This window comes from Tachypleus tridentatus, chromosome 2, assembly GCF_004210375.1.
Source record: "Tachypleus tridentatus isolate NWPU-2018 chromosome 2, ASM421037v1, whole genome shotgun sequence".
Classification (NCBI taxonomy): Eukaryota; Metazoa; Arthropoda; class Merostomata; order Xiphosura; family Limulidae; genus Tachypleus; species Tachypleus tridentatus.
The window spans coordinates 4,439,246-4,508,793 of record NC_134826.1 but is presented as its reverse complement, the minus strand read 5'-3'; the positions used below and the strand labels follow the sequence as shown (position 1 = coordinate 4,508,793).

The window sequence follows — 69,548 nt, the reverse complement described above, 5'->3', positions numbered from 1 at the left end:
TCCATAAGATACGCACCCGTCAAGTTACAAACTTTCTCTTAACCTGGAATTATAACATTGCTTCGACATCACTTTAGATCTCTTAAAAAGAACAGTTTCTAATCATGGTTTAAAGTAGAAATGATAGCTTTAACAAATGTCGCGAGGGTCCTGCCTTATAGTGACAAATTTGTTAGCTCCCGCTTGTACAGCGGTATGTCTACGGATTTACAACGCTACAATCAGGGGTTCGATTCCCCTCGGTGGGCTCAGCAGATAGCCCGAGGTGGCTTTGCTGTAAGAAAACACAACACAATTTTGTCCCCCGCTAGTACAGCGGTGAGTCCACGGATTTACAACGCTAAAATCAGGGGTTCGATTCCCCTCGGTGGGTTCAGCAGATAGCCCGATGCTCTAAGAAAACAAGACAAATTTTGTCAAATTGAATATCTCCGGTTACCACTATTTCATTGCCGTGTAGTTTATTTCGTACACGTCCAGTTGTCAAAACAAGAATAGTACTAACCGTTTGGGTTGATTAATATTTTTCAATTCCCACACAAACAGTCATACTGTTCTTCTATTTTAAAACGAAAAATGTATTGTTTGACTGAACCTATTTCCTTTCATAATCACCGATAATGTGTGGTTCCAATTTAGAGTTATGCAATTTATTCTAGATCAAATAATTCATTTTTTTATTACCCCAGTAAATCTCATGAAATACAATATTAAACCAATGTTTGTTAATGAAGCACGCACAACTTAACTCTTGTAGAATTATTTTTGCTTTGTTTTGTATTTCGCGCAAAGCTACTCGAGGGCTATCTGTGTTAGCCGTCCCTAATTTAGCAGTTTAAGACTAGAGGGAAGGCAGCTAGTCATCACCACCCACCGCCAACTCTTGGGCTACTCTTTTACCAACGAATAGTGGGATTGTCCGTCACATTATAACGCCCCCACGGCTTAAAAAGGCGAGCATGTTTGGTGCAACAGGGATTCGAACTAGCAACCCTCAAATTACGAGTCGAACGCCTTAACACACTTGGCCATGCAACTGTGTAGCTTTGTTCTCAACCTAAAAACAAACAAACAAAGGAAAAAAATGTTTCACAAACCTTTGAGTATATTTCCTTAATTATGACTGCAAAATACCAAATAAAGCTAGTACAAAATATGGAAACGGCTTAAATAGATAATGCGAAAAAACTTTCTTTTAAATGTGCCACGTTTCTTTGTTCTATAACGTATATATGTTTCCGTGTCTCTGAAAACGAACTGTATCTGACGGTGCGCATAATTGTCAAAACTTTGTATATTTTGTCATAATGAGGTTCTCCATTGTCCCCATTCGAACCGTCTATAAACTTTGATTTTCTAAAAATGGGTTCCTACCAACTGATTTAAATTAGTCACGTATAATAATAGGTGAGTAGATCACTTGGTAACAAAACTACATAAAAAGCAAAATATTCCTACTAAATGTACGTATTATTCATACCCAACAAAAAGGAACCGTGAATCTAAATATTTACTAGTAATTTATTTTTAGTACCTTTTAAATTTTGTTTGAAAAACAGCAACATAACCAGTAACTTGCTAGTTTTACAGCGTTTATTTCCATCCCTGTTTTAATCACTTGTACCATTATACAGTAATGTGTTGTCTGTCAGTCGGTCAGTAGTCACTAAAATAATATTGCATAATGGATGCTTAACATTACAACTTGTAGTCATGAAGTCAGCAAAACGTGTGCTTACCATGAATCACGAGAATAATTGTGCTCTCTGTATGCTACAGCATGACATATGAACTTCGAAAGCAAGATATGTTGAGGTACATCTTGTAAAGACCAGTGATTGGAGCTGTAAGTGCATCAATGCTATTTAGATGCAATGAAGGACACGGGTGATGGTTTAAACAGCAATGATTCTAAACTTTCATAATATTAATTTGTTCAATTTTAAGAATGCAGACAAATGAAAATAGGACGTCATTTGAACTTCAAAGGTATAAAAAACATTTTTAGTTTTAAAACTACACAATGGGTTATATGTTTCCTGTCCTCCACTGGGAATCAAACCCTGAATTTTATTATGCAAGACCTGCATTTTACTGCTGACTTGCCAGGGGACTTAAAACCCTTTACCAGTGAAGGCTCAGAAAATTATTTAATAAAACAAGCGCCCTGACAAACACTTTGATGCTTGCCACCAAGGGCGTAGATCCAGGGGAGATGGAAGGTATACATCCTCCCCTTCATTTTAGGTGGGGGTATGATGCATACAATCACCCCTCCTACAGTTTGGTCTGTTGAATTGTTTTATTGCATCACAGGCCTACAAATTGTGTTTATTCTTGTGATTGTCGTCTTCTTACCAATCGAATTACATAATTAGGCCTAGATGTAGGCATTTTAGCTTGTACATCTTTAATATAAGCGTGCTTCTAAGCTTTTCGATCTAAGCGAAAGTTCGTAAGTATCAGTCAGTAGGCCTAAGTTTACGTGCAAGTATCGTGGCAACAAGATTACTGTGACTGCATGTTTACAGCTTTCAGATTCACGTAATCAGAGATTACCAACTTGCAAAATGAACAGTCCAAATGAGTGGTTGCAAAAATCATTCCCCCATCGGGTATAAAAAATCTACGGCTCTGCTTGCCACACAGCCGATGTTACTTTTGTTCTCTCTCTCTCGGTGTTTGGGTATGATATGTTCGAACCCGTACTTATGTGGTCTTGCAGTATTTGATAGTGATAGTTACTTCATTTTTGGGTCAGAGTGAACTGAATATTACTCTAACCCTTTTCATGTATTGTGATACATATATTGGTATTGTATCAGCAAGATGTCAAGTTTGTTGGCGGCACGTTTTAAATTTTTTTTCCCATTATATGTATATATATATATATATATATATATATATATTGTTTGTTGTTTCTTTCTTTGTTTTTTGAATTTCGCACAAAGCTACTCGAGGGCTATCTGCGCTAGCCGTCCCTAATTTAGCAGTGTAAGATTAGAGGGAAGGCAGTTAGTCATCACCACCCACCGCCAACTCTTGGGCTACTCTTTTACCAACGAATAGTGGGATTGACCGTAACTTATAACACCCCACGGCTGAAAGGGCGAGCATGTTTGGCGAGACGGGGATGCGTTCCAGCGACCCTCAGATTACGAGTAGCATGCCTTAATGCGCTTGGCCATGCTGGGCCGCATACATACACACACACACACATACATACATTTTTTATTATATATATATTTGTGTTTAAAATATATATTGACTGGGGAGAGATGTTTAGGACCAACTTCATCATGTATAAGGTATCAATCTAGTTCGCATAGTAATTGGTTTTTCATCCAATTTTTATCGAAGTACGATATTGTACTATATAGGAGTCTATCTGGTGTCGTTGGTATGTTCGAATATTTGTGAATGAACTGAGATGATATAGTTCTTGGAAGTCTGTATGCAGTTGTGAGGAGTTTGTTTTGGATTGTTTGTAGTTTGGTTTTAATTATTTTATTGCTTACAGTTATCCATGCTGGAGCTACGTAGTCTATTACTGGTCTAATGTATGTTTTGTAAATTTTTAGTATGTTATCTGTAGATGCTCTACTGTCCTTGTCAGTTAGACTCCTAGCATAGTTGGTTCTTCGCCAGACTTTACTTTTAATTTCGTTTATATGGTTAATCCATGTTTATTTTGAGTCATAGGTTAGACCTAAAAGTTTTACCGATGTTGCAATGTACCATTCATATATAATTCTGGCTGTTGTTTTTTGTGTTTTGTCAACTTCGTAAAGACTACAAGTTGTGTTTTTGCTGTGTATATTTTTATTCTATATTTTTGACAGTATTCGCTTATTCTATTTAATTAAGGTTGTATGTTTGTGGCTGCTATAGTTGGTGTTGTGGTACTTTTCCAGACTGACACATCATCTGCGAATTGTGAAGAGAATCCATGTTTAGGATCCTTCAATGGCAAATTGTTTACATACATGATGAACAGTATAGGACTAACCACCCCTTCCTGAGGGACACCAGCTTCAGGAGTAAAGTATTCAGAAAATGTTCCTTCAACATTTACTCTACATTTTCTATTTTCGAAAAGTTAGATAACCAGCGAATAATTCCACGCGATAGTTCCATTTCATTCATATGGAACCATAGACCATTGTACCACACAGTGTGAAATACTTTCTCAATGTCAAGAAAGCAGGCGACAGTACATAGTTTTTTATTGAAGATATTTATTGTAGTTTCGGTTAATCTGATTAAGTGATCTCTTGTTTGTCTGAATTTCCTGAATCCATTTTCTTCTTTTGGTAATTTTATCTCCAAGAATGTGGAGAGTCTATTACTGATTATTCTTTCGAGAATTTTGCTTATACAGCTGGTCAAGCTGATTGGTCGGTAGCTATTAGGTTTGTTTGCTGGCTTTCCTTCCTTATGGAACATTAACATATTATTGAGCTTCCAAGAAACTGGGATGTATCCTTAGGATAGAGATAGATTGAAAAGTGTTTTTAGGTGGTCAAACAATTTCGGAGTGCCCTTTTTTAGAAGGATGGCTTGTATTTCATCTTCACCTGGAGATTTGTTTTGTTTTTTATTGATTCAAGAATAGGGATATTTCTTTCGTTGGTATCGTGTCTTCATAGTTTGTGATGTGTTTTGTATTTGTCTCAGACAGGGGCGTAGCCAGAAATGGCCATTGGGGGAGGGTTAGTTTGAGTGCTTGATACAAGCGCCGCAGGCGCGAAGTCATGCTAGGGGGTCCGGGGGCATGCCCCTCCGGGAATTTTTTAAAATAAAAACATAAAAGAAAAGCCTGAATTATGCATTCTAAGACCATCTTTTTAGCAGAATTAGGTGTTTGTCTTATTTTTTTAATCATAAATAAATATATAGGCCTATATATAACTTAAAGTTATCAGGCCCAACAAAGTAGGCCTACAGTTCTGTCATCAACATATAAAACATAGAGTCACACAGGAGAGTGCAAAATATATGTATAGTGTTTATAATCTGTATTCAAATATCATGGACAGTGTATGTTCAGATTCCATGGATTTCAAAAATTACCTTCACAAATAAACAGTGGGTGTCACTGACAGGCTGGCAGCACCATTGCGCTAAACTAGTACTATTGGCGCCATCTATAGTGAGTAATTCACTATAGATGGCGCTAATGGTACTGTGAATGTGACGTTGACAAACAGAAGTTGCGATAAACAATCATTCACTATGTCAAGCCTGAAAAAGCAAAAGACACTGCATGGGTTTTTAAACCCATTCATGAGGCTGAACCTGATCAATCTGCTGCAGTCAATCAGGTTGAATCAGAATTGTCAACTGAATTGTCAGAATCATCACCGTGGCTTTCTACCAGTGCTGCCACTATCATCTTAGGTCCACTCTGGGACATTGGAAATTACATTTCTGATGATGTCAGCATTGGTAGACAGGTAAGTCGACTCCTCATTATATTAATTTTGTATTAAAAATCATGCAAACACTCTGCATCGTTGGCTTTCACAGTGGAGATGGCTACTCTACAGTCAACATGCAAAGGGTGCTTTCTGCAAGTACTGCTGTCTTTTTGCTCCTGATGGTGCTGGTGTTGAAAGCCAGAAATTGGGACAACTAGTGAAATTTCCATACACAAAATGGAAGAAGGCTGTTGAAGACTTCAAAGCACATGAATTGACATAGTACCACAAGACAGCAAAGATAAAGCTAACAATTTTCTACAGGTCATAAACACAAGTTCATCTGTGCACTTGCAGCTTGATGCAACTTACAAGCAAGAAATTGAACAGAACCGGCAATATTGATGTTTATTATTGATACTGTAGGGGAAACATGGTTTAGCTTTGAGGGTAAATATGATTCTGGTTTGTTGGTAAAACTGATGAGAAGCCCATCAATAATGATAGGAATTTTGGGGCAATTTTGAGCTACAGGGCAAAGGGTGATGTCAGGCTTTCAGCAAGCCTCAAGAGTACAAAGAGGAATGCTACATATCTGAGTCTTCAAGTTCAAAATGAAATCATCAATGCCTATAATACTCATGTTCTTCATGCTTAGGTCAACAGGGTTAATGCTGCAAAGTGTTTCTCAATATTAGCTGATGAAACAACAGATATTTCAGGCATTGAACAGTTTTCACTGTGTGTTAGATAGTTGTATGCCAACGACAACTCTGTTGCAATGAGAGAAGATTTTTTGCAATTTATACCTGTTTATGATGTGACAAGTAGAAACTTGGCCGATGTTATCATAACCAATCTGACAAAATATGGTATTGACGCGAGGACAAGGGTACGAGGGTGTTGCCTCTAAGAGTGGAAAATTCAGTGGTGTCCAGAGACATATAACTGATAAATTCCCACTTGCACCCTATGTACACTGCAGTGCCTATTCCCTAAACTTGGCAATTTCTGATGCTTGTAAAGTAGTTCCTGTGCGAAATTGCATGGGAGTAATTTCTAGCATTGAAAACTTTCTCAATACACCCAAATGAAAGCACGTTTTGGCTCTTTCGATGGAAAATAAAGCACCTGAATCGAAAAAAAAGTATGAAATGTCTCTGCCCCACCCGGTGGGTTGAGAGGCATGACTCAGTCATTGTCTTTCTAGAATTAATCCGTGCAGTTGCAGATGCCCTTGAGACCTTGTCAGGTTGGCAAGACAGAGATTCTGCCACACAAGCTAATCAATTGTTGTGTTCTATAACACAGCCAGAATTCATCATCACTCTACTTACCATTGCTAAATTGTTTTCCTTTAGTTTACCTCTGTGTAGCTTACTGCAGCAACAGAACATTGATTTAGGTGCTGCGATGCATCATGCAGAAATAGTGGAAGATTTAATCCGTTCACCCAGAAATAATACTGTGAATGAATTTAACAACATTTTCTGTGAGGCTCAAACTCTGTGTAGTGAGCTTCAAATTGACATCATAATGCCAAGGCAGGCTAAAAGACAGATGTACCATGCTAACCCACAAACCACTAGCCCTGAGGAGTACTTTCGTATTGTTGTATTTGTACCATTTGTTGATCACTTTCTTTCACAAATATGTGACTGTCTGTCCAGTCACAAAACTCTCCTTACAAACTTCATGTGTCTACTACCATCAAGATCTACCACAGAACGGTCAGAACCTACAGCACAACAATGTGACCAAATTAAAGAGTTGGTCAATATATACAAAGGCTGTCATTGACAGCACTTCACTAGATGCAGTAGGTGAACTTAAGGTTTGGTTCAAATCACTTGCGAACAGACAAAAAATGTCATAGATGCATAAGCAATGCAGAAATGTTCCCAGTCATTTCTAGACTGTTGAAAGTATTTGCCACGCTGCCTGTGTCAACAGGCTCAGTGGAGCGTTCGTTTTCAACTCTCAGAAGACTCAAAACGTATTTGAGAATTATCACCACTGAAGATCGATTGAATGGCCTGGCCTCATTATACATTCACCGTGATATTAAAGTTGAACCAAACTGTGTTGTAGAAATATGTATTTATATCTGGATCAGAATGAGTTTTAAATGTATTTTGAAGTTGAGCTTTATGTTTGATGTCCTTTATATAATTTTAAATTTGACAAATATTTCATGTGATAAATAATTCAATTAAAGATTAAATAGTTTGAAATTGTTTTCTATGCAGAGTAACTCATTTCCTTTTTTGTACCTTAGGCCTGATGAAGTTTAAGGATGTAGTGAAACATTACTCTTTTGGGTGTTTTAAAGTTACTGTTACCTAATTACACTCAAATCACCTTATTATACTGAATTCAGAGCTTTCATTTTCCTCTGTAATAAAAAACTTAATATAAACTATACAATAAATAGTACTAGAGTAAGTATCGTAAAGATTTGTTTTACACAATATTTATTCATATTTTTTTAAACCTGTGTAACTGTCATACTTTATAGACTTGTTATAATATTTCATTCTGGCATAAAAGGTTTAAGAATTGTATTTAACGTTAAGCCTTAATTTTTCTCCCGTGAAAGTCCGAGCTCAAATGTTACAGTTTTCTATCGTCGAGACATGCAGGTACACCATTGTGCAAATTAATTGAAACAAATAGTCATTTTACAATATTTTCAGCATGGCGGCCGGTGTAGCCTCGCTGGACCCGCTGATTTTCTTTAAGTCATTTTTTTTTCACACAGACGGCGTCATTAGCTGTGTTTTGCAGTACGGTCGATCTATTTTTGGGATATATAACGAAATTTTGAGGAATATTACGTCATTCGAAATTGCGTTAGAAAGGCAAGGAGACCAGTCAAAAAACAACTTCTTACCAATTCAAAGAAGAAAAAACGGTATCAATGGGGTCTGAAATACAAGAACTGGATGCAAGAACAATGGAGGAAGGTGTTATTCAGTCACGAAACTCATTTCTTCGTAAAGGGTCAAAGAAGTCTGCATGTTCGCAGATCTCCAGGTGAGAAACTTCGAGAATCTCACATCAATCAGTTCGTAAAACATCCCTTGAAGAAGATGTTATGGGGGTTTTTCAGTTACTATGGCGTCGAAGGCTTACATATCGAAGAAGGTATGACGTGAGGACCACAGTACATCGAAGTTTTGCAGAGAAGAGTCGTTCCAGAATCGAAAAAGAGATTTCCAGATGGATCTGGCATTTTTCAGGAAGATCTGGCTCCGTGCCACACATCGAAACTTGTGGAAATTTTTATGAGCACAATGCGAATAAAGGTGCTGGACTGCCCTGGAAACTCTCTGGATTTAAATCCTGTTGAAAATCTTTGGGCGAATTGTAAAGAAAGACATCGGGGAAAAGACTGTACTACGAAAGACAAGCTAATTGAGGTCATAAATGAGGTGTGGCACCGCGATCCAAAAATTAGTAAAGATTACAGTCAACTCATGGACTCGATGCCAAAGCAGATTAATGATTTTCTGAAAAATAAAGGCAGTCATGTCATGTATTAATTTGTGAGTAATTTTTGGATTCTCAAAAATAAAATAAAAAAAAATGAAAAAAATGTAATTTTCCGTCTTGTTTCAATTAATTTGCACAAGAGTGTAGATGTTTTGTAATCTTTGTTTGAATAGTTTTTACATTACCAAGGGTGTAGATGTTTTGTAATCTTTGTGCGAATAGTTTTTACATTACCATGTCTTTGTAACATTCACCATAAGTTGTATAATATTTTTCTATGGCTCACCATACTTTTAATTAAATACAATCAAACGAAACCATTGCTATTGAAAGACTTTAAAGTATTATAATTTTAAAACATATGTTAGATCATAGAACTTATATTGGACTTGAATGTCTCTTCATATATTTTCATGTTAGAGTATAGAACTTATACTGGACTTGAATGTCTCTTCATATATTTTCATGTTAGAGTATAGAACTTATACTGGACTTGAAAGTCTCTTCATATATTTTCATGTTAGAGTATAGAACTTATACTGGACTTGAATGTCTCTTCATATATTTTCATGTTAGAGTATAGAACTTATACTGAACTTGAAAGTCTCTTCATATATTTTCATGTTAGAGTATAGAACTTATACTGGACTTGAAAGTCTCTTCATATATTTTCATGTTAGAGTATAGAACTTATACTGAACTTGAAAGTCTCTTCATATATTTTCATGTTAGAGTATAGAACTTATACTGGACTTGAAAGTCTCTTCATATATTTTCATGTTAGAGTATAGAACTTATACTGGACTTGAAAGTCTCTTCATATATTTTCAGAAATGTTGCATTACTTTAGCTGCCAAAACACTTGGAGATCATAGAGTTTTATTATGAGGACTGTTTTCAATCAGTGAATCTTAATAACTGTTGATGAAGAAAATAAACAGGTTTTGATAATCAAGTCTAGCTTTATTTTATGATTGGTACAGTTATGAATGGTTTGAAATCACTCCAAATTTAGCTAACGTTCCAGCAGTTTCAACTACAGAAATTAACTGTGAAGTTTAATAAAACTTAATGCGTTATGGAATATCACATATAGCTAAATATAGAAATGTTAAAAGCATTCTAATGGACTAGGTAATATAATACACATATACTTTATTTGTAAGAATAGAATGCAGGAAAAAGACATACTTTTATCATTTTATACAGTTTCACATAAGAATATTTGTTATTTTAAATCAATTAGTATTGGAAACAGAAAACCTGTTAAGTATTATATCCAAGATTAGATGTCTTTTCACACCTTTTATAAGAATATGAAACAAGTATACATACATAAGAGTAATATAATGTTATGTTTTTCTTACAGATCGATACAATAGTGTTAATAAAGTTTCAACTGCATACATTGAATGTGTTCAAAATGTTTTCTGTCTTGAAGTTTGTAATGAAAATTTAATTTTGGAGTACTGAATGGTAACAATTTATGTAGGTTTTTATCAGGTGCTCTGTGGTTAACCTTTACCTTCATTATTTCACAAAATATACAAAGAAACGTGTTTTATTCCAATAGCTCAATAAATTTGGAAGGTGGTTCTTTTCTTGATAGCTATTTATAAATAAGATTTTATATACAGGTATACTGCTAGTCAGGGCTTAAAATTTTGTTCTCCTAATAACTGCAATTCTAAAACTCTAGGAATAAATATACAGTATTTGTAGCAACTAGCTTCATGTTGAACTCACTTGCAGAATATATCAGATCACCCATACATTACACTTTAAATTAATATTGTTTTCGTTAATGTATCGTAGATTCCAAATTAAAGATATTCTGTTAAAAATAGACTAATTAACAGAAAGTGGTATTTAATATTTAAAAAAACAATTTGAAAAGTTCGTGGAGTCCAAGCAACAAGTATAATAATAATGTTTTAAAACTAGCACAGAAACGAGTGTAAGCAAGTCCTACTTGTAGCTTTCAACATGACAAAACATTCAGAATTCATGGTTATCTGTATATATACACAACATAAAATAAAACATTATTAACCTTATTCAGAAGTGTACAAAATATGAATCTCTTGAAAGTTAGGTGTTATGTTAAAGGTAACTATGTATAATATTGATAACTGTTTGTCTGTGAGGACCAAAACAAAGAAAGCTACATTTACCTTGATACTGTTTAAAGTATGGCAATACATACATTACCTAGATATTAAACTAACAGCTACATCTGTCAGATAAAGCAGTTTCTTCACCCAACAATTTTTCTTCTGCCTTTTCCAGTTTCAAGTTCTCCATTTCTTCAAATCTGTTAGCCTGTGTAAAAAAAAATTCATTTTGTGCATCCACAACTCACACGTTGATTAGATATTGAAATTAATAGCACAATGAAACCCCACAACAGTATGAAAACAGAGTGCTAACATATCATAGGTTTAAGGGTGAATTTTTTTGAAATTGTTGTTTATAATATTTCATAGAAAACAAGCTTCTAGGAAGATTTGATCTACTATTCACTCATTATGTTTATTGTTAAAAACATTTCTAAATACATCTGTCCAGAATTGTTGTGAAAAACTGTAGGATAGGCTATCTCCAATTTTGAAATAATAGACAAGAGGGTGGGGACCTAGTCAACAACACTTACTGCCAATTCTTAGGCTATGCTTGTCAGACTGAATAGTGGGATTTGATTGTTACTCTTATAACACACCCACAGCCTTGAGTATTTCTGTTCTGTTTATTTGTGTCTTATACAGCAATGCCAGAATAGGCTACCTGTTGCAGAGAATAAAACCCCAGATTCTAATACTGAAAGTCTGTAAACTTATCACTGAGGGTGGAGTTTTTTTGTAACGTGAACCCTTTGATTTGCAGTTTGAGCAGGTAAATCATGAGGCAACATGTCCTTGACTAATATATACATATATTTATATAAATGGACTTTTTAAATACTATAATACTACAGTGATAAACATCACATTCTTAACTTCTTACTCAAGTGAATTTTCTTGTTAGTTTATAATTGCCTTCAATGTGTTTTTAATTGATTTCAGTGGTGGAGTGGATTAGTAAGTTTTATACTAAAAAAAACAAGTTTCATTTAAATAGTGTAAGTTACTTTAAACTTGAGCTGAATAAACTGTATAAATAAACAAATAGAGCAGTTCTGTGAAAACTTAATACCTGTAGAGCAAGTAAATATTTCCAGTGTGTGATTTCAGATGAATGTACGAGTATCTCGAAAGGTCTGGTCGTACAAGTGAAGTTTAATTCACACAGAAGAGACTTAGGTGTGGGGACTTCTTGGTCACTTTGTATACTTGTGTTGTATAGCATGCAATTTTCAACATAGATTTTTTTTTTTTGCATATTTCAGTGAAGCTGCAAAACTGTGTGTGTGACACCAGACCTATTTATTTACTTATGATAACAAGAAACTCACTTCAAGTAAAAATGTATCTCAGGACAACTGTTATGGTTATTAAAACTTTTACTAATAAGGTTGAAATACTGTTATCTGCTTTATCAATGACAGTGTTAATACCCATACCAGCCGTTCCGAAATATGTCGTTATTTACTTTTTATGTCAACAAACTTGTACATACATAGTCCCTCTATTGTCATTGGACCATCATTATTAATTCCCCTTACAATCTTAAACACTTCAATCAGATTTCCCCTAACCCCTCTTCAACCTCTCCATCCAAGGCACCATTCTAGTAACCCTTCTCTGGATCCTTTCCAACAATTTAATATCTTTCCTAAGGTGAGAAGCCCAGTCACCTTTACAATGAAGTTATAATCTCTTCAGACTTGTACTCAATGTTTCTGTAGATACAACATGAAATCCTTATGCCCAACCACTATCAACAGCACACTGTGCAGATGGCTTAAGTGACTGATCAACCATAACATCACAGTTCATTTTTTGATAACACTATTAAGTTTTATTCCCATCCAAAATATACTTGTAATCCAAGTTATGATAACCCACAAGCATTATCTTACATTTATTATAATTAAAGCCATCTGCTATTTATTTTCCTAACTCAATAAATAGTCTAATTCCTTCTGTGAGTCAACAGCACCCTCTTCACCGCTAGCAACACCCAAGATGTTCCCCCTCTGGTACGTATTTCAAAATTATAGACAGCTTTGGAAATAAATACTATATACAAATATATACTGACTTTTCACATAGTTATATAGCTACTAGCCTTTCTCTCTACTCGAAGTGACTCGGCACATGTATGAAGTTTATGATATTAAAAAAAAAAACCAACTCAAGGTGGACACAGCATGGACAGCCTGTTGTGCAGCTTTGTGCTTAATAATAAACAAACATTACTAACAGAAATACCACAAGCAATACAAAGGCCAGGTAGAAACTGGAACAGTTGTATCTACACAGCTTATTTCTATATCAAATAAATTTCTGGATACACTTTAGCTGCCCTCCCCTTATTTTTATTTTTAAACAAGGAAAAACTCACTTTATTTTCTCTTTGCTCTCTAATGACTCTGGCTATTGTTAAAAAGGCACCATCAATATTGATGTTCTGTTTACAACTGCATTCAAAGAATGGAATGTCAAAACTATCTGCCATCTGAAAGACATTGATATGAATCATTAACACGTGAGAACAACGTCCAACATCAGGATCATCTGGCAAGAATTTTTTTTAAAATCATTTAAGTATTTCTTAAAGACGTAAGTAGTTTAATAAAATAAACACAAGTAAGAAGGTGATTATAATAATACAGAGTAATGAATATGTTTACCTTTATCCCTCTTTCTTTGTCTACCTGTCGTAGATGGGATGCGTCACATTTATTTCCAACTAGAATTTTCACAACATCTGGTGCAGCATTCTACATGTGGATGAACAAAAACATAAATACAAATACAATGCAATCTAATTAATTAAGATTTTTAACAAAATAAAAATATTTATATTTCAATATTTCAGTTTTACAGATTTCTAGGAGCGTGAAAGTGTTTTTACTTAATGATTTAACAGTACTTAATCAAACATTTATGTGTGTAATATATATTTACAATAACAAAAATCAAGTTAGTAAAACGATATATTTTAATAAAATGCAATTTTTAAGCGAAATGTAAATATGTATATGCTGAATTATGTTATTACTTGATATTCTAAATTTTAAATGTTTATGTCCTTAGAATACACAAAATCTATTCTAGATGGTGAAATTATATCGAGGAACACGGTGGGACAGCACAAAGTGTGAATTTTCAATGCTAAACACATGAATTCGATTTCTCACGGTGGACACAGCTTTGTGGATTTTCTATCAGAAAAACACAGACTACGAGCAAACCCACTTTCTTAGGTTTCTGTGTTGTAATATTAAGCCTAAATAAATTGAAATTCACGCATTGTTATTGTAAATAAGCTGACAATCAACCAGTTATTAATGAAGAATATTATTTTTCTGTAACATTACAAGGATAATACATTAATTTATCTTACCTCCTCTATATTTCGGAACCAATAAGAAAGATGATTGAAGGAGTCCATATTTGTTACGTCATACATAATCAAAATTCCCTGCGAATAAGTAAGATAAATAAACTGGAATTAATGTTGACGTTAACTACCGAGTTATATCTATTTATTTTCAGTGTAGAGATTATTTACCACGTTATAGGCCTCAAACAGAGCCATATAAAAATAGAATAAAATAAAGGTTTATAAAGCTCCATTTTACTAATAATGCAGAGTAATATGTGATTTCACAAAACGTAATAAGTTAATTAATAATACGTGTAAGTTCCCATACCCGCTTGTAAAATTTTCATGAGGAAATCCATTACTTTATTTGTGATGACAGGAGTTTTACAACTTAAGTTCTGTTAATGTTAAATGTAAAGGCTTGAATTATATCAAATGTTGCAAAATCGTTTTATTTCCACAGTTGTGAATTGCACAAGTATGGTAATATCGTGGCTATAATATTTAAAATTTTGGGAAGATATATTTGGTTAAAAATATGACTTGACCTGAAACTTTTTAGTTTTTTTTATAAGGTTTTATAACCAGGTTTGAATTTTAAAAAATCATAATGGAAATAAATCTTTTTATAAATTGTAAAGCTTTAATTGGGAGACATGGTTAAATTATTACAAGCATATGGATAAGGAAAGAATTATCACTAAATAAAAATGGGACTGAATGTGGACATATCATTTAATCGATTTTCCATTTTGTCCATTGAAAGTTTGGTGTTTGAACAGAATCTCAGCTTTCATCAGGATACCTTTCCTTTAAGTGAAGAAGTCAGTAATGTTATGTGACCGTTAGCCGATCAAGTTATATGTCCTCTTACATCCCTGTCTTGTTTGGTTTATTTTCTCAAATTCAGTAGCCAACCCTATACGGCTTTTTTATTTAGCATTAAATATTTCTTTGTTTACTTTTTATAAGATAGCAACCCCCGCTAGTACAGCGGTGTGTCTCCGGATTTACAACGCTAAAATCAGGGGTTTGATTCCCCTTGGTGGGCTGAGCAGATAGCCCTTTGGGGCTTTGCTATAAGAAAAACACGAAAACACATTATAAGATAGCGCATTGAGCTACTAATTTATGATATGTATTCTAAAGCTTTATCAATTTTATATATAATAATAATAAAATATATGGACAAAGATCGTGAAGACTGGTTTGCTTTACTAAATAATTATTAATTACAATTACTGTTAGAACAAATTAGACATTATGCTTGCTGAAGAAAGATGATCATGAAGGAAAGTAAGAAATCTCGTTTTTTTTTTTAGTTATTCTTCTGTTTTCGAAGTTGAAACGCTCCAGATAGCTGAAAAGCGTCATATACATTGGAGATAGAGAGAAAATACTAGGTAATTCTTTTAACACGGCCGTCCGTGCTATCCTTATGTAGAGAGCGTTAGCGTACTTTTCGATTATGAAAGGTAAATTTTAAAACATAATCTAGAAATTTCTTCAGTGACGTCAAACATTAACAAAATAGATATGAACTGATTAAATATCACAAGCTATATATATATATATATGGCTATATATATATATATTTAGACAAAATCATCAATACCTTAAAACTATATATGTTCCTAATATATTTTTCTCTAATGTAACAAACAAAATACATTATATTTGTCTACGACTGATGAAATTTAGCGGTTTGGGGCGAACGCTGTCAGGCTTAGCCGTTAGACGTATGTAAGTATTTACTGGAAATTTGTTCTTTCTCTTATATACTCAACGCTGAAACTGCAGTGACGGCTTATGGTTAATATATAAGAAATTCCCATTAAAAATAACAAGTCTATTCTACTTCAATTGTCGCATAACCAATGCACCTTCTATACACATAGTCGAGATGAAAACGCCACATAGCGGCTTGAATGAACAACAACATATGTACTGGATACAGCTTAAATTCAGTTATTTCTCTGGTCGGTTTCTTGTTAAACACATGTAGTTGTTGAAAGAAAAAAAAACACATAAACAAGTAGGAAATGTGTACTGCACTTTTCAAAATACCTTGCACGTAAATTTCACACCCATTTTAAAATATGGCTTGCACTAAAACGCATCTCATGTGCTCTTATTTTAAAGAAAGGTTTACGTAACGCTCTCTAAGCCTACCTAAGCCTGTAATTGCCGGTAATAACCCAGTCAACTTCCTCAAACGTTAACAGTTCGTGACGGAAACTTGGCCTTTTTAATTATGGGATTAGACAGAGATTCTAAAGACACGTTGAGTCTACTGTTTGCACGACTTCAAATTAATTAAAAAACTATAATCCAACGTCTGAATTATTACATTTTAAATACGTTTCCTGCAACCTTTCGCCAGGCTTCGTTTCAGAGAAAGTTACAGAAGCTTCGAAAGACTAAAACGGAAAATAAAGTATTTAAAAAAGTACATGTACATTACAGAAGTACAAAATAAACAGTATCATAAAAAATAAAATAATAAATGACTAAATAAAATAAACAAGATTTATATAAAACGTTTATTATGAATTTATAAAATTATTTTAATACTAAGTAATGGCCACAGTTGATGAAAGAACTAGATATTAAACAATGTAAATACTATAAAACTATTGATAAAAAAGTATGAAAAAATTGTGCTGAATTGTAAGTACCAAAAGGTAAAATAAATATTTTTATACAAACATAGAGAACAGATCGAACAACATATTTCAAATTTGAATATATACTTCAAGCTTATACTTTCAAAGTCAAAATATATTTTTACGTGTTTTTTTTTTTTTAGCCGGGGTCCGGCATGGCTAGGTGGGTAGGAGGTTCGACTCGTAATCTGATTCGAATTCCCCATCACACCAAACACGCTCGCTCTTTCAGCCGTCGCGGCGTTATAGTGCGTGCCCAATCCCAACATTCGTTAACAAAAGAGTAGCCCAAGAGTTGGCCAGTCTTGCCCTGCTAAATCACGGACAGCTAGCGCAGATATCCGGAAGTAGTACATCTAAGAACATCTTTCAAAAGAGGGCGCTTACGTCACGAAGTGAATGATTGTTAGAACTGAAACGTTTAGATTATCTCCGTTTTCGTTTTTCTGTTTTATTTATCTGAGGTGTTCCCAAAATATGTGACGAAGTTTGCTTTATGTTTTTACAGTACACGTCCCCTTATTTTATCAAGAAACAGGTATTTTGTTCCTAGCTTTTGGTGTTATGGTCGAAAACACAAACGAGCCTCATACATGCTTTATTTAGAGCAGCGAATACAATAAACTAACCCCGCCCCACAGTGGTACAGCGGTATATCTGTGGACTTATACTGCTAAAAACCGGGTTTCGATACCCGTGGTCGGTAGAGCACTGATAGATCATTGTGTAGTTTTGTGCTTAAATACAAAACAAATAAACCAAACAAATATACAACTATTATTGTTGCTATAGAGATGGAGTAATGAGTAATATAGTTCATACGAAAAACAAAAGATAACCACTACTTTAAGGAAGTAAACTTGTTTATTGTACATTGTGTCTGCAACTATGTACGCGAACAGACTTGTCGAGTTGAAAGTAGGATCTTGGCTGTATAAAAACCTAAACGTGTTAACTTGTTTAACATAGTATTTATTTGTCATTCTGGAATACATTTAATCTCTGATGTGAAGCCGAAGATCGTTTGATACGTCACTTGACATAAAATGTAGTAATATATACGTTGACTTTCCTATTGTGTGCGTGTGTGTGAGTTTCTTGTGCCATAGCACCTCCGTAGTGAGCCGTTATTCTAGTTACAAACTAAACAACTAACTTACCATGGCTCTTCTTTAGTAACCGTCATTCTAGTTACAAGCTAAAAAACTAACTTCCTATGGTTCTTCCATAGTGAGCCGTTATTCTAGCTACAAACTAAACGACTAACTTACCATGGCTCTTCTGTAGTAACCGTCATTCTAGTTACAAACTAAACAACTAACTTACCATGGCTCCTCTGTAGTAACCGTTATTCTAGTTATAAACTAAACAACTAACTTACCATGGCTCCTCTGTAGTAACCGTTATTCTTGTTATAAATTGAACAACTAACTTACCATGGCTCTTCTTTAGTAACCGTCATTCTAGTTACAAACTAAACAACTAACTTGCTATGGTTCCTCCATAGTGAGCCGTTATTCTAGTTACAAACTAAACAACTAACTTACCATGGCTCCTCTGTAGTCACCGTTATTCTAGTTATAAACTAAACAACTAACTTATCATGGCTACTCCTTCGTGAGCCGTTATTCTAGTTACAAACTAAACAACTAACTTATCATGGCTCCTCTGTAGTAACCGTTATTCTTGTTATAAACTAAACAACTAACTTACCATGGCTCCTCTGTAGTAACCGTTATTCTTGTTATAAACTAAACAACTAACTTACCATGGCTCCTCTGTAGTAACCGTTATTCTAGTTATAAACTAAACAACTAACTTACCATGGCTCCTCTGTAGTAACCGTTATTCTAGTTACAAACTAAACAACTAACTTACCATGGCTCCTATGTAGTAACCGTTATTCTAGTTACAAACTAAACAATTAATTTACCATGGCTCCTCTCTAGTAACCGTTATTTTAGTTACAAACTAAACAACTAACTTACCATGGCTCCTATGTAGTAACCGTTATTCTAGTTACAAACTAAACAACTAATTTACCATGGCTACTCCTTCGTAAGCCGTTATTCTAGTTACAAACTAAACAACTAACTTACCATGGCTACTCCTTCGTGAGCCGTTATTCTAGTTACAAACTAAACAACTAACTTGTCATGGCTTTTCTGTAGGAAGCCGTTATTCTAATTATAAACTAAACAACAAACTTACCATGGCTTTCTGTAGTAACCGTTATTCTTGTTATAAACTAAACAACTAACTTACCATGGCTTCTCTGTAGTAACCGTTATTCTAGTTATAAACTAAACAACTAACTTAACATGGCTCCTCTGTAGTAACCATTATTCTAGTTATAAACTAAACAACCAACTTAGCATGGCTCCTGTGTAGTAACCGTTACTCTAGTTTTAAACTAAACAACTAACTTACCATGGCTCCTCTGTAGTAACCGTTACTCTAGTTATAAACTAAACAACTTATTTACCATGGCTTCTCTGTAGTAACCGTTATTCTAGTTATAAACTAAACAACTAACTTACCATGGCTTCTCTGTAGTAACCGTTATTCTAGTTATAAACTAAACAACTAACTTACCATGGCTCCTCTGTAGTAACCGTTACTCTAGTTATAAACTAAACAACTAACTTACCATGGCTCCTCTGTAGTAACCGTTATTCTAGTTATAAACTAAACAACTAACTTACCATGGCTCCTCTGTAGTAACCGTTATTCTAGTTATAAACTAAACAACTAACTTACCATGGCTCCTCTGTAGTAACCGTTATTCTTGTTATAAACTAAACAACTAACTTATCATGGCTCCTCTGTAGTAACCGTTATTCTAGTTATAAACTAAACAACTAACTTATCATGGCTCCTCTGTAGTAACCGTTATTCTTGTTATAAACTGAACAACTAACTTACCATGGCTCCTCTGTAGTAACCGTTATTCTTGTTATAAACTAAACAACTAACTTACCTTCGTAAGCCGTTATTCTAGTTACAAACTAAACAACTAACTTACCATGGCTACTCCTTCGTAACCGTTATTCTAGTTACAAACTAAACAACTAACTTACCATGGCTACTCCTTCGTGAGCCGTTATTCTAGTTACAAACTAAACAACTAACTTACCATGGCTCTTCTTTAGTAACCGTTATTCTAGTTACAAACTAAACAACTAACTTGCTATGGTTCCTCCTTCGTGAGCCGTTATTCTAGTTACAAACTAAACAACTAACTTACCATGGCTCTTCTGTAGTAACCGTTATTCTAGTTATAAACTAAACAACTAACTTATCATGGCTCCTCTGTAGTAACCGTTATTCTAGTTATAAACTAAACAACTAACTTACCATGGCTCCTCTGTAGTAACCGTTATTCTAGTTATAAACTAAACAACTAACTTACCATGGCTCCTCTGTAGTAACCGTTATTCTTGTTATAAACTAAACAACTAACTTACCATGGCTCTTCTGTAGTAACCGTTATTCTAGTTACAAACTAAACAGCTAACTTACCATGGCTACTCCTTCGTGAGCCGTTATTCTAGTTACAAACTAAACAACTAACTTGTCATGGCTTTTCTGTAGGAAGCCGTTATTCTAATTATAAACTAAACAACTAACTTACCATGGCTCCTCTGTAGTAACCGTTATTCTTGTTATAAACTAAACAACTAACTTATCATGGCTCCTCTGTAGTAACCGTTATTCTAGTTATAAACTAAACAACTAACTTATCATGGCTCCTCTGTAGTAACCGTTATTCTTGTTATAAACTAAACAACTAACTTACCATGGCTCCTCTGTAGTAACCGTTATTCTTGTTATAAACTAAACAACTAACTTACCATGGCTCCTATGTAGTAACCGTTATTCTAGTTACAAACTAAACAATTAATTTACCATGGCTCCTCTGTAGTAACCGTTATTCTAGTTACAAACTAAACAACTAACTTACCATGGCTCCTATGTAGTAACCGTTATTCTAGTTACAAACTAAACAACTAATTTACCATGGCTACTCCTTCGTAAGCCGTTATTCTAGTTACAAACTAAACAACTAACTTACCATGGCTACTCCTTCGTGAGCCGTTATTCTAGTTACTAACTAAACAACTAACTTGTCATGGCTTTTCTGTAGGAAGCCGTTATTCTAATTATAAACTAAACAACAAACTTACCATGGCTCTTCTGTAGTAACCGTTATTCTTGTTATAAACTGAACAACTAACTTACCATGGCTTCTCTGTAGTAACCGTTATTCTTGTTATAAACAAACAACTAACTTAACATGGCTCCTCTGTAGTAACCGTTATTCTAGTTATAAACTAAACAACTAATTTACCATGGCTCCTCTGTAGTAACCGTTATTCTTGTTATAAACTAAACAACTAACTTATCATGGCTCCTCTGTAGTAACCGTTATTCTAGTTATAAACTAAACAACTAACTTATCATGGCTACTCTGTAGTAACCGTTATTCTTGTTATAAACTGAACAACTAACTTACCATGGCTCCTCTGTAGTAACCGTTATTCTAGTTATAAACTAAACAACTAACTTACCATGGCTCCTCTGTAGTAACCGTTATTCTAGTTATAAACTAAACAACTAATTTACCATGGCTCCTCTGTAGTAACCGTTATTCTTGTTATAAACTAAACAACTAACTTATCATGGCTCCTCTGTAGTAACCGTTATTCTAGTTATAAACTAAACAACTAACTTATCATGGCTACTCTGTAGTAACCGTTATTCTTGTTATAAACTGAACAACTAACTTACCATGGCTCCTCTGTAGTAACCGTTATTCTTGTTATAAACTAAACAACTAACTTACCTTCGTAAGCCGTTATTCTAGTTACAAACTAAACAGCTAACTTACCATGGCTACTCCTTCGTGAGCCGTTATTCTAGTTACAAACTAAACAACTAACTTACCATGGCTACTCCTTCGTGAGCCGTTATTCTAGTTACAAACTAAACAACTAACTTACCATGGCTCCTCTGTAGTAACCGTTATTCTAGTTACAAACTAAACAACTAACTTACCATGGCTCCTCCTTCGTAGAACCGTTATTCTAGTTACAAACTAAACAACTAACTTACCATGGCTCTTCTGTAGTAACCGTTATTCTAGTTATAAACTAAACAACTAACTTATCATGGCTCCTCTGTAGTAACCGTTATTCTAGTTATAAACTAAACAACTAACTTACCATGGCTCCTCTGTAGTAACCGTTATTCTAGTTATAAACTAAACAACTAACTTACCATGGCTCCTCTGTAGTAACCGTTATTCTTGTTATAAACTAAACAACTAACTTACCATGGCTCTTCTGTAGTAACCGTTATTCTAGTTACAAACTAAACAACTAACTTACCATGGCTACTCCTTCGTGAGCCGTTATTCTAGTTACAAACTAAACAACTAACTTGTCATGGCTTTTCTGTAGGAAGCCGTTATTCTAATTATAAACTAAACAACAAACTTACCATGGCTCCTCTGTAGTAACCGTTATTCTTGTTATAAACTAAACAACTAACTTATCATGGCTCCTCTGTAGTAACCGTTATTCTAGTTATAAACTAAACAACTAACTTATCATGGCTCCTCTGTAGTAACCGTTATTCTTGTTATAAACTAAACAACTAACTTACCATGGCTCCTCTGTAGTAACCGTTATTCTTGTTATAAACTAAACAACTAACTTACCATGGCTCCTTTGTAGTAACCGTTATTCTAGTTATTAACTAAACAACTAACTTACCATGGCTCCTCTGTAGTAACCGTTATTCTAGTTACAAACTAAACAATTAATTTACCATGGCTCCTCTGTAGTAACCGTTATTCTTGTTATAAACTGAACAACTAACTTACCATGGCTCCTCTGTAGTAACCGTTATTCTTGTTATAAACTAAACAACTAACTTTACCATGGCTCCTTTGTAGTAACCGTTATTCTAGTTATAAACTAAACAACTAACTTACCATGGCTCCTCTGTAGTAACCGTTATTCTAGTTATAAACTAAACAACTAACTTACCATGGCTCCTCTGTAGTAAGCCGTTGTCAGTGTTCTAAACCGCTCCTGTCCAGCTGTGTCCCTAATATAGAGAAGGAAAAAAACACGAGTGACACTCAATACAAGTTACTCTAATTATAATTGAATATGAATGTTAACAATAAGGACGATTTTGTAACCGGATGTTACTCTAATTATAATTGAATATGAATGTTCACAATAAGGACAATTTTATAACCGGATGTTACTCTAATTATAATTCAATATGAATGTTCACAATAAGGACGATTTTATAACCGGATGTTACTCTAATTATAATTCAATATGAATGTTCATAATAAGGACGATTTTATAACTGGATATTACTCTAATTATTATTCAATATGAATGTTCACAATAAATACGATTTTATAACCGGATGTTACTCTAATTATAATTCAATATGAATGTTCATAATAAGGACGATTTTATAACTGGATATTACTCTAATTATTATTCAATATGAATGTTCACAATAAATACGATTTTATAACCGGAAGTTACTCTAATTATAATTCAATATGAATTATCATAATATGGACGAATTTATAACCGGATGCTAACATTTCCATTTACATTACTACAGATTGCGACTTTATATTTGTATTTTACTTTTATGGGAAATCTACTAAAAGTTATCACCCTCGTGCTTTGCTTTGAATTAATGGCCCGAGGGGGTAGGCAAACGGCAAGTCAGCAGCATCCTACTACCCACCATACACACTACGTCATTGAATGCCATGTTTTAAGGCATCCACAGTTTAAAGTGGTACTTCGCGGGTTCGAACCTAGTCTCGCCAGCTTGATAATCCTTGGTTGTACCAAACGTGAACTCGCTCGGTTCACGAATTTGAAATAAACAGCTTCTATTAGTAGTGAATAAAACTGGTCAACACTGAAATGTTTGTTTTTTGTTTGCATATCATAAATAAACTTTTAAAAAACAGTCATAACGGATATCGTGTTTTTGTAAACACTTTCGTTGTTATCTTAATAATAACCACGAACACTATCTTCATTAGGCAGAAATGATTCATGTGCGTTGAGTAATATTACGGTTGTTTTATTTAAAACAGTGAACTTGGCAAATCAACGTAACATTTACTAATCCTATAGGTGTAATGCAGTGAAGCTTGCTCAAGAGTAGTTCTTACTATATTTAGTTCAGTTACAAGTGTATTATTTCTTACAGTTTATTTACTTTGATTATGTATTTATGTTTACTATCCATTATTCTATAAAAGTTTAACTAAAAATACATAACTATATAAAACTTAAATTTATAAAAATAAAACATTAAGTTTCTTAACTACAAAATTATAGCGTCTACCAAGCTAGGCCAGGCCACATAAGCTATGAGTGTACATACACTGGCAAAACAAAATATGAAAACATTTCTATTAGTTTGTGTTAGTCAGTTTACTGTATTAAATAAAACTCGCAGTGACCAATGAAACTCTGAATATCACGTTTCTAAATTATTGTTTTTGAGTTTTCATTGTTAGTTTTTTTTCAGAATTTCGAGCAAAGCTTGTTTGTTTGTTTTAGAATTTCGCACAAAGCTACTCGAGGGCTATCTGTGCTAGCCGTCCCTAATTTAGCAGTGTAAGACTAGAGGGAAGGCAGCTAGTCATCACCACCCACCGCCAACTCTTGGGCTACTCTTTTACCAACGAAAAGTGGGATTGACCGTCACATCGAGCAAAGCAACACAGAAGTTATTTCTGTAACTTTGTTTTTCTGTTTTGAATTTCGCGAAAAGCTACACGAGGGCTATATGCGCTAGTTGTCCCTAATTTATCAGTGTAAGATTAGAGGAAAGGCGGCTAGTCATTACCGCCCACTGACAACTCTTGGACTACTCTTTTACCAATGAATAGTGGGATTGACCGTCACAATACAATGCCCCCACGACTGAAACGCCGAGTATGTTTGGTGTGACGGGGATTCGAACCCGTGACCCTCATATTACGAGTCGAGTGCCTTAACCACCTGGCCATGCCGGGCCCGACACTTTGTACTCGTAAGTTTATGCTAATGCAGATCTGATGGTCAGGATACTTGATTCGCAATCTGAGGGTCGCAGATGTGAATCCCGCCCTGTACCTGTTCTCCCTTTCAGCCGTGGGGCATTACAATGTTTCAGTTGATATCACTGTATCTCTATCATCTGTAAATTAGGGACGACTTGTGCAATTGGTCCTCGTGTAGCTTTGCGCGAATTTTTCTAATTTTTGGGCCACATTTTTGTAAGAAATAGCCATCACTTTTGAATTATTAAATTCGAGGAAAGACCGTCACCGTCCACTAATTCACTGCTCTTGGCTGGTTAAATAGCAGGATTTCATCACTCACTGACCACGAGCCTCTGATTTTGAAGGCGAGGGACGCTAGCCATTTGTGTTTCGAATTTCCCGATATTTGACCTGCTTTATATTTTGCTATATATACGTTTATGAATAATATATAAATAATTTATAAATAAATAATTATATATATAGATTTAATAAAAATTACATTTATCTAAAACCCAGATAGTATAAAACTCTTCAACCAATTTTTGCCTTTAAGATTTTATGAAAATAAAGTGAATTGATTTGTTTATAAACAGTATAAGGAATAGAAGAAAAAAACAACTTTATTTGCGCATGCGTGCGAGTATGCATATTTTACTATATAAAATTATAACCAGTCCAAAGATCGCTTTCCTTTTTTTTTTTACCTAATATTATGGCCCGGCATAGCCAGGTGGGTTAAGGCGTGCGACTCGTAATCTGAGGGTCGCGGGTTCGCATCCCCGTAGCACCAAACATGCTCGCCTTTTCAGCCGTGGGGGCGTTATAACGTCGTGGTCGATCCTACTATTCGTTGGTAAAAGAGTTGCCCAAGAGTTCGCTGTGGGTGGTGATGACTAGCTGTTTTCCCTCTAGTCCTTACACTGCTAAATTAGGGACAACTAGCTCAGATAGCTCTCGTGTAGCTTAGCGGGAAATTTAAATAGCACAGATAGCCCTCGTGTAGCTTAGCGGGAAATTCAAAACAAACAAACCTAATGATATTTCTTACTTTAATATATTCTTCTCTTCCCTTTATTAAGGCTATATCTTCATGGTGATCTTTGGTATTGGTTAGTTTAATTATGTGCCCCCTTTCCACTCCAGACATACGTCGTTATACATTATCAGTACTTGAATTATGCGGAAACTTTGAGTTCTGAAATATCGATCCGCGAGTAGGCTAAACTGTCACAATTTGACTGAAATCTAAATCACAAGTTATCTAGAAGGAACGTGTTGTACAAATATATGCTAAGATATAAGCTAGACTTTATAAAATTATATATTTGCATTATAGTCGTGAGTGTTATTTATATCTTAGATCAATCACGAAGGAATACTTATTAAAATTAGTGTTCATTCGCTATAAACAATACAATCCTTCAAATCATTAAACTATGGACTGATTGATTAGACCCCTTTTGACAAACAAAATATCTTTAAAGTAACTAAAAACAAGTTGCTTGAAATATCCTATAATTGTTTGAAATAATGTAAGTTGTTTAAACATGTTCTAACGTTTCAAATGTTTATAATACTCTTAAGCCTTCACAAACTTATTGGTTAGACGTTAGATATACCGGCGTGTAGGTGGCGCTGTCAGTGTTTGAAGACGTCTAGACAAGTGAGTTTGATGTAATTAAAATAAGCACGTAGTTAAATAACTGGGCACGTGAACTAGTTATTTATTTATTTATTTGACGTCCGTTAATTAAGGAAGATAATTAGTTTCTCTATTATTATCGTAATTCTCTAGGAATGAGTGCTTATGTCTTACAACACGTGTTTAATTTAATGACTTACGTTTGTTTTAGCCACCTGTTTTGCTATTTCGTCAATTACAAAATTTACATTTCATGTTTCGATAAAAGTTTAATTTTTTTTTACTATCAGTGTTAACGTATACGTATCACGATAAAGTTTTATTGAAATACGGAAAACAATTTTAGTGTTGTTTTACCTTTTGTAAAAGGAATAACTGAAAGACGAGTAGAGACTGGAAGAAATTGACGAAGAGTGACAAAAAAATCGTTAAATCTTTCAAACACATATAAAGGCCTCGGCATGGCCAGGTGGTTAAGGTTCTTGCCTCTTAATATGAGAGTCGCGGATTCAACCCTCGTCACATCAAACATGCTTTCATTTTCAGCCGTGGGGGCGTTATAAAAGTATAGTCAATCTCACTATTCGTTGGCAAAAGAGTAGTCCAAGAGTTGGCAGTGGGTGGTGATAACTAGCTGCCTTCCCTTTAGTCTTACACTGCTAAATTAGAACGGCTAGTCATCACCACCACCGCCAACTTTGGCTATCCCTTTATCAACGACATGAGATTGACTGTACTTTTATAACGCCCCCACGGCTGAAAATAAAAGTACAGTCAATCTCATTATTTGTTGGCAAAAGAGTAGCCCAAGAGTTGGCGGTGGGTGGTAATGACTAGCTGCCTTACCTTTAGTCTTACACTCCTAAATTACGAACGGCTAGCGCAGTTAGCCCTCGTGCAGCTTTACGCAAAAATAGAAAACAAAAAATACAAAGAAGACAGGTAAACGTAAAATATGCTGTATTCCTCCGCTTTCAGACTCCAACAAGTAACAAATTACAACAGACTGTTGTAACTCACTCTAGTGACACTGTTTACAAGCCAGGTAGTCTCGTGATCTATGCTATGCCTCCATTACTAATTATGCGACAAGTGTCAGAGGCTCTTGTATTAAGACTCAAAGTTTCTCAAAGTTATAGAAGCTAGAAGTGTTCCTCCGAGAAAATAATGATTCCCAAACCGTTAACAGTTTTTAGTAATGTACTTGTACAGTTCATGGTAGTTCAGAGAATAATGAAACTTAAATGTTAACGTTTGTGATGTTTTGGAACAATAAGCTGAATAAGTTCAATAAAAATCAGAAACCGATTGTATTTCCATTAAAGTATGTAATGAATTATCCTCACTGTTGTCCGTCCACCACTGTTGAATGCTTTAACAGTACTATAAAGTATGTAGTTAATTATCCTAACTGTTGTCCGTCCACCACTGTTGAATGCTTTAACAGTAGTATAAAGTATGTAATGAATTATCCTCACTGTTGTCCGTCCACCACTGTTGAATGCTTTAACAGTACTATAAAGTATATAAATAATTTAGCGAAAAACATTATTAAATATGAACGACAACGAATTTCACCATCAAGGATTATTACAAAACGTACAAAAACGACTTTAAATTAAAATATCACGTAACAGTATGACCGACCAATGGCGTTAAAGAAGAAAGGGAAACACGAAGCAGTGAAAAGTACATTTTTTTTTGTATGATGAAATATCAGCTTGGAATACGTTTAGTTTCAGTGTAACAAATATGCCACGATAAAAAGAACGTTATGTGTTAGTGGTCCACGATAGATTAATGTACATACTTCTCAAAGTATTGGTGGAAAAATATTTTACTGCAGTCGAATTCAACGTCAATCTAGAAACGGAGAGAAGTTTGTTTCTAGCTTAAGCAGCAAACTCGTTTCCCGGCATTACATACAAGTCGAGTGAGTCTTCACGGCACCAAAACTGCTTTTCGCTCTCGAACCTCCCATTATGGCTAGATTTCCACCTCACTTTACTTACTTTATCGTATACGTTCGATGATATTATGGACGTTCTGTTGAGACAGGAATTTGTCCATCAACAAAGCGTATTCCCTCTCTGAAGTTTAAACGAATCTCAGTATTCCAATATTTATGAATTGTTTTTCTTATAAGAATTATGTTTAAGTTGCAATGTCAGTATTTCTGGTATTATCTCACAGTGTGTAACTAGTTCAAGTTACAAAGTCAGTAATGCTGGTATTGTCTCACAGTGTGTAACTAGTTTAAGTTACAAAGTCAGTAATGCTGGTATTGTCTCACAGTGTGTAACTAGTCTGTTACAAAATCAGTATTTCTGGTATTGTCTCACAGTGTGTAACTAGTTCAAGTTACAAAGTCATATTTCTGGTATTGCCTCACAGTGTGTAACTAGTCTAGGTTACATAGTCAGTATTTCTGGTATTGTCTCACAGTGTGTAACTAGTTTAAGTTACAAAGTCAGTAATGCTGGTATTGTCTCACAGTGTGTAACTAGTTCAAGTTACAAAATCAGTATTTCTGGTATTGTCTCACAGTGTGTAACTAGTTCAAGTTACAAAGTCAGTATTTCTGGTATTGTCTCACAGTGTGTAACTAGTTTAAGTTACAAATTCAGTATTTCTGGTATTGTCTCACAGTGTGTAACTAGTTTAAGTTACAAAGTCAGTATTTCTGGTATTGTCTCACAGTGTGTAACTAGTTTAAGTTACAAAGTCAGTATTTCTGGTATTGTCTCACAGTGTGTAACTAGTTTAAGTTACAAATTCAGTATTTCCGGTATTGTCTCACAATGTGTAACTAGTTTAAGTTACAAAGTCAGTATTTCTGGTATTGTCTCACAGTGTGAAACTAGTTTAAGTTACAAAGTCAGTAGTTCTGGTATTGTCTCACAGTGTGTAACTAGTTTAAGTTACAAAGTCAGTATTTCTGGTATTGCCTCACAGTGTGTAACTAGGATTGCGACGCTATTGTCATTGGTTCACAGCGTACTATTACATCCGGGCCACTATTTTCAATGGCTCAGAGCGTCTAACTCGACTAAATCGACCAACGGCAAATGACTTTGTAGTAAGTTATAGCGGAGATTGAACCGTTAAAAAAATCTAGTCAGTTACACTAGCTTTGCTAACAACGTTAATGTAATGTGTGATTTAAGCAAGTGAACGTTACCGAATTTCGTTAAACATTTGCCGACTTTCAGTCTTCTTCTATTACAATTCAACATACGGTTATTCATTTTTTACTTCTCTGTCTCTCTAGGGCTCAAAAGACACTTTGTAGGATCTAATACTGTGCTTCTCGAGTGACAGATAAACACATTATACCACCTGGGCTAAAGGTTTAATCTCCGCAGATACTACAAGTCAGACTTTAGAAACAAAGATATCATATATACGTGATAGGAGTAACTGATCTGACATCAACTCGTACACATGTGATAGGAACGACTGAACTGACATCAACTCGTACACACGTGATAGGAACGATTGATCTGACATCAACTCGTACACACGTGATAGGAACGACTGAACTGTCATCAACTCGTACACATGTGATAGGAACGACTAATCTGACATCAACTCGTACACACGTGATAGGAACGATTGATCTGACATCAACTCGTACACACGTGATAGTAACGATTGATCTGACATCAACTCGTACACATGTGATAGGAACGACTAATCTGACATCAACTCGTACACACGTGATAGGAACGATTGATCTGACATCAACTCGTACACACGTGATAGGAACGATTGATCTGACATCAACTTACACACTGATAAGAACAACTAATTTGAAATCAATTCGTACACACGTGATAGGAACGATTGATCTGACATCAACTCGTACACACGTGATAGGAACGACTGAACTGTCATCAACTCGTACACACGTGATAGGAACGACTGAACTGACATCAACTCGTACACACGTGATAGGAACAACTGAACTGTCATCAACTCGTACACACGTGATAGGAACGACTGAACTGACATCAACTCATACACACGTGATAGGAACGACTGATCTGACATCAACTTACACACTGATAAGAACAACTGATTTGAAATCAATTCGTACACACGTGATAGGAAGAAGTGGACTGACATCAACTGATACACACATGATAAAAACAACTGGGCTAGCAGAATGTTTAACGAATAGAAATTCCTTATGTTTGTTTACAAAGAGAACACAGTGGTAGTTTTGTGAAAATAGAACACATTTTGAAATGAAACCGGTTCATTATTTAAGGGTCTTAACAAGTAATATCACTGGTAGAAAGCTTGTTTCCTATGTATGTATAATAATTGATTGTCTCTATTATCTTTTGTTCTGTTCCACATATTAACCATCTGCTCTGGTTTAGTCATAACGGGACAGAAATGTTCTATAATTCTATTCTGATAAACATGTTTCACTTTGTCAACTAATAACACTCTCGGGAACGTGAGATCTTTCGTCAGTTACTTTGTTTATCTGTCTTTTACATTCACCATATCTGAAGTTTTATAGGTATTTCCCATCTACCTTTCACGCTTATGGCGTCTGAGATTCTATGACTATTTCCGAATCTATATTTCACACTTCCTATATTTAAAGTATGAAAAATGTTCCGTAGCTTCCTTGTATACACACCATATCTGAAGTTTTATAGGTGTTTCCTATCTATTGTTTACACTCACCATATCTGAAGTTTTATAGGTGTTTCCTATCTATTGTTTACACTCACCATATCTGAAGTTTTATAGGTGTTTCCTATCTATTGTTTACACTCACCATATCTGAAGTTTTATTGCTGTTTCCTATATATTGTTTACACTCACCATATCTGAAGTTTTATAGGTGTTTCCTATCTATTGTTTACACTCACCATATCTGAAGTTTTATAGGTGTTTCCTATCTATTGTTTACACTCACCATATCTGAAGGTTTATTGCTGTTTCCTATATATTGTTTACACTCACCATATCTGAAGTTTTATAGGTGTTTCCTATCTATTGTTTGCACTCACCATATCTGAAGTTTTATAGGTGTTTCCTATCTATTGTTTACACTCACCATATCTGAAGTTTTATTGGTGTTCCGTCCAGGTTGATGATTTTCTGTTTAAAATCAATTCCTAGAAAAAATGTAAGAAAACAAGACAAAATTTAGAACCTGTGAATGACATTTCAATTTATGGTAAAACAAGACAAAATTTAGAACCTGTGAATGACATTTCAATTTATGGTAAAACAAGACAAAAATTAAAACCTGTGAATGACATTTCAATTTATGGTAAAACAAGACAAAATTTAGAACCTGTGAATGACATTTCAATTTATGGTAAAACAAGACAAAATTTAAAACCTGTGAATGACATTTCAATTTATGGTAAAACAGTCCTAAGAGAATATTAAGTCTTAAACTATAATGAATGATCATTTTGTTAACAACCCCATCCAACATCAGGATAACTTTGTGCAGTGATGATAGTGTATGTGTATCTATTTTCTTACAGCGAAGCCACATCGAGCTATCTGGTGAGTCTTCCAAGGGGAATCGAACCCCTGATTTTAGAGTTGTAAATCTGTAGACTTATCGTTGTACCAGCGGGGGACATGTGATGATAGTTAAGGTTTGGCATGAAATAGAATTCACTAGATACAGGAAGATGTCTTCTTCAAATGAAGTCCAATCATCGTTGAGGAGTTTGGTTTATATCCATTTAGCAAAGCCCGTTATGGCCAGGTGGTTAGAATGCTCCATTCGCAATCAGAGGGTCAGAGGTTGGAATCTTCGTCACACCAAACATGCTCGCTCTTTCAGTCGTGGGGCCGTTAAAATGTGACAATTAAACACAGTATTCGTTGGTAAAAGAGTAGCTCAAGAGTTGACGGTAGGTGGTGATAACAAGCTTCTTTCTCTCAGGTCTTACACTGCTAAATTAGGAACGGCTAGCGCAGATAGCCCTTGTGTAGCTTTGCTCAAAATTAAAAACAAACAAACAAACAAACTGTCTAACTAACACAGTTTTTGGGACAGTTAGGTAGTTGATGCAAAGTTGAAGTTCATTTCCGACGTGGACAATAAGTGAAGTCTCAGTTATATCTTTTCAATCAATATTAGATAATACAAACGTGGTGGACTGTTGCATTATCGTCTTGGAAGAGATACTGACCTCCAGGGAAATAATGCAGGATTACAAAGTGCACAGGATCGGTAACACTGTTTACATACACTCTAGATGCCATTCACATTTCTTTAGGTTTCATAAAACCGATCTTCCCCACACCACTACATCACCTCCAACAAAGTTTACTGTCCGAACAACAAAAGCAAGGTAAAAGTCTTGTGCATTTTTCTCCATGTTTTTATTTTATTGCCAGTACACAAAAGGGCGAAACGCAACGAATCAGAATACGTCACGTACTTTCAGTCATACAAATTTTTACAGCTTACTGATTCATAATACGTCGCATGCTTTCAGTGGTATGATGTTCACAGCTTACTGAATTGGCACACGTCACGTGCTTTCAGTTATTCAGTGTTTACAGCTTATGCTCTAATCAGCACCTAATTTGAAGCCTCAGTTATGTTATTACTAACATTGCAACAATTTTTGTAATTTCTTTTGCACGACATATTTGCAAAGAGCTGAATCTTGACTGCTATTGAAGGAACATGTAAGTTTGGGAATAATGTGGCATCTGTTGTACTTCAAAATTTGTTTACAGTAACAAACAGAAGTTTGCATCCACAGCTTCTATTACTGATATACCGAGTCCTTTTCGATCACTATTATCTCTGGGTATCTTGGCAGTTACCTTTGAATAGTCTGTCAAAACTGATTTTTGGAAACTGAGCTCCTGCTTGACGCGCAGTTTGAAATTCGACAAGGTCCTTACTCTTTTATATATCCTTAATGACCGGGTCTGGCATGGCCAGGTGGTTAGGGCACTCGACTCGTAATCTGAGGGTCACTGGTTCGAATTCCCGTCGCACCAAACACACTCGCCCTTTCAGCCGTGGGGGCGTTATAAAGTTACAATCAATCCCATTGTTCGTTGGTTAATGTCAATCACTTACCATACTCCACGTGATCAGACTATTTTATACATGTAATTAAAACGACTGTTTCTCATTATTAGAAACTGGACGATATAAAATTTGACAATCTATAATTAAAACAACAGAATAAAACTATTAAAACACAAGTGAACAAACTTTAGTAAAACACTCGTTTCTGTTGATTATAAGCTTGTCTAACTTCGTGCGATTCGTACTTTAAATTTATATATTTTTACTTTTTAATGTTTACTGATACCGATATCTGTATTTGAAATTGCAATATCTGGTGCTATTTGCCGCCAAGCTCTGAATTTTCGTCACGCACGTGAGTTGCAGCAAGTAAAAGTTTCGTTGACCTATTTCGTCTTTGTTAAATAAAAGTATCATATTTGTGGTTCCCATTACTGGTCTAACATTGACTATCTATACTACATGAAATCAATACCTCAGGTTTAAAGCATTTCCAAGAGACATTAAAAAATCAGTACTCTTAGTTACCGCCAGGTGGCTGGATGCAAACATTGGAACAGAATGGTAAATAGCTATGAGTATCGATAAAAACACAATAAAATGACTCCTTAACTACAACGTATATATATTAAGCGATTACATTTCCAGAGTCGATTTTGTAACAAACGTGCCCAGGAGGCAAATACTGGGTCACTCTGATTGTACACGTGCAAGTGTTTTTGTATCGATCAAATAAATCACTAAAATAAACACAAAAACAGACCAACTCTGTAAGATACTGCTTTATCATAGGTCTCTTTATATAATTTCGAGAAGTTCAGTGAAAATCAGTTTTCGTGTATAGCGAACGTTATATATGTTGTAGCCAGTCACTAAGAACACTCTTAAAACGTATGTGGCGACACCTTGTTTTACCTAACTTGACTGAGGGTTATTAAAAGTTTAATGTTTTTTTGTTGCTTGGTAGACGTTGTGAGTTACAGTAAACTTTTTATTTAGCTAAATATTATTTAAAGTTTTTAGGGTTCTACTCCCACCTTAACGAGACCCGGCATGGCCTGGTGGTTAAAGCACTGGACTCGTAATCTGAGGGTCGCCGGTTCGAATCTTCATCGCACCAAACATGCTCGCCCTTTCAGCTCTGGGGGCGTTATAATGTTACAGTCAATCCCACTATTCACTGGTAAAAAAGTAGCCCAAGATTTGGCGGTGGGTAGGGGTGACTGGATGTCTTCTATCTTGTCTTTCAGTGCCAAATTAAGGACGGCTAGCGCGAATAGCTGTTGTGAAGCTTTGTGTGTGAACTTCAAACAAACAATGAATAAGGCCCGTTGCAACTAGAACTTTGATATACTTTTACAAACATATTAATTCTACAATAGTTTATTGTCATATATACTACAGAATATGTTGCGACAGAGAGGCATTACTTAGAATACGTGATTTTATTTATTAACTAAAAGTAAAATAAAAATAATTAAACTTACAACTCAGAGATGTTTATTTCTTTTTTCACTCTAGAGCAAAGCCACATTGTGCTACCTGCTGTGTTAACCGCGAGGAATTGAACTCTGGATTTTTGCGTTATAAGTTCGTTGTCTCACAAGGAAACAAAGAGATGTTACTAAAAACTGAAAAATAAACTCCGTTTTACAGCGTTTAATAGATAACAACTAAAACAAAACAGTTAACAAGGTGCCTCTCCATTAACAATACGTCTTGTAAGAGAACTTAACAAATGACCCAACGATTACACACTACCTAATTCGCGTAGTTTTATACACACTCGCAAGTGATTTCGTAACTAAAGCTGTATACTTCTGTTTGCAATAGTAATATATTCATAGATATTTCTACAGGTGGCGTTAGTAAACAATCGTTTCAGGAATGTACTTAACGTTTCTGAAACACATTTAGTTTGGGGGTTTAGACACTCGGCTTGTAACTGAGTGTTCGAACTATGCCACAGAATATGGAGACGTTAAAATGTCACGGTCAATCCCATTATTCGATGGTGTTTTCGAGCTTCAACAAACAAATGCACCATTGCGCTTCTTTACCGACCAGTGAACGTGTATTTAGCGAAAATGTTGGCAGGACTCACGTACATCAGTTCAAGTTTTCGTATTAAGCTACAGGGCTGTTCTTGTAAACATTATGGTAATCTGTAAATATTTCTCACTTGCTCCAGGTGCTTGACGGGATCCTGAAGTGCAAACTTTCTATATCCTCTTCTGTTATCCACGATTCCTTGTACACTCGCACCAGACAACTAACGCTATCTGGGTCCACGTTAATGTTCAGTTTATTACCGCCAAAAGGATCTTTGTTTATCACACCATATTTTCATAACGTTGTCATGGCAACTGACCCTTTATTAATTTGGTTGCTAGGAAGATGTAATTGAGTTACTGTTTATCACTAAAAATAAATAAATTGAATTCTAAAAGCCGATGCTGGGTAGCGCTTTCTCACATGAGTTGCAAATAACAGTCATTCCACAACATCTTCTCGGTACATTGGAGGTTAGTAGATGGACAAGTAACTTAAAAGACACACTTACCAGAACATTGTTTTCTAAAGAGTGGAATTATTAGTGTGGTTAGAGCTTAGCATGGATTGAGGGCTAGAGTCTGGCAGGATATGGCTTAGCTTGGTCTGAGGGCTATAGTCTGGCAGGATATGGTGGTTAGGGTCTAGCAGGATTTTTCTGGTTAGAATCCAGCATGGCTTGGTGGTTAGTGCGTTAAATTTGCAATCTGAAGATCGTGGGTTCGATTCTTGTCCCCGAATACGGTCCTCTCTTCAGCAGCTGGAGCGTTATAATGTGAGAGTCAATCTCGCTTTTCGTTGGTAAAGATAAGTACAAGAGTTGGCGGTGTGTGCTGTTGTCTAGTTACCTTCCATCTAATCTGTCACTTTAAACGTGGGGACTATGTATGCATAAAACTCGCGAGTAAGTCTGGTTGAAATTATAGTAAAAGTAATTCAAGTAAAGAATAATAATATTAATTAAATGGTGTTTAAAATAAATAAATAAATAATACTCTGTTATTAATCGTTTACACAATTCTGATTAAACCCACAATTCTGGGTCTGATAATAAGTATACTTTAATTACTTAACCTGATTCACATCATAACATGAGACTGATGACATCAGCAGATTCTATACTATGACATGAGACTGATGACATCATCAGATTCTATACTACTATAATAAGTATACTTTACTTAACCTGATTCACATCATGACATGAGACTGATGACATCAGATTCTATACTACTATAATAAGTATGCTTTAATTACTTAACCTGATTCACATCATGACATGAGACTGATGACATCAGATTCTATACTACTATAAAAAGTATACTTTAATTACTTAACCTGATTCACATCATGACATGAGACTGATGACATCAACAGATTCTATACTATGACATGAGACTGATGACATCATCAGATTCTATACTACTATAATAAGTATACTTTACTTAACCTGATTCACATCATGACATGAGACTGATGACATCAGATTCTATACTACTATAATAAGTATACTTTAATTACTTAACCTGATTCACATCATGACATGAGACTGATGACATCAGATTCTATACTACTATAATAAGTATAATTTAATTACTTAACCTGATTCACATCATGACATGAGACTGATGACATCAACAGATTCTATACTACTATAATAAGTATACTTTAATTACTTAACCTGATTCACATCATAACATGAGACTGATGACATCATCAGATTCTATACTATGACATGAGACTGATGACATCATCAGATTCTATACTACTATAATAAGTATACTTTAATTACTTAACCTGATTCACATCAAAACATGAGACTGATGACATCAGCAGATTCTATACTACTATAATAAGTATACTTTAATTACTTAACCTGATTCACATCATAACATGAGACTGATGACATCAGCAGATTCTATACTACTATAATAAGTATACTTTAATTACTTAACCTGATTCACATCATAACATGAGACTGATGACATCAGCAGATTCTATACTACTATAATAAGTATACTTTAATTACTTAACCTGATTCACATCATAACATGAGACTGATGACATCATCAGATTCTATACTACTATAAAAAGTATACTTTAATTACTTAACCTGATTCACATCGTAACATGAGACTGATGACATCAGCAGATTCTATACTACTATAATAAGTATACTTTAATTACTTAGCCTGATTAACATCATAACATGAGACTGATGACATCATCAGATTCTATACTACTATAAAAAGTATACTTTAATTACTTAACCTGATTCACATCATAACATGAGACTGATGACATCAGCAGATTCTATACTACTATAATAAGTATACTTTAATTACTTAGCCTGATTCACATCATAACATGAGACTGATGACATCATCAGATTCTATACTACTATAAAAAGTATACTTTAATTACTTAACCTGATTCACATCATAACATGAGACTGATGACATCATCAGATTCTATACTACTATAATAAGTATACTTTAATTACTTAACCTGATTCACATCATGACATGAGACTGATGACATCATCAGATTCTATACTACTATAATAAGTATACTTTAATTACTTAACCTGATTCACATCATAACATGAGACTGATGACATCATCAGATTCTATACTACTATAATAAGTATACTTTAATTACTTAACCTGATTCACATCATAACATGAGACTGATGACATCATCAGATTCTATACTACTATAAAAAGTATACTTTAATTACTTAACCTGATTCACATCATAACATGAGACTGATGACATCAGTAGATTCTATACTATGACATGAGACTGATGACATCAACAGATTCTATACTATTATAATAAGTATACTTTAATTACTTAACCTGATTCACATCATAACATGAGACTGATGACATCAGCAGATTCTATACTACTATAATAAGTATACTTTAATTACTTAACCTGATTCACATCATGACATGAGGCTGATGACATCAGTAGATTCTATACTACTATAATAAGTGTACTTTAATTACTTAACCTGATTCACATCATGACATGAGACTGATGACATCAACAGATTCTATACTACTATAATAAGTATACTTTAATTACTTAACCTGATTCACATCATAACATGAGACTGATGACATCAGCAGATTCTATACTACTATAATAAGTATACTTTAATTACTTAACCTGATTCACATCATAACATGAGACTGATGACATCAGCAGATTCTATACTACTATAATAAGTATACTTTACTTAACCTGATTCACATCATGACATGAGACTGATGACATCAGATTCTATACTACTATAATAAGTATACTTTAATTACTTAACCTGATTCACATCATAACATGAGACTGATGACATCAGTAGATTCTATACTATGACATGAGACTGATGACATCAACAGATTCTATACTATTATAATAAGTATACTTTAATTACTTAACCTGATTCACATCATAACATGAGACTGATGACATCAGCAGATTCTATACTACTATAATAAGTATACTTTAATTACTTAACCTGATTCACATCATGACATGAGGCTGATGACATCAGTAGATTCTATACTACTATAATAAGTGTACTTTAATTACTTAACCTGATTCACATCATGACATGAGACTGATGACATCAACAGATTCTATACTACTATAATAAGTATACTTTAATTACTTAACCTGATTCACATCATAACATGAGACTGATGACATCAGCAGATTCTATACTACTATAATAAGTATACTTTAATTACTTAACCTGATTCACATCATAACATGAGACTGATGACATCAGCAGATTCTATACTACTATAATAAGTATACTTTACTTAACCTGATTCACATCATGACATGAGACTGATGACATCAGATTCTATACTACTATAATAAGTATACTTTAATTACTTAACCTGATTCACATCATGACATGAGACTGATGACATCAGATTCTATACTACTATAATAAGTATACTTTAATTACTTAACCTGATTCACATCATAACATGAGACTGATGACATCATCAGATTCTCTACTACTATAATAAATATACTTTAATTACTTAACCTGATTCACATCATGACATGAGACTGATGACATCATCAGATTCTATACTATGACATGAGACTGATGACATCAACAGATTCTATACTACTACTAAGTCAATCAGCCTGATCAGCCTTGGTACTGAACAAAAGGTCTTTTTGGCACTGGATATAACAAATATCGTGTTATTTTTATAATATATAATATACAGAATAAAGGATAATTTGTATGAGAAACATTTCCATGTTTATAAAAGTTTGGCTTGTTTTGAATTTCGCGCAAAGCCACACGAGGGCTATCTTCGCTCGCCGTCCCTAATTTAGCAGTGTAAGATTAGAGGGAAGGCAGCGAATCATCACCATCTGCCGCCAACTCTTGAGCTACTTTTTTACCAACGAAAAGTGGGATTGACCATCACATTATAACACCCCAACGGCTGAAAGGGCGAGCATGTTTGGTGCGACTGGGATTCGAACCTAAGACCCTCAGATTACGAGTCAAGTGCTTTAACCCACGTGGCCGTGTCGGGCCTTTTTTTATAAAAGACATGGTTAATTCTTGCTGCCAAAGTTTCGTTGTCTCTCTGTGTGTTCGGGATACAGCACAAACAAATGAAGAGAAGACATCTAGTTAATAACACTCACAGCCAATTCTCGGGCTAATCTTGTATGGTAGGATAGAAGGCGCTGAACCACCAAGCCTTGGAGTTAACGTATGTGCATGTCAGTCACTATCCATGCGCGGTCTTACTCAGTTTGTAGTCCTTAAACACAACCGTCTAAGGCAAATAAAAACGTATGATCTTTACTTTAGAAGTAATTTAAAACGGTCTCCATTTTTACAGGAGTACAAAACGCACGATAGAGGGAGCAGACACTCGTGTATACTTTCATACAGTGCCAATAGGATATCGTTTTTCATCAACAAATAATTTATAACAAATATATTAAATATTAATCAGCAACAGTTGTTTCCAAATTGTATTTTTAAACATCTTCTTGTTTCCAAGCCCCCTGGTGTCCAAACATGTCTGTTAAAAAACCGCACTTTTAGGCGTACGCTTTTGGAAAAAGTGCTGTATGCTTCTAAAAATGTGAACATTTGTGAACCACCACTTTTGATAAGTATGATGAATGACATGTGGCAGTAGAGAAGATATTATTAAGATACGGACAAATAATTTACTTATCTGTTTACTTTGTTAGGTTTTCAGTTATTCATGTCAGTCATACAGAACTTATGATGCTCTCGTTTAGTGGGTATACTAATATATTGCAAGCATCCTTAAGTCGCATTTTGAATAAACAGGTTTTATATGTTTGTACAGCTATTTCAGAAGTTTTTGTGGCTATTAAACATTGTGTGTGTGTCTGTGTTTGTACAAAGTTGCATAAAAAGCTGTGCATGTTTCTGGTTTCGAACGCTGATTCTGAGCGTTGTAAACTTTCAAGGTAAGAGTTTGTTTTTGTCTGATTCAAATATTTCCTGATTCACAAAATGTTCGCAGTTGCTAAGTACAGAAACCCTCAAGAAATTCTAGACCTAAACTGTTCACCCTCAATGGATCAGTGATACTTACGAGACCACCGGTGGGCAAAACTAAGATAGCCCATTGCGCAGCCATTTTTAACAACTTATTAGTCGTTCTCAGATGGCTACAATTATTGTGTTTGTGATGTGTTACATGATATTTAATTATTTTGCGTATATGAATTATAACTTAATATTTAAATATGTGTGTATGTTTATTTATAGCAAAGCCACACCGAGGGGAAATTGAACCCCTGAGTTTAGTGTTATAAATTCGTAGACTCATCGCTTAGCCACCAGTAGAATGCTTACATATATTTCTTTGAAATATACGTAGCTAATTTGATAGGTTTGGCTTGTTTTTAATTTCGCTCAGAGCTACACGAGAGCTATCCACGCTGGTCGTCACTAATTTAGCAATGAAAGACTAGAAGGTAAGTAACTAGTACCACCAACCAGCAATGAAAGACTAGAAGGTAAGTAACTAGTACCACCAACCAGCAATGAAAGACTAGAAGGTAAGTAACTAGTACCACCAACCAGCAATGAAAGACTAGAAGGTAAGTAACTAGTACCACCAACCAGCAATGAAAGACTAGAAGGTAAGTAACTAGTACCACCAACCAGCAATGAAAGACTAGAAGGTAAGTAACTAGTACCACCAACCAGCAATGAAAGACTAGAAGGTAAGTAACTAGTACCACCAACCAGCAATGAAAGACTAGAAGGTAAGTAACTAGTACCACCAACCAGCAATGAAAAACTAGAAGGTAAGTAACTAGTACCACCAGCCAGCAATGAAAGACTAGAAGGTAAGTAACTAGTGCCACCAGCCAGCAATGAAAGACTAGAAGGTAAGTAACTGGTACAACCAACCGCCAACTCTTGATCTATTCCTTTTCCAAAGAAAAGTGGCATCAACTATTACACTATAACATCCTCACGGGTGAAAAAGCAACCAAATTGGGACGGAGATTCAAACCCGCAACTATCAAATTGAGTTTGCAAGCCACCTGGCTAATCTAAATAAGCCAAAGTATTTATAAAATGATGATTAGTGTAGATACAAACTACTTTGGATATTGAAACGCGAGTTCCTAAAATTAATAATTACATGAGAACACGCAAGTGAGATACAACTTATAACGTAAAAAGACTAGAACACCAAATAGCAGCGTCTTTCTTATAGATAGCTCGATGTGGCTTTGCTATATGTCAACACAAACTAATTCTATTGTATAGTTACGTTTCCTAGGTCCTAAGAGTGTATTTCATTACAGTTTCCATTTGCTCGTGAAAAAAAGACTTTACATTAATTAAATTTGTATACGTTTTAAGCTAGACGACAGAACTTGTTCAGAAGTTTAGTAAGGAAACAAGGTTTTGTGGTGTTGATATATTCACACTTTTAAGTTCAGTACAGACGTTCGTTTGTTTTGTACAAGAACTCACGTTTGCTGGTTGATATATTCATATCTGAAGACAAATCAGATGACATCAGAAAGCTTTGACTCAACATGACTCAAATATGAACTTTCCAAGTGCTAGGTTTATCTTAGATACACAAACAGTTGTGATGTTATTTAATCACTTGTCGACACGAATTGTTTTACAGCTATTTTTACAGATTATTCCGTTTGTATATTGTAACTAATTTAAGTGAAATTATCACGTGTGCATTTATTAATTTATAAAATTATTGAATTATTAATATCATGTTAATGAAACAGTTTTAATGTTTTATTATTTTAAAAAAAATATTTTGCAGTTTATGATTTATATTTTATTTATGTTTTTTTTATTTTCGCGCAAAGCTACTAGAGGGCTATCTGTGCTAGCCGTCCCTAATTTAGCAATGTAAGACTAGAGGGAAGGCAGCTAGTCATCATCACCCACTGCCAACTCTTGGGCTACTCTTTTACCAACGAATAGTGGGATTGACCGTCACATAATAACGCCCCCACGGCTGAAAGGGCGAGCATGTTTGGTGTGACAGGGATTTGAACCAACGATCCTCAGATTACGAGTCGAACGCCTCAACGCACCTGGCCTATAATTTATGTTTAGAATATTTAATTAACATGCACAAACATATGTTCCTCCATTTTAAAAACGACTGCGAATCAAAATAAACGTTGTATTGAGCATGTTAGAAAGAATTATATTAATCTCGTGCAGCGCCAACTTCATGCATTGGTCGTATAATTTCTGTATTAAATCATATAGGAGCTGAATATTTAAAACAAATGTTTACCCAGTACACATCACTGCCGTTGCGCGTGATATTGAATATCCTTATTGATTTTATATGCAAAAACGGCTCGTTTAGGCTGAGAAAACACTTTTACATAGAAGTGCGAACAACGTTTCGACCTTCTTCGGTCATCGTCAGGTTCACAAAAAAAAAAAAAAAGAAGATCGAAACGTTGTTCGCACTTCTATGTAAAAGTGTTTTCTCAGCCCAAATGAGCCGTTTTTGCATATAAATTTCTCAACAAGTGGGTTTCTCGTCATCACTTATTGATTTTAGTTTCCATAAAGTTTGTTTGTTTGTAATTAAGCACAAAGTTACACAATGAACTATCTGTGCTCTGCTCACCACGGGTATCGAAACCCGGTTTCCAACGGGGGCTAAATTTCCACAAAGAAATTTCTACCGTCTGCTACAGAGTGATATAAGTAATTATTGATATTAAATTACATTTTGTTCTTAGGTTTCAATAAGGCAACGAGTGGAATCTTCATGGAAAACTGAGGTTTGTAAACCATTTGTAACGTTCTATCATCGACGTTGGTTACAAGATACCATTCATAAATGTTAGCATCATTTTGTCCAACCTGGTACTAGGTGGTATTTGATAACGTGATTATTATAGGTTTGGCAACAAGTCATATCTACAAGTGAACGTGGTTATTACAGACTTAGTAGCCAGATGTCTCTACAATTGAACGTGGTTATTATAGGTTTGGTAGCTAGGTTTCTCTACAAGTGAACGTGGTTATTACAGACTTAGTAGCCAGATGTCTCTACAATTGAACGTGGTTATTATAGGTTTGGTAGCTAGGTTTCTCTACAATTGAACGTGATTATTATAGATTTGGTAACAAGCCATATCTACAAGTGAAAGTGGTTATTACAGACTTAGTAGCCAGATGTCTCTACAATTGAACGTGATTATTATAAGTTTGGTAGCAAGCCATATCTACAAGTGAACGTGGTTATTACAGACTTAGTAGCCAGATGTCTCTACAATTGAACGTGATTATTATAGGCTTGGTAGCAAGCCATATCTACAAGTGAACGTGGTTATTACACACATAGTAGCCAGATGTCTCTACAATTGAACGTGGTTATTATAGGTTTGGTAGCTAGGTTTCTCTACAAGTGAACGTGGTTATTACAGACTTAGTAGCCAGATGTCTCTACAATTGAACGTGGTTATTATAGGTTTGGTAGCTAGGTTTCTCTACAATTGAACGTGATTATTATAGATTTGGTAACAAGCCATATCTACAAGTGAAAGTGGTTATTACAGACTTAGTAGCCAGATGTCTCTACAATTGAACGTGATTATTATAAGTTTGGTAGCAAGCCATATCTACAAGTGAACGTGGTTATTACAGACTTAGTAGCCAGATGTCTCTACAATTGAACGTGATTATTATAAGTTTGGTAGCAAGCCATATCTACAAGTGAACGTGGTTATTACAGACTTAGTAGCCAGATGTCTCTACAATTGAACGTGATTATTATAGGTTTGGTAGCAAGCCATATCTACAAGTGAACGTGGTTATTACACACATAGTAGCCAGATGTCTCTACAATTGAACGTGATTATTATAGGTTTGGTAACAAGCCATATCTACATGTGAACGTGGTTATTACAGACTTAGTAGCCAGATGTCTCTACAATTGAACGTGATTATTATAGGTTTGGTAACAAGCCATATCTACATGTGAACGTGGTTATTACAGACTTAGTAGCCAGATGTCTCTACAATTGAACGTGGTTATTATAGGTTTGGTAGCAAGTCATATCTACAAGTGAACGTGGTTATTACAGACTTAGTAGCCAGATGTCTCTACAATTGAACGTGATTATTATAGGTTTGGTAGCAAGCTATATCTAGAAGTGAACGTGGTTATTACAGACTTAGTAGCCAGATGTCTCTACAATTGAACGTGGTTATTATAGGTTTGGTAGCTAGGTTTCTACAAGTGAATATCGGTGTCGTATTATTGAAATGGAAGGATGCGTACTGTACTTGAAAAAGACAATGAAGCCCAGGAGTCAACAACATTTATTTCAGACACGGGAGTTCTTTAGTCTTTAAGCTATCAACACAAAAACAAACGATCAGAGCTGTGTGATTTTCATTTATAAACAAATGTTTGTTTTAAAAAGTACGGAGGGGGAGTTCACGTGCAGAAAAGCGACCACTTATACTGTCTGCTCTGTTTCTTGTCTTTTCATGTAGGACTTATTGGCCGAGAATCTTGTCCAGGGTTTGATAGTGTAAAATGTTACGACAATAGAAAAACCGAATCATTTCACCTGTCAGATAATAATGTACAGTAAGAACCAGTCGAGTTCAGTGTGTATTTCAGTAAACATCATACGTTTCGTGACTTGGTTTGAATATGCATACAGTTTGAAATATGCTCGTCTGCGCATGTCATTATTTACTAACGCCAAATCGATACCTTCAAGGTTGGAACTTAAGGAGGATGTAGAATATGGATTTGAGATAGATTTCCATCATCTCCGTGAGATCAAAAACATTTCATTTTAAAGATTTGTTTTATATCATTTAACCATTTTATTGTCTGAACAAATAATGTCTACTATTTAGAAAAACAAACTTTTCAGTCTCAGTGACTGTCTTTTCACTCCACGAGGAAATTAAACAAAAACGTTTGAAGCTTGGATCTGTTTATTCCTACTTCTTCCTACTGCTACATGTAAATTTTATTAGGCCTATTCACAACTCTTTTGGTTTCACACATTTTGTTTACTAAGATTACTCAATTGTCTATCACTTCAAAGTTAAGGACAGCTGACGAGTAGTAATAACAAAATTCAACAAATAAATAAACACGCTTCAAAAATAATGAAAAGAAGAAATATCTTACAAATTATTTAAACCAAAAATAAATCTCAACTTATGAGAATAAGAGATAATAAAAAACTAAACTGTGATTAAAAGATGTGGGGATAAGATGAGATATGAACATACCAATCTCTAACGGTTTCTTTTGTCGTCTTTCTGTCATATGGCTTGAAACAAAATGACACGTGACTTTCTATTCAGGTAAAAAATACCAACTGGGAACAAAAGAAAACTAAATATTGAACCATGAAATTGAAAAGTAAAAATGAAATTATAAAAATTACGTTTAACTTCGGAGAACACACGTTAAAAACAATTTCCATAATGTTAGTAAGATTACAATAGCTCAAAAAAACAGTGATGGATCCCTGCTTTTGTATGTTTTGCAGGAACGGGGATTTGATCGGACTCTTAATATTGCCTATAAAATAAAATGGCGTATTTTGTCTTTCCTGCAAAACATTTATTGTATATGCAGAAAAAGATGTTTTACAGGCGCATGAAATTAAAATTCAGCTATATGGTGAGCTAACTATCAGGTTTAGATACCAGTGTGGGCAGAGCAAAGATAGCCCATTGTGTAGCCTTGTGCTTCACAACACTCAAAACTAAAACGTCTCAAACGTTTCTACTGCCAATTATTTTATTTCTTTTCATGGAATTTTGTATTAAACTGACAAAAATATAACCTTTAAAATATAACCTTTAACCGTGTATAACCTTTAACCGTGTATAACCTTTAACTGCGTTTAAATGTCTTGGTGGTTAAATGCATCATGGCTGCGAACATCAATAATGTTAATAATTTTGTATTAAACTGACAAAAATATAACCTTTAACCGTGTTTAAATGTCTTGGTGGTTAAATGCATCATGGCTGCGAACATCAATAATGTTAATAATTATCACATTAATCATCTGTAGATAATTAAAGAAAACAATAAATAAACCATATTATTAAATAAATTTTTAAAGCTCAGAATTATATATGTAAATCAACACTTAGAGAAGTCAAAATTTTGTTGGCTGTTTCGAAATATGCATAAAAAAAATTATATTCGTTGAATACAGATAGAAACAGATAATAGTTCCGTTATGCTAGGTTTATTATGTAATGCATTGTCTTAACTAGTTCGTAATGGCAGAAAAACAAAACAAACAACAATATAAATGATCATTCGGTCTTTAGCAACTCGGAAAATCCGGGTTCTTATTTCACTTTGGTGTGAAACAAGTTTAATTTCAAATGACTAAGTACGCAATAGCAATCACGTATAAAATTGGCTTAATATCCCACGTGTGATTTTTTCTTTGGTTATTCCGTAAACACAATGTGAAAATAAAATAAAACAAATATAGGTTTGGTGCTCTTTAACCAAGTCAACAGTCCATTTGTTGGTTTGGTGCTCTTTAACCAAGTCAACAGTCCATTTGTTGGTTTGGTGCTCTTTAACCAAGTCAACAGTCCATTTGTTGGTTTGGTGCTATTTAACCAAGTCAACAGTCCATTTCTTGGTTTGATGCTCTTTAACCAAGTCAACAGTCCATTTGTTGGTTTGGTGCTCTTTAACCAAGTCAACAGTGCATTTGTTGGTTTGGTGCTCTTTAACCAAGTCAACAGTCCATTTGTTAAGGCTAGGATATTAAGTTTCCTTTATTATTTTAGGATAAGTTGTGAATATACCTTAAAGGGTTTTCGCATAATTAGAATACTTTTCTTATGAAAATTATATAGAAAACATATACAAGCTTAGGTTCGGCTTTTCTGTTTGGCATTATTGTATCCACATTGATAAAATCTAGATACAACGTGTTTGCGCGTGTGTGACGTAACAAATGCTCGTAAGCACGCCTCGTGATCCAAGATTCGTGCATTCATTTGATTCTTTCGTATGTGGACACAGGTCTACCCTAATGAATCTTGATCTAACAAACAAGGGGGAGTTAGCCTGATTTTGTTGACTTCAACGGAGTGCGAAGCTACACAATGGGCTATTTATGCTCTGCCCACCACGATTATCGAAACCCGGTTTCTAACGTACAAAGTTCGCAGAGGTACTCCTGTGTTATTCGGGGATAACTGCACCCCCAGGAAACATTTGGGCTACTCTACTATTCTACTACCATTTTACAACACACCCACGCCCCAGAACGTGGGTGTTTTTGTTTTTTTTTTGTAGCAACGAGACGCAAAACATTAATCTTTGGATTCAAAGTCCCAGCACAGTAGTCTCTAGCCTACGACCAGGCCTTGTGTCTGCAGTGGACGTCCAACACTGAATTTTAATGGTCTATTATGCTATTTGATGACTAGTAAGTACTATTTGTGAAGCACTTTACTGCCTTCCCTCCTAGCACAGTGGTATGTCTGCGGGCTCACACCGACAGAAACCAGGTTTCGATACTTACGGTGGGCAGAGCACAGATAGCCCATTATGCTTAATTTCAAATAAACAAATAAAGCATTTTAAGATCCTGATGTATCTTAATTATAAGTAATTGTTCTTCTTTTTTCCATGTGGATTTGAGGAAGTCCATCGAAACAAGCCTGACGAACAAACATTGAAAAGTATGGACTATGTAAATGAAATCACTGTCGAATATTATGGACCTTTAGCCTTACCTATTGTTGATATGTAAGTGTCGTAGAACATTTCATCACAGTAGCGGTGTACAATACAAGTTTTTCCAACATTGCTGTCACCAAGCACAAGAATTTTGTAAGTCGTAGCGAAATCCACCGCCATCTTACCGACAGAAACGCGTAACACGAATCGATTGCAGCTGTTACGCTGTAATTTACCACAAACGCGAAAGCACGACATTACCGCTCCCACGCGGTCGCGTGCAGAATCATCTCCGAGTTCGACTAAAGTCGCGCCAGGCTGTCTATACAAAGCACCGTGAGTCATGATAAGACTCGGGCTTCTTGGCGCCACCAGTCGACTTAATGTCTGTGTTTAAAGTACACTTTTAATGGTTGAACTTTAAATGTTATCTCAAGAAAGGAATTTATTCTCTTTAGTTTACTGCTAAAGATGGTTGAAAAATGATTAATCAGTTAACTTTCTACATTTAAGTTATTTATAAAGCACCACATAGAGGATTTTTTGTTTGATAGTATGAGGGCTTAAAGGTCTCTTGGCTTTTATCGTAATATTCTATCCCATATCGTAACCATGACAACACACACACACGAGTCACTTCCAGAAAACAAACCAACGCGAAAGTTAGAGAAACAAACAAACAACTATAATTCATAAAATTATCTTATATAGTTTGTTTGTCGTTAAGCACAAAAAGTGAGCTCATTGTGTAGCTTTGTCCTTAATTATAAACAGCAACATTTACTACACCGGCGCAGTGATACGTCTCTGGACGTACAGCGCTAAAAACCGGGTTTCGATACCCTTGGTGGGCATCAGTTTCTAGCGTTGTAAGTCCGCAGACTTACTGCTGTGCCACTAGGAGGCGTCTTAGATTCAACACAACTAATAATTAATGAGGACTGATGATAGAAACAGGAAGAAAACATACATACAAATGTAATTCGTGATAACGAGAAACGTAAGAGCTTCTTTTAGAATTTAGTCAACAGCACCCTCCGCCAATAGTTGGGGTACTCTTATCTGATCGAATTGGCGATTTGACAGTCACTCGTATAAGTAACCCGCTGCTTGAAGGTGCAAGATACAAAAACAGGATGCGATACGCGAATTCACAGTACAGCACGCTAACTACTAGGCCTCGTCGGGTCCTGGTTTTTACAATTGTTACTTTTTACTATTCAACTTAACTAAAACCACAGGAATATCCTTAACTAACCATCAGTTTCATAAGTCTAGTTTCTAAGTGTGTTCGTTGCGGTATTTAGATTTTACTGGCATAAAACACCCACAATCCTTTACGACGTTAAAAGGTACCCTAGTGATTCATAGAGGTCACAACGTATCAATCACATTCATCTTCTATAATCCAACTACTTTTATTCCCCCCCCCCAATTCATTATATATTCTCTTGCGGTATCTGAGCACATGCACCATTTCTGGACTTCAAAACTTGTAAGTTGTGGGTAAGAACAGAGTTTCAAACATGGTGTTCCCGAAATCTCGAGGAACTCGAAATACATGTTAGTGTCGAGTCTAGTGATCATGAAAAACTACTCTAGGTACTAAATCACACCTAGATGACTTTATAAGAGTATTTCAGCCCATCATTTCAGCCCATCTTGATAAGGGGATATGCCATATTGATAAGGACACCTCTTCGACCTCTCATTGTCCACTGGCCAAGTTTGGTCCTGTTATTTACAGAACTGGGGAAGAAATTAGCTGGAGAAAAAAATAGAGCCATACACAAAAAAAAAACTTGACATGTCGCTACTGGGATCCAAAACTGGGCCAATAACAGAAAATCCAAAGCTACATTTGAGTTCAACGACCTTGAAAATCTATTCTTAAATCTTTCGGACACAATTTAGCTTCTCTTATTCCACCTTGGTGGGGACAACGTCATGCATATGAGGACACGACGAGGGTCATCCCGAGTTCGCTTGCCATGTTAGGCCTTGCAAACTATCGGAAGAATCAAAGTGACATATATAGAAAGCTACAAGCGGAATGAATATAGAATAATCACGTGATTTTTTACAGGGAGTAAGTTTCCTTAAGACAGTGCCCCTGTAGGACAGCGTTAGATTTATCCATTTACAAAGCTAAAATCCAAGGTTCGATTCCCCGCAGTGAGCACTCTAGATAGACTAATGGAACTTTGCTCTAAAATAAACAAATTTAAGACAGCTTTTGTTGTACTTACCCACTTTGATTTTCTATGGATTAGCAATTTTTTTGCTTTTATTTATTTATTTCATAGTTTCTAATTTTTATTTATGTCTTTTTGTAGGTGCATTATCTGTTGTCACAAATTAAAACTATACAAAATGATTCTTAAAAAAACAACAACAACTAGTTCCTTCATAGTTAAACTTTACATTAACAAAGTTCAAATGGTCCAAATCGCTGATAGCAATCTGATCCGATAACATTTCCTCCTGGTCAGTCAGTTCCACAAGATAAATTTGTCTGTGCTTCTTAAGCACTCAGTGACATTGTAACTGTACTCAAACTGCCACTCTCAAGCACTCAGTGTCATTGTAACTTTACTCAAACTGCCAAGTTTATTTGTTACGTCAACTCAACCAAGGAGAACAATACCATGTGTATTCTACTACTGAACTGACCAGTTCACACTTCTCCAGAAGCAGGGTGGACTCTTAAAATTGGGTTTCCATACTCGAAGTTGTCACAGTATAGATAACGAGTTACATGGCTCTGTGCTTAAGTACAAATAAGCCAGTTCATGGTTATGAAGCAGCGACACGACTCGAGTAATTTTCGAATTACCTAATGAGTGTAATTGTAATCTCTGGTGGCTCACGTTTTTCTGTACTGTTAAGGAAAGAACGAAAGGCCGATGTAACATATGTAACAGTGGTCTGATGACCACACTATTTACTGAAGGTTAAAAATGAAAACCTAAAGATAAGGTTAAAGCTATTCGTAGAAGGATACGTGAGAAACAGGTATCGCCATCTATAGACGATTTTAATAGTGAGGACAATAAATAAAAAAAAAACAAATTATACTTGCATTTCTTCTGTTGACAAATTCTAAATAAATGAACCCAACAGCACTCTTACTATTAAAAGGAGACGGGCTAAATAATATAAAGTAATTGAAAATTATTGACAAAAATGAATTACATAGATTACAGTGTGTTCACCATTTCAAAGCTAGAATATACGATTATAGCAACTATGCTTGTCATAAGAGATTAAATGCAATGCATACTGGTAATTATTGGTATAATAGGCCTAGTTCTGATGCCTTATGACAAGTATAATCGATTATTTCATAGTTCTGATGTCTTATGGCAAGTATAATCGATTATTTCACAGCTATTTGATTACATGTTGACCACTACCCAGTGGAACAGCGGCATGTTTTCGGATTTGAATTGCTGAAAACCAGGTTTCAAAAGCTCATTGTGTAGTTTTCTGCTTAATAACAAACATATATTGACCAATAAAAAGGGTTTATTGATATTATAAAAATTATCAAATGTGAAATACGTTGAGTAAGTTTTTTTTCTTCTATGTAAGTTTGAACGTTTTCTTTGGATCTTTTCCAGTTTTATAATCTCACAAACTACGTAGTTTTTTATCCATTTGAACATTGTTTGCAAATTATTTATTCAGCTGAAAATAGACATTAATGACATTCTAGTACTATTTGTTTTGTGTTATATAATGTATTAGTAACACATTTCATGTTAATTATAACACTACGAACATGGCGCCGTCACGCTATGATCGTTAGCTTGATTTGCGTAGTTTTTACTGCAGTCGCTAGGATCGCTATCGGCGTCCGTAAGCTAGTCGATCGCGCCGATTTAAACTGAACGTGAGTAAGTTCCTATATATTGTCATCTAATTGTTCAGAAAAAACATTTAATTATGACATATAAGCTGTTTCGTGACAATGATTAAAATTTAGAAACCAGTTAAAGTAACAAGAGCAAAAAAAAACAATAAAAACGAAACACAAACACTTTATTTTTAGTTAATTGTTTTTTTCAAATTTCGCGCAAATCTACACGAGGGCTAATACGCCCCTTACTTTAGCACTGCAATACTAGAAAAAAAGAAGCCAGTCATCACCACTCACTGTCAACTTTTTACCAAAGAATAGTGGGATTGATCATCACTTTATAACGGCCCCACGGCTGAAAAGGCGAGCTTGTTTGGGGGTGGGAATTCGAACCTGGGATCCTTAGATTACGAGTCGATCGCCCCAACCACCTTGCCATGCCGGGCCTTTTATTTCTTATTAAGTTATTAAGTGCAAAATTTCATAATAAGCCAGCGCCGTGTCCACTGCTGGGATTGAACTCTGAATTTTAAATCCCTGTAGTTTTTAAACAGTTACTATCTGTACTACTCGAAATTATTTCTACTTATCCATGCACTACGATTTATATCAACTTCTCCCTTTCAGAATTTTCGCGCCTAGTTACATAAAGGGTCTTTAATTATGAGCTGATACACCAGAGGGAAGCTAAGAATGCACGTAAACAACTGATTCTAATTAAATGGTGGAATTTTCTACTCATTTTTTCACGTATTTTACGACCCTAGGTCGCGAAACGTTACTGCAGTAACGAATCGCGAACCCAAGATAGATGTTGACTTCTCAGTCGTTGTTTTCTAAGCTGTCGAGTAGAAAGTCGAAGTGAGACGAAACGGCGGGGTAGCGAAGGTTGTCTTGAAATATTTACATGTTCTACAGTAATTTTTGTACGCTAAATCCGCAAATGGTGCCTGTTTGTTATATCACTTACAAATGTTTCATCAAACGTCACATGCACCTTGGCGCAAGTGAATCATTTATATTGAAGTATGGTCACATCTGTTATGTCTAAAATGTTGACAATCACTGGCAGCAGATTTCTCTAGACCAGTCGCGACGTGAGAGTTTTATTGATCGCTGTAGAATGTCCCTTTGTGACACAGCAGTTATGTGTACGGACTTACAACGCTAGAAACCGGGTTTCAATATCCGTAGTGGGCAAAGCAGAGATAGCCCGTTGTGTAACTTTGTGCTTAACTTCAAACAAATCGTTCTGAGAAACACGCCTCTTGTATATCAAGGGTTAACAGACCACAGGACGTGTCATTTCTGGACAGCGTTTGTTTGTAACATATTTTTAAAAAATTTCAATATTTTGTTTTCGTCGGTATGGCAACAAGAGATCGTGTAAATGACTCAAACATATTCTGTTATATTAGTGACAAACATATTCTGTTATATTAGTGATAAATTTGTTTATCTAAGTAAGATATTTTTTGTTCCCAATTTGTAAACAAACCTTTACGTGATAAAAAATGAATATTATTTTCAAAACTTGCGTAGCTGATTTATGGAAATTTTGTTATTAAAACCCAAACAACTTTTATGAAGTTTAGATTCGCAGGCCCATGTTATTTTTGTATTTTGTGCTTAATTAATAAAAGATTGATTTTAGAGACGTAGAAATTTGTGGATGTATTTTAATCGCAACACATGGAAGTTACTACGTACAAATAAAAATATAAAAATCTCATATATTCCTGCAGTATTGTTACGTACATCCCTTTAGGTCATTATTGCGTATTGTGTTATATATGTGTTTATGTTATTACATCTTTTGCTTCACTTATTATCATTTCTGAAACACTATGGGGAAAAACATGGTGGAAAAGTCATCTATTTTATTTGTCCTTTTGTAAATTGAGTCCGGTTTCTTTCTATCGTCTGACTCTTCAAATTCATGAGGCGTCCTTGTGGGTATGCAAATATTTATTGAAATTTTAATAATTCGGGAGCGGCGTCGGTGGCGCCACCATACAATTGACCTCGGTTTGATGTTTTACTGAAATTACTTTTTTTTTTTCGTGGAGTAATAAAAACACTTGTTTAAACGAGTTTCAGCAGAAAGGGGGATTTCATTTTATTTTTTATTGGAGCTAAACCGTTGACGGGGAGTCCCACTATTCTTTTTATAACATGTTTACCTCCAAATGTTTAGTAAACACGCCCTTAACATCCACATATCATTAAGCTTCTGCCGCTACGTGCAAGTCGCGAGCAAAACAAACACACCAATCAGATTTTCTTATCATTCGAGTATCCATGTTTATGATAAAGTTATTAAGACCACTTACCAGAATGAAGGCAGAAACTTTACCATCCACGATAAGGGACTGACTGTCACACTTATAACGCACCATAGGTCAAAGTGTGGAAATATTTTGTGATACCAGAGTTAACAGTTCTGAAATCCATAGTTCTGTCATAGGGCCAACCTGTGCCCTGTGTATAGAGAAGTACAGGTCTACCACATGTCCAATCAGTGCTCTATATGGAAAGGGCTGATCTGTACCCAATATATAGAAAAGTGCAGCTTTATCACGAGGACAACCCTATTGTTATTTGCCTTTTTGATAATTTCAATTCTTGCGTCTCCCCACTGCAGAAGGTGAGCCCAGCAACGTTCGTATCACAAGCGCGTGTTCTACCAACCAAGTTAGAAGATTATTTCACCTCGCAATGACGAACAATCACATGTTTTATTTAATTAATGAGTAAAACAGTAATATTAATTAATAATAGTTTTTACTCTTTGTGTGGCGGTTGAAGACGTTTAATAATTAACTTTTTTTTTAATTTCGCGCAAAACTACACGAGGGCTATCTGCGCTAGCTGTCCCTAATTTAGGGGTGTAAGACTAGAGGAAAGGCAACTAGTCACCACCACCAATCGCCAACTCTTGGGCTACTCTTTTACCAACGAATAGTGGATTGACCATCACATTATAACACCACACGGCTGAAAGAGCGACCATGTTTGGTCTGACGGGGATTCGAACTCGCGACCGTCAGTTTACAAGTCAAGCGCGCTAACCACTTGGCCATGCCTGAGAAGGCAGTTAGTCATCACCACTCATCGCCAACTCTTGGGCCACTCTTATACCAACGAATAGTGGGACCGTCTGCAACATTATAACGGTTCAATGTCTGAAATCGCGTGCACATTTCACGTGATTGGGAGGGTAGAGGATCTAGTAGCAAATAGATCATAAACAAAGTTTAAAAATTTATAACGCTGAAATCCGGAGTTGGATTCCCCACGGTGGACGCAGCAATGCGATTTTGATCTGAATCGAACAAAATTTAAATCAAAGACCACTGAACAAAGCATTATATCCAATGGATTTTTGGCATTAAACTGGAGACAAACTAAAGGCCTTCAAGTTCGTCCAAAAGGACAGTAACTGTTGTTCTGTAGTTTTAATTTTATTTTAGCTAATTCTACTTTAGAAAGCTAAATGAAACAACTTTCTTTGTATCAGTTGCTATCCCAGTTTGAATAATTCTATTTGACATTACCGTTTCAAAAGCAATAATATTAGACAATAAATGTCGTAGCGTCGGCTAACGATAATTCATTTGATCACTAGTTTCAAAGTTAATGGATAGCAAGTTGCTTATAAACGTTAAGGTGACGCCAACCAGATATTATTTATGTTGAAGTGACCACATATGTTTTTAGCAATCAGAAACATTAAATAGATATTTGAAATATACCAGTATTAAAACATAGCTTGAAAGGAAGTCACTGATAAAACATCTAATATCTTGTTATGATGTGAACTTCCAAAAGCGTTTCATATTTCAATCACTGCCCAGTTAAAATCTCAAAACTGCTTGTAATATTTAGTTTTACAATGTCCTAGAGATGGCGCTAGTATTGATATAATTCTTATACTCTGAAACGGATTACGTTTTCTTTATTGCTCATGAAATATAAAATGTTATAATATACTAGCAATACAGAAAAAGAGTATTTATTCAGACAAACAGCTACTTAAAACGCTTTTGTTGTCCTATGATTTAGTTTTTAGAATTTATAGATGTGATGTTTGTTAAGAATTTAAATCTCGCTTCTTTCGGAATTTTTCGAACGTAGCTAATCTTAAATCTGAATTGATGTATGGTCCTCACCACTTACTGCCAATCCTTGCCTGTCTTTTAATATTATTATGTACCCATGGGCAGTGAACCACGAATCCTCGCATTTACAGCTGATCATGTTTTTGTTTGTAGATAAACACAAAGCTACACAATCTTTACTCTACCCACCACGGCTATCGAAATCCAGTTTCTAGCGTTGTAAGTCCGCAGACATACTGCTGTGTCACTGATGAAGAGAGCTTTTAAATTGTGAATAATACATTACGGTTTATATGTTCATAAAAGTAAAAGTCCACAAAAGAATATTTCAGTTAGTTTCGAAACCTGAACCATTCAACACAATATGTGACTGATATTTGTATTACTTTGTTAACACAAAACTTTAGCTATTAGCTTCTGCTCTTTTGACTTATTTTGTCAATATATCGATTTGTTTTTGTATAAATCAAAATAAATGCGTAGTAAATCAACTTTCTACTCGATATCAAACTTTGGAATCCATAAGTCCAATAGATTTCAGAGGTACAGAGATAAAATCTTCATACAGCCATTACAAACAGTAATTATGTTATAATCCAAGATTGACTCTGTGCACGTGCTCATGTTGTCATCTCAGACTATATACTAGGGAAAATCAACATAACAGAATAAATATATTCAAATTTCTTGTCACTATGGAAATGGTCAGTACAATATATACAAAGATGTTTTCGAACAGTTGGATTAAATCGGACAGGTTGGTTCAGCTGACATTCGAAGCTGATCAGAAGTCATGGTTTAGGTATCTTTTCGTTGACTCACTGATGTAAAGGGAAAATCTAATTATTTGTATGTTTTGTTGTTTTGCAAATCTACACGACAGTAGAATCCAACAGGAATCAAACTCCGAATATCTGCAATACCAAGTTTACAACTATGCCACCAAGAGTTGCATGGTTAGGGCGTTTGATTCGCATTTTGAGAGTCGCGGGCTCAAATCCTCGTTCCATGAAACATGCTCACCCTTTCAGCCGTGTGGGCGTTATGAATCGACGGTGAATCCCACTATTCGTTGGTAAAAGAGCAGTCCAAGAGTTAGCAGTGCTTGGTGATGATTGGCTGCCTTCGCACTTTTCCTTTACTGTCAAATTAGAGCGGCTATCGAAGATACTTCTCGCGTGGCTTTGCGCGGAATTCCAAACAAACTTAACCAAACAATGGATGCTCATTATTCATTATTAATTGAACTTGCCACGAGGGGCGCTGCAATTATATATTACATAAAACATTAAAAGTCTATAGTTATCTGCTGGGCCCCAGCGTGATAATGACTAGTGTATCAAATTGATGATCCAAGAATCTTGGGTTCGAGGCGTGGTAAATTTTCAGCTATAATTGCATTATAAGAGTAAATTACAATGGTGCTATATAAAAGTATCTATTTTTAGGCGGTGGATGCTGCTTGATGGCTTTCGTCCCTGCAGGTCAGCTGTTTCTGAACCACTTTGTTCATAAAGTATTCTGATAAATGGGCAAGTTCTCTTTATAAAACAGTACGAGTTTACCCTTATGAATCTAAATTTAATTTTAATATGTAAATATATTTGATATTATATATTTGTATTTATATATTTGATACTCGGTGAGCTTAACAGACAATATTTATAGCGAAAAACTTCCGTGTGCCACCTGTTGGTGAATCTATAGGAACTAAATACATTAATAAAATATGAATATTTACACAGAAAATTTGGTTTTGTTGTGAATTTCGCGCAAAGGTACTGGAGTGCTATTTTCGCTAGCCGTTCATAATTTAGCAGTGTAAGTTTTGTTTGTTTGTTTGTTTGTTTTGGAATTTCGCACAAAGCTACTCGAGGGCTATCTGTGCTAGCCGTCCCTAATTTAGCAGTGTAAGACTAGAGGGAAGGCAGCTAGTCGTCACCACCCACCGCCAACTCTTGGGCTACTCTTTTACCAACGAAAAGTGGGATTGACCGTCACATTATAACGCCACCACGGCTGGGAGGGCGAGCATATTTAGCGCGACGCGGGCGCGAACCCGCGAATTACGAGTCGCGCGCCTTACGCGCTTGGCCATGCCGGGCCTAGCAGTGTAAGACTACAGGGAAAGCAGCTAGTCATCACCACCCACCGCCAACTCTTAGGCTACGCTTTTACCAACGAATAGTGGGATTGAACGTACCATTATAACGCCCACCACGGCTGAAAGGGCGAGCATGTTTGGTGTGACGGGGATTCGAACCCGCGAGTCGAGTGCCTTAATCACCTGGCCATGCCGGGCCTTACACAAAAAGAACTTAGTACGATAATAATTGTTCTCTAGTGGACCAGCAGCAAGGTTACAGACTTAAAGTGCTAAAATCAGGAGGTCGATTCCACGGGGTGGACAGAAGAAAACAAACAAACGTATTTACAAATAACAATTTCTGATAGTATTGCTGAAAAGAATTATTTTTATTTTGCTGTTTTTTATATATTTCAGATTTTTAAATAAACTGTTAATTAATTGTATTGTTTGTTTGTTTTTGAATTTTGCGCAAAGCTATTTAAGGGCTATCTGTGCTAGCCGTCCCTAATTTAGCAGTGTAAGACTAGAGGGAAGGCAGCTAGTCATTACCATTCACCGCCAACTTTTGAGCTACTCTTTTATCAACGAATAGCGGTATTGACCGTCACATTAAAACGTCCTCACGGCTGAAAGGGCGAGCGTGCTTGGTGTGACAGAGATTCGAACCCGTAATCTTCAGATTACGAGTCGAACACATTAACCCACCTGGCCATGCCGTGCCCAAATTAATTGTAAATAATCTCAAAGAAAACGGGGCGTTATAATGTTACGGTCAATTCCACTATTTGTTGGTAAAAGAGTAGCCCAAAATTTGACGATGGATGGTGATGACTAGCTGCCTTCCTTGTGATCTTACACTGCTAAATTAAGGACGGCTAACGTAGATAGTCCTTGTGTAGCTTTGCGCGATATTCATAAACAAATAAACTTTAAAAAAATACAAAAAAAATGTCCATAGTGTTGTGTGGGAAATAACATATACTTGTTAAGATGCTTAACATCGCTACAGTACTTATTAACACTCAGTTAACTAACCTGAAATACTGTAATTTCGTGGTAAATATAATTTACCTGAGGGTCGTAGATTCTGGCGGAGTGTGCGAAAGATTTTGGTCAAATTAATTGAGTAGAAATATTAAGTAAGAAATGCATTTTCAGAACAATATGTGAGCTTTTATTATTCAAACACGAGAACTATCTGCGCCATCCATCCCTAATGTAGCAGTGTAAGACTAGAGAGAAGGTAGCTAGTCATCACCATCCATCGTCAAATTTTGGGCTACTCTTTTACCAACAAATAGTGGAATTGACCGTAACATTATAACGCCCCCACAGCTAAAAGTCGAACATGTTTGGTGCGACGGGAATTCGAACCTGCGACCCTCAGATTACGAGTCGAGCGCCTTAATCACCTGTCCATGTCGAGCTCTCAAGTTATAGTTCTAGGACAGTTTTATAAAATTTGTAACAATGAGATGAACGTTAGATGATCGATCCATATAGATCGATCCATATAGATCAATCCAGCACATTTTTAAATTTCAGATTAAATTTTGAAAATCGTCCTTTCGCGAATTTGGGATAGATTGTTTCAAAATTACTCTTTCGCGAATCAAGCATTAAAATATGAAAACCCCTCTTTTCGCGAATTTGAGATTATTTTTCTAACACCACTTTTTCATGAAAAACTGGGATTACTTTTTTCAAAATCACCTTTTCGCGAATTTGGGATTAATTTTTCAAAGGCATCTTTTCGAGAAATTGAAATAAATTTATCAAAACTATATTTTTGCGAATTTGGGATTAATTTTCGAAAATTACCCTTTCTTGAAAATTTTTTTTATAGTATTTATATATGAAACAATATTACAATTTTATTTGTTCCAGGGAACTGGAACATAAAAAAACTCAAGGTTTTAAATTAAGAATGTTTACTTAATGTGCAAGAAACAGAACAGGTCATTATTTCCAAGAAGGTAGCATCTAGTGTTGCTCACTATCTGCACGTGACATTAAGACTCGTTGTTTTGTGTGTGAGGTTGTGTCAGGATACGAGGCTAACCGCAGAAGTCTACGTGGTTGTTGACCTTGGGGACCCAAAAGAAGAGAAATCGAAGAGGTTTAAAAAAGCACCTTTCAAGTGGAAGCAAGACAAAAAAACCCAATAAATTCCCCAAGATAGGAAATTAGAAAGAAATGATTTTTAATGTAGATCATACATCACTTTATGAAATAAAGAAAATAATGAGACTCTTAAGATAGATTTTCACGTATTAACTTACAAACAAAAAACGGCAAAATGAAGTTTGAAAATATATTAAGTACTTAATTTCAAAGTAGAGAAACAACGTGATTTGTAATTTGAAAAAAATACAAGTTATTTCATACAATCTTGAAGAATTATTAATTACAAAACAGTTTTCTAATTTAGTAAAGTCGAGAAATATCAAATGTTTAAGGTTTAAAATATTGACAAAGAAAGAAAAGATTCTTAAAAGCTACTAAAATTAAACCGTACTGAAAGGAAAACTAAAACATTGTTTTTTGAAATTATTATTCGTACTCTAAAATTACTAGAAGTAATCGAAACTCATTATTCGTACTCTAAAACTACTAGAAGTAATCACTACCCACTGCCAACTCTGAAGAGGACTATCTGCACTAGTCGTCCCTAATTTAGCAGTGTAAAACTAGGGGGAAGACAGCTAGTCATCACTACCCACTGCCAACTCTGAAGAGGACTATCTGCGCTAGTCGTCCCTAATTTAGCAGTGTAAAACTAGGGGGAAGACAGCTAGTCATCACTACCCACTGCCAACTCTGAAGAGGACTATCTGCGCTAGTTATCCCTAATTTAGCAGTGTAAAACTAGGGGGAAGACAGCTAGTCATCACTACCCACTGCCAACTCTGAAGAGGACTATCTGCGCTAGTCATCCCTAATTTAGCAGTGTAAAACTAGAGGGAAGACAGCTAGTCATCACTACCCACTGCCAACTCTGAAGAGGACTATCTGCGCTAGTCATCCCTAATTTAGCAGTGTAAAACTAGAGGGAAGGCAGCTAGTCATCACTACCCACTGCCAACTCTGAAGAGGACTATCTGCGCTAGTTATCCCTAATTTAGCAGTGTAAAACTAGGGGGAAGACAGCTAGTCATCACTACCCACTGCCAACTCTGAAGAGGACTATCTGCGCTAGTCATCCCTAATTTAGCAGTGTAAAACTAGAGGGAAGACAGCTAGTCATCACTACCCACTGCCAACTCTGAAGAGGACTATCTGCGCTAGTCATCCCTAATTTAGCAGTGTAAAACTAGAGGGAATGCAACTAATTCTAAGAAAACTGTTGGGCTTCTCTTTTACCAACAAATAGTGAGATTTAGTGTAACATTATAACGCTTCAACGGATGAAAGAGCGAGCATTTGTGGTGAAACAGGGACTCGAACCTGAGATTCTGAGGGTACGACATAAACTATTATAAACGTAAGTGTAGCAGTAAAACACTGTGAACCCCCTTAAGTTGCACAGCGGCATGTCTGTGAACCTCACAGAGTGAAACCAAATTTCGATAACCGTTGTGGGCAAAGCGTAGAGTAACCCATTTTGTCGCTTTGCCCTTAACTGCAAAGAACCAAATAAACAAACAAAAACTTCTAAATATTATTTACAGAATAAATATATAGTTTTATAGTTTTCAACTAAACTTCTGTAAAAACATATATGCAGAAAGCCATTCGTAAATATTGAACTGATAGGTTAAAGGTTGTTTATTATTAAGTATAACAAAAGAAAGAGCTATCTGTGCTTTGTTCACCACGAGTATCAAAACCAGATTTATCAGACAATAAGCCTTCAGACTAGTCGCTGAGTCACCAGGTCGACAAAATTAAAGAAAAATAGCAGTTAAAGAACATCCGCCTTCAACTACATGTTCTTGTAGAACGAGATTTTGCAGCAACAGGATAAGTACCCTGAATTATTGGGTTCACAGCTTACCAATGCTAACCGTAAACCCACTCTCGATCCCAGGAAAAAGTTAAGTGACAGCAAAAATATTCTAAAAGATGACAATTTTATGAGTTCCCTTCGTAACTTACAATATATCATTTATTTTTGTCACTTTCATCACCAGTAGTGGTGATATTACAGCGAATAGTGTTACATTTTATTTTACTTTTATTATTGTTGAGGTAATGTTGCATGGTTAGTTTAAATATACATTTAACACTAAAGTATCCTAATTTGAGCGAACACCGTGAGGGAACAGTAAAAACACTAAAAAATGAACGTAGTTTCGTTGTTTGACTATTAAAACAGAAGAGCAGTAAACACACTGAAAAATGAATGTAATTTTGTTGTTTGACTATTAAAACTAAAGAGCAGTAAAAACACTAAAAATGAACGTAATTTTGTTCTTTGACTATTAAAACAGAAGAGCAGTAAAACACTTAAAAATGAACGTAATTTCGTTGTTTGACCATTGAAACAGAAGAGCAGTGAAGACACTGAAAAATGAACGTAATTTCGTTGTTTGACTATTAAAACAGAAGAGCAGTAAAAACACTGAAAAATGAATTTTGTTGTTTGACTATTAAAACAGAAGAGCAGTGAAGACACTGAAAAATGAACGTAATTTCGTTGTTTGACTATTAAAACAGAAGAGCAGTGAAAACACTGAAAAATGAACGTAATTTCGTTGTTTGACTATTAAAACAGAAGAGCAGTAAAAACACTAAAAATGAACGTAATTTTGTTGTTTGACTATTAAAACAGAAGAGCAGTAAAAACACTAAAAATGAACGTAATTTTGTTGTTTGACTATTAAAACAGAAGAGCAGTAAAAACACTAAAAATGAACGTAATTTTGTTGTTTGACTATTAAAACAGAAGAGCAGTGAAGACACTGAAAAGTAAACGTAATTTCGTTGTTTGACTATTAAAACAGAAGAGCAGTGAAAACACTGAAAAATGAACGTAATTTCGTTGTTTGACTATTAAAACAGAAGAGCAGTAAAAACACTAAAAAATGAACGTAATTTTGTTGTTTGACTATTAAAACAGAAGAGCAGTAAAAACACTAAAAAATGAACGTAATTTTGTTGTTTGACTATTAAAACAGAAGAGCAGTGAAGACACTGAAAAATGAACGTAATTTCGTTGTTTGACTATTAAAACAGAAGAGCAGTGAAAACACTGAAAAATGAACGTAATTTCGTTGTTTGACTATTAAAACAGAAGAGCAGTGAAAACACTGAGAAATGGATGTAATTTCGTTGTTTGATTATTTTATATTATAAAACAGTAGCGATCGTGAGTGTTTCTGGTGTATTTTTGTTGGAAGATGTGATGAGAACCACAACAATATATATTATTTTAAATTTCGCGCAATGCTACACGATGGCTATCTATGCTAACCTCACTTAATACATGAGGGCTATCTCTTAACAGTGTAAGAGTAGAGGGCAGCTAGTTATCGCCATTTACTGTCGACTCGCCGACATTTGGCTTACACTTTATTAACAAATAGTAGGAGTGACTGGCACATTATAACGTCCATACTGCTGAAACTTTGGCATGGTTGGTGTGACGGGGATTCGAACTCGCGCCTCTCAGGTTACGAGTAGAGCTCCCTAACAACTTGTCAATGCTAGTCCCATCAAAACACTCTTACCAGCTGTACAAATCTCTAGATACTTGGAAACGTTAGGACTATGGAAGGGGCAGAATTGTGATTCGATAATTTATTGTGAATATTTGATAGAAAAACACACACCATAAAGTTGCTTTATTTTATTTGAATGGAAAACCCCAAGTTGAACATTTGTTGAAGTTTTGTACATACAAGCATGAACGACCTTGAATTCAACCCCAAAGTATTCCCACCGTTCTCAATTTATATACAAAGAATCTTCATGGCGTTCACGTTTTTTTTTTGTTTTTTTTTGGTTCATGGCCTTGACTCGCTTCTACCTACGAGTTTACAGTGACTAATAAAAATAACCAACACAACTGTTTGACTTCGAGTCGTGAAACTCTACCACTGAAAATAAGGTTTCTTTATGATTGGACCGCCGCCAGTCTTTAACTTTGCACAATGAAAAAATAATAATAATAGAGCACTTATGTTGCAAATCATCGTAAAATTAAAGGTCTCTGAGGCAAAATTTTTTTTCGGGAAAGAAACAAATTTCTTTAGAGCGTAACATGAAATAAATAATTGGAAAAGAGGGCGCTTAATAAAGTAATAATTCTAGGTTTTTTCAAAGAAATTAAAAATAAGTAGAGGGTGTAATTTATTTATTTATTGGTATTAAAATATAGCTGATAATTATTAAATGTATTAATTATTAATACTGATAATTATTAAATTTTGGCTTATTGTGAATTTTAAGCCTGTTGATTTTTAAATTATAATCCTACATATTTAATTATCTGATCAATCTATTTATATCTCTACGAATTTAATCAGCGGTAACTCAGTTTGGTTGCAATTCTATATACTATTAACTGTTTTACAAAAATGTAATTGTTTACAAACAGTTAGCTCTTTGACGATTTTATATATTTAAAACAATATTATTTTTTAAATTTTAATTTTGTTTTAAGGTGGTTCCAAAATTATACATTTTTAAGCGGGTTTACTGACTGAAAGGGACTACATAAAACAGATGTTTCCATGAAAAAAATCTGGCAGATTCATATTAATTGGAAGTATTATAAGTAATGTGGGCTAAAAAGGTTAAAAATCGGGTTTAGATACATGAAGTGAACTGAGCAAAGACACCCCATAGCTGGTTTTGCGTAAAACCAAACAAATAATAATTAAAAATATATATCTCGAACCTAAGCTGGGAGTACGTTTGACATAACTGGGATATTCACATAACTGTGTTAGGTATAGACAAACCTAGAGTTGACATTCACATGTGTTACGTATAGACAAACCTAGAGTGGATATTCACATGTGTTAAATATAGACAAACCTAGAGTGGATATTCACATGTGTTAGGTACAGACAAACCTACAGTGGATATTCACATGTGCTAGGTATAGACAAACCTAGAGTGGATATTCACATGTGTTAGGTATAGACAAATCTATAGTGGATATTCACATAACTGTGTTAGGTACAGACAAACCTAGAGTGGATATTCACATAACTGTGTTAGGTATAGATAAGCTTAGAGTGGATATTCACATGTGTTAGGTATAGACAAACCTAGAGTGGATATTCACATAACTGTGTTAGGTATAGACAAACCTAGAGTGGATATTCACATGTGTTAGGTATAGACAAACCTAGAGTGGATATTCACAAAACTGTATTAGGTATAGACAAAACTAGAGTGGATATTCACATGTGTTAGGTATAGACAAACCTAGAGTGGATATTCACATAACTGTATTAGGTATAGACAAAACTAGAGTGGATATTCACATGTGTTAGGTATAGACAACCCTAGAGTGGATATTCACATAACTGTGTTAGGTATAGACAAAACTATAGTGGATATTCACATGTGTTAGGTATAGACAAAACTATAGTGGATATTCACATAACTGTGTTAGGTATAGACAAAACTAGAGTGGATATTCACATAACTGTGTTAGGTATAGACAAAACTAGAGTGGATATTCACATAACTGTGTTAGGTATAGACAAAACTAGAGTGGATATTCACATAACTGTGTTAGGTATAGACAAAACTAGAGTGGATATTCACATAACTGTGTTTGGTATGGACAAAACTAGAGTGGATATTCACATAACTGTGTTAGGTATAGACAAAACTAGAGTGGATATTCACATAACTGTATTAGGTATAGACAAACCTAGAGTGGATATTCACATAACTGTGTTAGGTATAGACAAAACTAGAGTGGATATTCACATAACTGTGTCAGGTATAGACAAAACTAGAGTGGATATTCACATAACTGTGTTAGGTATAGACAAACCTAGAGTGGATATTCACATAACTGTGTCAGTAATAGACAAAACTAGAGTGGATATTCACATAACTGTATTAGGTACAGACAAAACTAGAGTGGATATTCACATAACTTGGTCAGATATTGACATAGTTGGATTAGATATTCGCATAACTGGATTGAATATTCATATAATAGGGTTAGATATCAACATAAATGGATTAGATATTCATACAATATTTATAAAATTGGGTTACATTATTCAAATAACAACAAATAAATAAATGTTATTCCAAGGTTAATGTGGCCCGGCATGGCCAATCGTGTTAAGGCGTGCGACTCGTAATCTGAGGGTCGCGGGTTCGCATCCCCGTTGTGCCAAACATGCTTGCCCTTTCAGCCGTGGGGGCGTTATAATGTGACGATCAATCCCACTATTCGTTGATTGAAGGGTAGCCCAAGAGTTGGCGGTGGGTGGTGATGACTAGCTGCCTTCCTTCTAGTCTTACACTGCTAAATTAGGGATGGCTAGCACAGATAGCCCTCGAGTAGCTTTGTGCGAAATTCAAAACAAACAAACAAACAAACAAACCAAGGCTAATGATGACATGGTTATTATTCCAAGGTTGACGATGACATGGTTATTATTCCATGGTTAACGATGACTTGGTTATTATTCTAAGGTTAACGATGACATGGTTATTATTACAAGGTTAACGATGACATGGTTATTATTCCAAGGTTAACGATGACATGGTTATTATTCCAAGGTTAACGATGACATGGTTATTATTCTAAGGTTAACGACGACATGGTTATTATTCCATGGTTAACGATGACTTGGTTATTATTACAAAGTTAACGATGACATGGTTATTATTCCAAGGTTAAAGATGACATGGTTATTATTCCATGGTTAACGATGACTTGGTTATTATTCCAAGGTTAACGATGACTTGGTTATTATTCCAAGGTTAACGATGACTTGGTTATTATTCAAAGGGTAATGATGACATGGTTATTATTCCAAGGTTAATGATGACTTGGTTATTATTCCAAGGTTAATGATGACATGGTTATTATTTTAAGGTTAACGATGACTTGGTTATTATTCCAAGGTTAACGATGACATGGTTATTATTCCAAGGTTAACGATGACTTGGTTATTATTCTAAGGTTAACGATGACATGGTTATTATTACAAGGTTAACGATGACATGGTTATTATTCCAAGGTTAACGATGACATGGTTATTATTCTAAGGTTAACGATGACATGGTTATTATTCCATGGTTAACGATGACTTGGTTATTATTACAAAGTTAACGATGACATGGTTATTATTCCAAGGTTAAAGATGACATGGTTATTATTCCATGGTTAATGATGACTTGGTTATTATTCGAAGGTTAATGATGACTTGGTTATTATTCCAAGGTTAACGATGACTTGGTTATTATTCAAAGGGTAATGATGACATGGTTATTATTCCAAGGTTAATGATGACTTGGTTATTATTCCAAGGTTAATGATGACATGGTTATTATTTTAAGGTTAACGATGACTTGGTTATTATTCCAAGGTTAACGATGACATGGTTATTATTCCAAGGTTAACGATGACATGGTTATTATTCCATGATTAACGATGACTTGGTTATTATTCTATGGTTAACGATGACTTGGTTATTATTCCAAGGTTAACGATGACATGGTTATTATTCCATGGTTAATGATGACATGGTTATTATTCCAAGGTTAACGATGACATGGTTATTATTCTAAGGTTAACGATGACATGGTTATTATTCCATGGTTAACGATGACTTGGTTATTATTACAAGGTTAACGATGACATGGTTATTATTCCAAGGTTAACGATGACTTGGTTATTATTCCAAGGTTAATGATGACATGGTTATTATTCCAAGGTTAACGATGACTTGGTTATTATTCCAAGGTTAACGATGACTTGGTTATTATTCCAAGGTTAACGATGACTTGGTTATTATTCCAAGGTTAATGATGACATGGTTATTATTCCAAGGTTAACGATGACTTTATACTTCTTGCTTTTAGTCTTTGCATCATTTCCGTATTAAAACCTAAAAGGCCCGGCATGAACAGGTGGGTTAAGACGTTCGACTCGTAATCCGATGGTCGCGGGTTCATATCCCTGTCACACCAAACATGCTCGCCCATTCAGCCGTGGGGGCGTTATAATGTGACGATCAATCCCACTATTAGTTGATAAAAAAGTAGCCCAAGAGTTGGTGGTGGATGGTGATGACTAGCTGCTTTCCCTCTTGTCTTACACTGCTAAATTAGGGATGGCTAGCACAGATAGTCCTCGTGTAGCTTTGCGCGAAAAACAAACAAACAATAAATCCTAAAA

The 69,548-nt window shown here is 35.2% G+C and overlaps 1 protein-coding gene across 1 annotated transcript; it reads right to left on the bottom strand.

Annotated features, from left to right (window-relative positions):
- Window positions 1-9,857: 9,857 nt before the first annotated feature.
- Window positions 9,858-49,380, bottom strand: LOC143237432 (ras-related protein Rab-8A-like). Its single transcript, XM_076476673.1, has 7 exons — window positions 49,206-49,380; window positions 31,883-31,943; window positions 23,125-23,185; window positions 14,424-14,501; window positions 13,708-13,797; window positions 13,419-13,532; window positions 9,858-11,237 (listed from the first exon to the last, which is right to left on the bottom strand). Exons 1-7 carry the CDS (start codon window positions 49,327-49,329, stop codon window positions 11,139-11,141), a joined length of 627 nt encoding a protein of 208 aa, XP_076332788.1. The 5' UTR covers window positions 49,330-49,380; the 3' UTR covers window positions 9,858-11,138.
- Between the last annotated feature and the right edge of the window lie 20,168 nt (window positions 49,381-69,548).

Bases quoted from the DNA above. Each gene is read 5' to 3' on its own strand.
- LOC143237432 (XM_076476673.1), bottom strand. From the start codon at position 49,329: ATGGCGGTGGATTTCGCTACGACTTACAAAATTCTTGTGCTTGGTGAC. The intron at 14,502-23,124 runs GTAAGTTAGTTG...ACTTATTCGCAG, and splicing joins CTTACTACAGAGGAGCCATG to GGAATTTTGATTATGTATGA. The intron at 13,533-13,707 runs GTAAACATATTC...AATGTCTTTCAG, and splicing joins ACAAAGAAAGAGGGATAAAG to ATGGCAGATAGTTTTGACAT.